The 62685-nt window shown below is 46.5% G+C and overlaps 1 protein-coding gene across 1 annotated transcript; it reads left to right on the top strand.

Moving 5' to 3' along the window:
- The first annotated feature begins 41228 nt into the window (after positions 1–41228).
- MCTS1 (MCTS1 re-initiation and release factor) lies at positions 41229–59372 on the top strand. Its single transcript, XM_056539843.1, has 6 exons — positions 41229–41435; positions 46093–46245; positions 48431–48528; positions 52018–52151; positions 58805–58872; positions 59180–59372. Exons 1-6 carry the CDS (start codon positions 41425–41427, stop codon positions 59259–59261), a joined length of 546 nt encoding a protein of 181 aa, XP_056395818.1. The 5' UTR covers positions 41229–41424; the 3' UTR covers positions 59262–59372.
- The last annotated feature ends 3313 nt before the right edge of the window (positions 59373–62685 follow it).

Here is a 62685-nt window from a genome sequence, read left to right as displayed (position 1 = left end):
AGGCAATATATAGTTGGGTATTATGGAGGGGCCCTTACCCTTTATTTTTCAACCCTCAGGTCAGTGGCCCAATGGCGTTTAACCCCTTGAAATCACCAGTTACTTATTCAAAATGTAGAAAATGTACATAGTTGGCAAGGTTGCCACCTGTTTTAATGCCAATCCACTGTTTGGGCAAGGCTGGATACAGTTGGGTATTATGGAGGGGCCCTTACTCTTTATATTTCCATCCTTAGTTCAGTGGTCCAATGGCATTTAACCCCTTAAAATCATCAGTTACTTATTCAAAATGCAAAAAAATGTATATAGTTGGCAAGGTTGGCACCTGTTTTAATGCCAATCCGCTGTTTGGGCAAGGCTGGATACAGTTGGGTATTATGGAGGGGCCCTTACTCTTTATATTTCCATCCTTAATTCAGTGGCCCAATGGCATTTAACCCCTTAAAATAATCAGTTACTTATTCAAAATGCTAAAAATGTATATAGTTGGCAAGGTTGGCACCTGTTTTAATGCCAATCCGCTGTTTGGGCCAGGCTGGATATGGTTGGGTATTATGGAGGGGCCTTTACGCTATATTTTTCAACCCTTTGGTCAGTGGCCCAACAGCATTTAACCCCTTGAAATCACCAGTTACTTGTTCAAAATGCAGAAAATGTATATAGTAGGCAAGGTTGGCACCTGTTTTAATGCCAATCCACAGTTTGGGCCAGGCTGGATACAGTTGGGTATTATGGAGGGTCCCTTACTCCTTATTTTTCAACCCTCAGGTCAGTGGCCCAACAGTGTTTAACCACTTGAAATCACCAGTTACTTACTCAATGTTACGCCGAGCGCTCCGGGTCCCTGCTCCTCCCCGGAGCGCTCACGGCGTCTCTCTCCCTGCAGCGCCCCGGTCAGTCCCGCTGACCGGGAGCGCTGCACTGACATGGCCGTCGGGGATGCGATTCGCACAGCGGGACGCGCCCGCTCGCGAATCGCATCCCAACTCACTTACCCGTCCCGGTCCCCTGCTGTCATGTGCTGGCGCGCGCGGCTCCGCTCTCTAGGGCGCGCGCGCGCGCGCCGGCTCTCTGAGACTTAAAGGGCCAGTGCACCAATGATTGGTGCCTGGCCCAATTAGCTTAATTGGCTTCCACCTGCTCCCTGGCTATATCACATCACTTCCCCTGCACTCCCTTGCCGGATCTTGTTGCCTTGTGCCAGTGAAAGCGTTTAGTGTTGTCCAAAGCCTGTGTTACCTGAACTCCTGCTATCCATCTTGACTACGAACCTTGCCGCCTGCCCCGACCTTCTGCTACGTCTGACCTTGCCTCTGCCTAGTCCTTCTGTCCCACGCCTTCTCAGCAGTCAGTGAGGTTGAGCCGTTGCTAGTGGATACGACCTGGTTGCTACTGCCGCAGCAAGACCATCCCGCTTTGTGGCGGGCTCTGGTGAACACCAGTAGCCTCTTAGAACCGGTCCACCAGCACGGTCCACGCCAATCCCTCGCTGACACAGAGGATCCACAACCTGTAAGCCGAATCGTGACACTCAAAATGTAGAAAATGTACATAGTTGGCAAGGTTGGCACCTGTTTTAATGCCAATCCGCTGTTTGGGCCAGGCAATATATAGTTGGGTATTATGGAGGGGCCCTTACCTTTTATTTTTCAACCCTCAGGTCAGTGGCCCAACAGTGTTTAATCCCTTGAAATCACCAGTTACTTATTCAAAATGTAGAAAATGTACATAGTTGGCAAGGTTGGCAACTGTTTTAATGCCAATCCACAGTTTGGGCAAGGCTGGATACAGTTGGGTATTATGGAGGGGCCCATACTCTTTATATTTCCATCCTTAATTCAGTGGCCCAATGGCATTTAACCCCTTAAAATCATCAGTTACTTATTCAAAATGCAAAAAATTGTTACGCCGAGCGCTCCCTGGAGCGCTCACAGCGTTCTCCTATTCCCAAGCGCCCCGGTCAGACCTGCCGACCGGGTGCGCTGCGATAATGTTCCCAGCCGGGATGCGATTCGCGATGCGGGACGCGCCGGCTCGCGATGCGCGTCCCGACTCGCTTACCAGACCCGTTCCCCGTCTGTGCTGTCCCGGTGCGCGCGGCCCCGCTCCTTAGGGCGCGCGCGCACCGGGTCTTTACGATTAAAAGGGCCGGTGCGCCACTGATTGGCGCATGAGGTTTTAATCAGTACCTTCACCTGTGCACTTCTTTATTTATACCTCACTTCCCCTGCACTCCCTTGCCGGATCTTGTTGCCATTGTGCTAGTGAAAGCGTTTCCTTGTGTGTTCCTAGCCTGTGTTCCAGACCTCCTGCCGTTGCCCCTGACTACGATCCTTGCTGCCTGCCCTGACCTTCTGCTACGTCCGACCTTGCTCTTGTCTACTCCCTTGTACCGCGCTTATCTCAGCAGTCAGAGAGGTTGAGCCGTTGCCGGTGGATACGACCTGGTTGCTACCGCCGCTGCAAGACCATCCCGCTTTGCGGCGGGCTCTGGTGAATATCAGTAGCAACTTAGAACCGGTCCACCGACACGGTCCACACCAATCCCTCTCTGGCACAGAGGATCCACCTCCAGCCAGCCGAATCGTGACAGTAGATCCGGCCATGGATCCCGCTGAGGTCCTGCTGCCAGTTGTCGCTGACCTCACCACGGTGGTCGCCCAGCAGTCGCAACAGATAGCGCAACAAGGCCACCAGCAGCTACTACCACAGCTTCAGCAACCATCTCCTTCGCCAGCTCCTGCACCTCCTCCGCAGCGAGTGGCCGCACCCAGCCTCCGTTTATCTTTGCCGAACAAATTTGATGGGGACTCTAAATTTTGCCGTGGTTTTCTTTCACAATGTTCCCTACATTTGGAGATGATGTCGGACCAGTTTCCAACTGAAAGGTCAAAGGTGGCTTTCGTAGTCAGCCTTCTGTCTGGGAAAGCCCTGTCATGGGCCACACCGCTCTGGGACCGCAATGATCCTGTCACTGCCTCTGTACACTCTTTCTTCACGGAGATTCGAAGTGTCTTCGAGGAACCTGCCCGAGCCTCTTCTGCCGAGACTGCCCTGCTGAACCTGGTCCAGGGTAATTCTTCTGTTGGCGAGTACGCCATCCAATTCCGTACTCTCGCCTCCGAATTGTCCTGGAATAACGAGGCCCTCTGCGCGACCTTTAAAAAAGGCCTATCCAGCAACATCAAAGATGTGCTGGCCGCACGAGAAATCCCTGCTAACCTGCATGAACTCATTCATCTTGCCACCCGCGTTGACATGCGTTTTTCCGAAAGGCGTCAGGAGCTCCGCCAGGATATGGACTTTGTTCGCACGAGGCGGTTTCTCTCCCCGGCTCCTCTCTCCTCTGGTACACTGCAATCCGTTCCTGTGCCTCCCGCCGTGGAGGCTATGCAAGTTGACCGGTCTCGCTTGACATCTCAAGAGAGGACACGACGCCGCATGAAGAACCTTTGCCTGTACTGTGCCAGTACCGAACATTTCTTGAAGGATTGTCCTATCCGACCTCCACTTCAGGAAAGACGCACGCTGACTCCGCACAAAGGTGAGACAGCTCTTGATGTGAACTCTGCTTCTCCACGTCTTACTGTGCCTGTGCGGATTTCTTCTTCTACCTTCTCCTTCTCAGCTATGGCCTTCTTGGATTCCGGATCTGCAGGAAATTTTATTTTGGCCTCTTTCATCAACAGGTTCAACATCCCGGTAACCAGTCTCGCCAGACCCCTCTACATCGCCTCTGTTAATAATGAAAGATTGAACTGTACTGTGCGTTACCGCACGGAACCCCTCTTAATGTGCATCGGACCCCATCACGAAAAAATTTAATTCCTGGTCCTCTCTAACTGCACTTCGGAAATTCTTCTTGGATTACCGTGGCTTCAACGCCATTCCCCAACCCTCGATTGGACCACCGGGGAAATCAAGAACTGGGGTACTTCTTGCCACAAGGACTGTCTTAAGCCTGCTCCCTGTACTGTCAGTCAAGACCCTGTGGTTCCTCCGATATCTGGTCTCCCCAAGGCCTATCTGGATTATGCTGAGGTTTTTTGCAAAAAACAAGCATAGACTTTGCCTCCTCACAGGCCTTATGACTGTCCTATTGACCTCCTCCCTGGTACTACTCCACCCCGAGGCAGAATCTATCCTCTGTCAGCTCCGGAAACACAAGCCATGTCGGAGTACATCCAAGAGAATTTAAAAAAGGGGGTTATCCGCAAGTCTTCCTCCCCTGCCGGAGCTTGATTTTTTTTCGTTTCCAAAAAAGACGGCTCCTTACGCCCTTGCATTGATTACCGCGGACTTAATAAAATCACTGTAAAAAAACGCTATCCCCTACCTCTTATCTCGGAACTCTTTGATCGCCTACAAGGCGCCCACATCTTTTCCAAGCTGGACTTAAGAGGTGCATATAATCTCATCCGCATCAGGGAGGGGGACGAGTGGAAGACCGCATTTAACACCAGAGATGGACACTTTGAATATCTGGTTATGCCCTTTGGGCTTTGCAACGCCCCTGCCGTCTTCCAAGACTTTGTAAATGAAATTTTTTGTGATCTTCTATATACCTGTGTTGTGGTTTACCTAGACGATATTCTCATTTTTTCTGCTAACCTAGAAGAACACTGCCAGCATGTCCGCATGGTTCTTCAGAGACTTCGGGACAATCAATTATATGCCAAAATGGAAAAATGTCTCTTTGAATGTCAGTCTCTTCCCTTCCTAGGATACTTAGTCTCTGGCCAGGGACTACAAATGGACCCAGATAAACTATTTGCCGTATTGGATTGGCCAAGCCCCTCCGGACTCCGTGCTATCCAAAGTTTTTTGGGGTTTGCCAATTATTACAGACAATTTATTCCGCACTTTTCCACTATTGTGGCTCCTATTGTGGCCCTAACCAAGAAAAACGCCAACCCTAAGTCCTGGCCTCCTCAAGCAGAAGACGCATTCAATCATCTCAAGACTGCCTTTTCTTCTGCTCCCGTACTCTCCAGACCTGATCCATCTAAGCCCTTCTCGCTGGAGGTAGACGCCTCCTCGGTGGGAGCTGGAGCAGTACTCCTACAAAAAAATTCTTCCGGGCATGCTGTTACTTGTGGTTTCTTTTCACGACCTTCTCTCCGGCGGAGAAAAACTACTCCATTGGTGATCGAGAACTACTGGCCATAAAATTGTCGCTTGAGGAATGGAGGCACCTGCTGGAGGGATCCAAATATCCAGTTATTATATACACTGATCACAAGAATCTCTCTTATCTTCAGTCTGCCCAACGGTTGAACCCTCGCCAGGCTAGGTGGTCGTTGTTCTTTGCCCATTTTAACTTTGAAATTCATTTTCGCCCTGCTGACAAGAACATTAGGGCTGATGCCCTCTCTCGTTCATCGGATGCCTCTGAAGTGGAAGCTTCCCCGCAACACATTATTCCTCCGGACTGTCTGATCTCCATCTCTCCAGCTTCCATCAGACAAACTCCTCCAGGGAAGACCTTCGTCTCTCCACGCCAGCGCCTCAGGATTCTCAAGTGGGGACACTCCTCACACCTCGCAGGCCATGCTGGCATCAAAAAATCCATCCAGCTCATCTCTCGATTTTATTGGTGGCCTACCCTGGAAGCTGATGTTGTTGATTTCGTGCGGGCTTGTACAGTCTGTGCCCGGGACAAGACCCCTCGCCAGAGGCCTGCTGGTCTCCTCCATCCTCTGCCTGTTCCTGAACGACCATGGTCTCAGATTGGTATGGACTTTATTACTGACTTACCTTTATCCCATGGCAACACAGTTATTTGGGTGGTCGTTGATCGATTCTCCAAGATGGCACATTTTATCCCTCTTCCAGGTCTTCCTTCTGCGCCTCAGTTGGCGAAACAATTTTTTATACACATTTTTCGTCTTCACGGGCTGCCCACGCATATCGTCTCGGATAGAGGCGTTCAATTTGTGTCTAAATTCTGGAGGGCCCTCTGTAATCAGCTCAAAATCAAATTAAACTTCTCGTCTTCTTATCATCCCCAATCCAATGGGCAAGTAGAAAGAATTAATCAGGTTCTGGGTGACTATTTGCGACATTTTGTTTCCTCCCACCAGGATGACTGGGCAGATCTTCTACCATGGGCCGAATTCTCGTACAATTTCAGAGTCTCTGAATCTTCCGCTAAATCCCCATTCTTCGTGGTGTACGGCCGTCACCCTCTTCCCCCCTTCCCACTCCCATGCCCTCTGGTTTGCCCGCTGTTGATGAGGTGACTCGGGACTTCTCCACCATATGGAAACAGACTCAAAATTCTCTCTTACAGGCTTCATCCCGGATGAAAAAACATGCCGATAGGAAAAGAAGAATTCCCCCCATTTTTTCTCCCGGAGACAAAGTATGGCTCTCCGCCAAGTATGTCCACTTTCGTGTCCCCAGTTATAAACTGGGACCACGTTATCTTGGTCCTTTCAAAATCAAGTGCCAAATCAACCCTGTCTCTTACAAACTCCTTCTTCCTCCTTCTCTCCGTACTCCCAATGCTTTCCATGTCTCTCTCCTTAAACCACTCATCCTTAACCGCTTCTCTCCCAAAGTTGTTTCTCCCACTCCAGTTTCCGGGTCCTCTGACGTTTTTTCGGTGAAAGAAATTCTGGCATCCAAGACGGTCAGAGGTAAAAAAAATTTTTGAGGACAACATCCTGGACAAGAATCTTATCCTCAAATTCTCAGGTTCCAAAAAGAGGGGGAGACCCAAGGGGGGGGGGGGTACTGTTACGCCGAGCGCTCCGGGCCCCGCTCCTCCCCGGAGCGCTCACAGCGTTCTCCTATTCGCAGCGCCCCGGTCAGACCTGCTGATAATGTTCCCAGCCGGGATGCGATTCGCGATGCGGGACGCGCCCGCTCGCGATGCGCATCCCGACTCGCTTACCAGACCCGTTCCCCGTCTGAGCTGTCCCGGCGCGCGGCCCCGCTCCTTAGGGCGCGCGCGCGCCGGGTCTTTACGATTTAAAGGACCGGTGCGCCACTGATTGGCGCATGAGGTTTTAATCTGTACCTTCACCTGTGCACTTCCCTACTTATACCTCACTTCCCCTGCACTCCCTTGCCGGATCTTGTTGCCATTGTGCCTGTGAAAGCGTTTCCTTGTGTGTTCCTAGCCTGTGTTCCAGACCTCCTGCCGTTGCCCCTGACTACGATCCTTGCTGCCTGCCCTGACCTTCTGCTACGTCCGACCTTGCTCTTGTCTACTCCCTTGTACCGCGCTTATCTCAGCAGTCAGAGAGGTTGAGCCGTTGCCGGTGGATACGACCTGGTTGCTACCGCCGCTGCAAGACCATCCCGCTTTGCGGCGGGCTCTGGTGAATACCAGTAGCAACTTAGAACTGGTCCACCGACACGGTCCACGCCAATCCCTCTCTGGCACAGAGGATCCACCTCCAGCCAGCCGAATCGTGACAAAAATGCATATAGTTGGCAAGGTTGGCACCTGTTTTAATGCCAATCCGCTGTTTGGGCAAGGCTGGATACAGTTGGGTATTATGGAGGGGCCCTTACTCTTTATATTTCCATCCTTAATTCAGTGGCCCAATGGCATTTAACCCCTTAAAATCATTAGTTACTTATTCAAAATGCTAAAAATGTATATAGTTGGCAACGTTGGCTCCTGTTTTAATGCCAATCCGCTGTTTGGGCCAGGCTGGATATGGTTGGGTATTATGGAGGGGCCTTTACGCTATATTTTTCAACCCTTTGGTCAGTGGCCCAACAGCATTTAACCCCTTGAAATCACCAGTTACTTATTCAAAATGTAGAAAATGTATATAGTTGGCAAGGTTGGCACCTGTTTTAATGCCAATCCACTGTTTGGGCCAGGCTGGATATGGTTGGGTATTATAGAGGGGCCCTTACTCTTTATTTTTTATCCCTTAGGTAAGTGGCCCAACCGCGTTTAACCCCTTAACCCCTTAAGGACCAAGGGCGTACAGGTACGCCCTTGGTCCTGCTCTCCTGATATAACGTGGGGTTACACAGTAACCCCGCGTCATATCACGGCGGGCCCGGCGTCATAGTGAAGCCGGGACCCGCCTCTAATAGCGCGCGGCGCCGATCGCGGCGCCGCGCGCTATTAACCCTTTAGCCGCGTGGCTAAAAGTGAAAGTGAAAGTTGCTCGAATAAGAAACCAACTTCAGTGAATAAGAAACTGGACGAATAGGCATTACATATGATCGGTGTGTGCATGGGGATAAATAGGGTATGATGTAATACAGTGGTCCCTCAACATACGATGGTAATCCGTTCCAAATGGATCATCGTTTGTTGAAACCATCGTATGTTGAGGGATCCGTGCAATGTAAAGTATAGGAGGATAGTGGTCTACAACCTGTGGACCTTCAGATGTTGCAAAACTACAACACCCAGCATGCCCAGACAGCCTACGGCTGTCTGGGCATGCTGGGAGTTGTAGTTTTGCAACATCTGGAGGTCCGCAGGTTGAAGACCACTGGTATTGGAGGTTATACTCACGTGTCCCCGCCGCTCCGGACCATCACCGCTCGTCACCGCTGCCCTGGATGTCTCCTTCCATCACTGTCGCTACGTCCCCGGAGTGTCCCCGACGCTCCGGCAAGGCCTCTTCTTCCCCAGCATTCTCGCTCTCTGTCGCCGCCATCACGTCGCTACACACGCCGCTCCTATTGGATGACGGGACGGCGTGCGCAGCGACGTGATGACGATGATGGAGAGCGCCGACGATGCAGGGGATCCCGAAGAGGACGCCCCGGAGCCCCAAGGACAGGTAAGTGATCGTCAGCGGACCACACGGGGCACCTAAACGTCTATCCGGCGGCAGCTGAAGCAGTCTCCGCTGCCGGATAGCCGTTTATGCGATGGCCCCGACATACAAAAGCATCGTATGTTGAAATGATCGGATGCCGGGGCCATCGTAGGTCGGGGGGGTCACTGTATCTACATATAATCTGATCTGTGTACCCCACAGCAGAAGGCTGGCAAAGGGAGCTGAGGTTTTGCACCAGCTGGATACACTGTATTTTGTATCTGTATTTGTGCATTTGCTGCTGCGTATTTTCCTACCCGTTGAAGTCAATGAGTAGCAAAAAATCAGCTGCAGAAATTATGTAGAAACATATGCAAAATACGGCACATGTGACCCTACCCTTAGGCTTTGTTCACACTGTACAGTTTACCAATGTATTTTTTTTACACACATACATAAATATATGTTGGTAAATTTTACATTGTGTGAATATAACCGTATGGCTTCAGATGCCACACATTTACACGTGAAGAGTACCTGTCACCAAACTAAACTTTTAATATATTGTTGTTTATGTAATTATTAGACACTTTGCTATTTAGGAAGTGGGTGCGGGGGATGGCGAGACACAGCTCTCACAGGTATCAGTGACATTGTGCCTGCTGGGGAACGCCCACTTTCACCTTCCGGGAGCTCACAAAATGTGAGTAAGAGAAAAGGTATGATATAGAGCTTTTTTTTTAATGCTCGGAAAAAAAAATTTAAGGGCTGAAGGGGTGTTTGGAGAAGTTAGGGAATATAGTCTGAGTTAGTTTACAAAATATGGTTCTATGACAGGTACTCTTTAAGCTCTATATATATATATATATATATATATATATATATATATACATATATATATAGATAGATAGATATTTTGAAATCTGCCATACATACGTATACTCTGATCTGCAGCATATGGCCTGTTATCCCCATATTATCATGTGATCCACTGTAGTTATGTTTTATGTGTATGACATGGCGTGCTGTTTAGGTCATACAATATGGAGAATATTATTTGCAGTATATATTGTTGTCACGATGCCGGCTGGCAGGAGGTGGATCCTCTGTGCCAGAGAGGGATTGGCGTGGACCGTGCTAGTGGACCGGTTCTAAGTCACTACTGGTATTCACCAGAGCCCGCCGCAAAGCGGGATGGTCTTGCTGCGGCGGTAGTGACCAGGTCGTATCCACTAGCAACGGCTCAACCTCTCTGACTGCTGAAGATAGGTGCGGTACAAGGGAGTAGACAGAAGCAAGGTCGGACGTAGCAGAAGGTCGGGGCAGGCAGCAAGGATCGTAGTCAGGGGCAACGGCAGGAGGTCTGGAACACAGGCTAGGAACACACAAGGGAACGCTTTCACTGGCACAATGGCAACAAGATCCGGCGAGGGAGTGCAGGGGAAGTGAGGTATACATAGGGAGTGCACAGGTGAACACACTGATTAGAACCACTGCGCCAATCAGCGGCGCAGTGGCCCTTTAAATCGCAGAGACCCGGCGCGCGCGCGCCCTAGGGAGCGGGGCCGCGCGCGGCGGGACAGGACCGACGGAGAGCGAGTCAGGCACGGGAGCCGGGGCGCGCATCGCGAGCGGGCGCCACCCGCATCGCGAATCGCATCCCGGCTGGAGGCGGAATCGCAGCGCACCCGGTCAGCGGATCCGACCGGGGCGCTGCGGGAGCGAGAGTGTAGCGAGCGCTCCGGGGAGGAGCGGGGACCCGGAGCGCTCGGCGTAACAGTACCCCCCCCCTTGGGTCTCCCCCTCTTCTTGGAGCCTGAGAACCTGAGGACAAGATTTTTATCTAGGATATTGTCCTCAGGTTCCCAGGATCTCTCTTCAGGACCACAGCCCTCCCAGTCAACCAAAAAGAAGGTTTTTCCTCTGACCTTTTTGGAGGCCAGTATCTCCGTTACAGGAAAGATGTCTGAAGAACCGGAGACAGGAGTGGGAGAGATACGGTTGATGATGAGTGGTTTAAGAAGAGAAACGTGAAAGGCATTAGGAATACGAAGAGAAGGAGGGAGAAGAAGTTTATAAGAGACAGGATTAATCTGGCACAAAATTTTGAAAGGACCAAGATAGCGTGGTCCCAATTTGTAGCTGGGAACACGGAAGCGGACATATTTATTGGAGAGCCATACCTTGTCTCCGGGAGAAAAAATGGGGGGAGCTCTTCTTTTCTTATCAGCAAACTTCTTCATGCCTGATGAAGCCTGTAAGAGAGTATTTTGGGTCTCTTTCCATATGGTGGAAAGATCACGAGTTATTTCATCCACAGCGGGTACACCAGAGGGCAAGGGAGTAGGGAGGGGGGGAAGAGGGTGACGGCCGTACACCACGAAAAATGGGGATTTGGAAGAAGATTCAGAAACTCTGAAGTTATACGAGAATTCGGCCCATGGTAGAAGATCTGCCCAGTCATCCTGGCGGGAGGAAACAAAATGCCGTAAATAATCACCCAGGACCTGGTTAATTCTTTCTACTTGCCCATTGGATTGAGGATGATAAGCAGAAGAAAAGTTTAATTTAATCTTGAGTTGTTTACAGAGAGCCCTCCAGAATTTAGACACGAATTGGACGCCTGTATCCGAGACGATCTGCGTGGGCAACCCGTGAAGACGAAAAATGTGTACAAAAAATTGTTTTGCCAACTGAGGCGCAGAAGGAAGACCAGGAAGAGGGATGAAATGTGCCATCTTGGAGAATCGATCAACGACCACCCAAACAACAGTGTTGCCACGGGATGAGGGTAAGTCTGTAATAAAGTCCATACCAATCAAAGACCAAGGCTGTTCGGGAACAGGCAGAGGATGAAGAAGACCAGCGGGCTTCTGGCGAGGAGTCTTATCCCGGGCACAGACAGTGCAGGCTCGCACAAAATCCACAACATACGTCTCCAGAGTCGGCCACCAATAGAAACGAGAGATGAGTTGCACGGATTTCTTGATGCCCGCATGACCTGCGAGATGGGAGGAGTGACCCCATTTGAGGATTCCGAGGCGTTGGCGTGGAGAGACGAAGGTCTTCCCTGGAGGAGTTTGCCTGATGGAGGCTGGAGAAGTGGAGATCAGGCAGTCAGGAGGAATGATGTGTTGCGGAGAGAGCTCTACTTCCGAGGCATCCGAGGAACGAGAGAGAGCATCGGCCCTAATGTTCTTATCGGCAGGCCGAAAGTGAATTTCAAAATTAAATCGGGCAAAGAACAGAGACCACCTGGCCTGGCGAGGATTCAGCCGTTGGGCAGACTGGAGATAGGAGAGGTTCTTGTGATTGGTGTAAATAATAACTGGAAATCTTGATCCCTCCAGCAGATGCCTCCATTCCTCAATTGCTAATTTAATGGCTAGTAGCTCTCGATCCCCGATGGAGTAGTTCCTCTCCGCCGGAGAGAAGGTCTTAGAAAAAAAAACACAAGTAACAGCATGCCCGGAAGAATTTTTTTGTAGAAGGACCGCTCCAGCTCCTACTGAGGAGGCATCAACCTCCAATAGGAAGGGTTTAGATGGGTCAGGTCTGGAGAGCACGGGAGCTGAAGAAAAGGCAGACTTGAGCTGTTTAAAGGCGTCTTCCGCTTGAGGAGGCCATGACTTAGGATTGGCATTCTTTTTGGTTAAAGCCACGATAGGAGCCACAATGGTGGAAAAATGTGGAATAAATTGTCTGTAATAATTGGCGAACCCCAAAAAACGTTGGATAGCACGGAGTCCGGAGGGGCGTGGCCAATCTAAGACGGCAGAGAGTTTGTCTGGATCCATTTGTAGTCCCTGGCCAGAGACCAAGTATCCTAGGAAAGGAAGAGATTGACATTCAAACAGACATTTCTCCATTTTGGCATAAAGTTGATTGTCACGAAGTCTCTGAAGAACCATGCGGACATGCTGGCGGTGTTCTTCTAGGTTGGCAGAAAAAATCAGGATATCGTCCAGATACACAACAACACAGGAATATAAGAGATCACAAAAAATTTCATTAACAAAGTCTTGGAAGACGGCAGGGGCGTTGCACAGGCCAAAGGGCATGACCAGATACTCAAAGTGTCCATCTCTAGTGTTAAATGCCGTTTTCCATTCATCCCCCTCTCTGATGCGGATGAGATTATAAGCACCTCTTAAGTCCAGTTTGGTAAAGATGTGGGCACCTTGGAGGCGATCAAAGTGTTCAGAGATGAGAGGTAGAGGGTAGCGGTTCTTTACCGTGATTTTATTAAGACCGCGGTAGTCAATGCAAGGACGTAGGGAGCCATCTTTTTTGGACACAAAGAAAAATCCGGCTCCGGCAGGAGAGGAGGATTTGCGGATAAAGCCCTTTTTTAAATTTTCCTGGATGTACTCAGACATAGCAAGAGTCTCTGGGGCAGAGAGAGGATAAATTCTGCCCCAGGGTGGAGTAGTGCCCGGGAGGAGGTCAATAGGACAGTCATAAGGCCTGTGAGGAGGTAGAGTCTCAGCTTGTTTTTTGCAAAAAACATCCGCAAAGTCCATATAGGCCTTAGGGAGACCGGTTACAGGGGGAACCACAGGGTCACGGCAAGGAGTACTGGTAACCGGTTTAAGGCAGTCCTTGAAACAAGAGGGACCCCAACTCTTGATCTCCCCTGTGGACCAATCCAGGGTTGGGGAATGGTGTTGAAGCCAGGGTAGTCCAAGGAGAATTTCGGAAGTGCAATTGGAGAGGACCAAAAACTCAATTTTTTCGTGGTGAGGTCCGATGCACATTAGGAGGGGTTCCGTGCGGTAACGCACGGCACAGTCCAATCTTTCATTGTTAACGCAATTGATGTAGAGAGGTCTGGCGAGACTGGTCACTGGGATGTTGAACCTGTTGATGAGAGAGGCCAAAATAAAGTTTCCTGCAGATCCGGAGTCCAAGAAGGCCTTAGTGGAGAAGGAGAAGGTAGAGGCAGATATCCGCACAGGCACAGTAAGACGTGGAGAAGCAGAGTTGACATCAAGGACTGTTTCACCTTTGTGCGGAGTCAGCGTACGTCTTTCCAGGCGGGGAGGACGGATAGGACAATCCTTCAGGAAGTGTTCGGTACCGGCACAGTACAGGCAGAGATTCTCCATGCGGCGTCGTGTCCTCTCTTGAGGTGTCAGGCGAGACCGGTCAACTTGCATAGCCTCCACGGCGGGAGGCACAGGAACGGATTGCAGAGGACCAGAGGAGAGAGGAGCCGGGGAGAAAAAACGCCTCGTGCGAACAAAGTCCATATCCTGGCGGAGCTCCTGACGCCTTTCGGAAAAACGCATGTCAATGCGAGTGGCTAGATGAATGAGTTCATGTAGGTTAGCAGGAATTTCTCGTGCGGCCAGAACATCTTTAATGTTGCTGGATAGGCCTTTTTTAAAGGTCGCGCAGAGGGCCTCATTATTCCAGGAAAGTTCTGAAGCAAGAGTACGGAATTGCACGGCGTACTCGCCAACGGAAGAATTACCCTGGACCAGGTTCAGCAGGGCAGTCTCAGCAGAAGAGGCTCGGGCAGGTTCCTCAAAGACACTTCGAATTTCCGAGAAGGAGTGTACAGAGGCAGTGACGGGGTCATTGCGGTCCCAGAGCGGTGTGGCCCATGACAGAGCTTTTCCAGACAGAAGGCTGACTACGAAAGCCACCTTAGACCTTTCAGTAGGAAACTGGTCCGACATCATCTCCAAGTGCAGGGAACATTGTGAAAGAAAGCCACGGCAAAACTTAGAGTCCCCATCAAATTTATCCGGCAAGGATAGTCGTAGGCCAGAGACGCCACTCGCTGCGGAGGAGGTGCAGGAGCTGGCGGAGGAGATGATTGCTGAAGCTGTGGTAGTAGCTGCTGTAGCATCACGGTCAGTTGAGACAGCTGGTGGCCTTGTTGCGCTATCTGTTGTGACTGCTGGGCGACCACCGTGGTGAGGTCGGCGACAACTGGCAGAGGAACTTCAGCGGGATCCATGGCCGGATCTACTGTCACGATGCCGGCTGGCAGGAGGTGGATCCTCTGTGCCAGAGAGGGATTGGCGTGGACCGTGCTAGTGGACCGGTTCTAAGTCACTACTGGTATTCACCAGAGCCCGCCGCAAAGCGGGATGGTCTTGCTGCGGCGGTAGTGACCAGGTCGTATCCACTAGCAACGGCTCAACCTCTCTGACTGCTGAAGATAGGCGCGGTACAAGGGAGTAGACAGAAGCAAGGTCGGACGTAGCAGAAGGTCGGGGCAGGCAGCAAGGATCGTAGTCAGGGGCAACGGCAGGAGGTCTGGAACACAGGCTAGGAACACACAAGGGAACGCTTTCACTGGCACAATGGCAACAAGATCCGGCGAGGGAGTGCAGGGGAAGTGAGGTATACATAGGGAGTGCACAGGTGAACACACTGATTAGAACCACTGCGCCAATCAGCGGCGCAGTGGCCCTTTAAATCGCAGAGACCCGGCGCGCGCGCACCCTAGGGAGCGGGGCCGCGCGCGCCGGGACAGGACCGACGGAGAGCGAGTCAGGCACGGGAGCCGGGGCGCGCATCGCGAGCGGGCGCCACCCGCATCGCGAATCGCATCCCGGCTGGAGGCGTAATCGCAGCGCACCCGGTCAGCGGATCCAACCGGGGCGCTGCGGGAGCGAGAGTGTAGCGAGCGCTCCGGGGAGGAGCGGGGACCCGGAGCGCTCGGCGTAACAATTGTGAATTAGATTCATTTCATTTGTTTTCCCATATATTCATGTATGTAGTGTGTCCCAGTATATCTTGTGTTTTTCAACTTGTGGCTTTCCAGCTGCTGCAAAACTACAATTTTCACCATGCTGAGGGCATGATGAGAGTTGTAGTTGTGAAACAGCTGGAGTGCTACAGGATAGGGAACAGTGCTCTAAATTCAGTTTACATATAACACATTGATAACAACCACATACATGAAAATGTCTGTGTAATTACTCATTCTGGGGTGTAACTATAGGGGGTGCAGAGGTAGCAGTCACACCAGGTCTCTGGCACATTTGCTCCATAAGTAATACAATAGACATGGACAGAGGCGTAACTTGTAGCTTTTGGGCCCAATGCAAAATCTGCAACAGGACCCCATGTGCCAACTATAATACTGGTCTCTTATGGGGCAGATGTGCTTTGGGGCCCCCTAAGGCACCAGAGCCCCTGTGCGCCTGCTACCTCGGCACCCCCCTATAGCAACACCTCTTGACATGGTACCGTTACAGATGTTGCATTGGGACACATAGTTACACCTCTGCGACCATTATCAGAGAGTGGCACTGTTCTAGAAATGATAGCAAAGGGTACCAGTGCTATATAGAGATGCAGCTTCTTTGTCCAAAGCATTAATGGGATCTCTGTGGTAAACCCCCACAGTCAGACATTGATGGCAAATCTTATTGTTATTGTCTCAGTGTTAAAGGGGTACTCCCGTGGAAAACTATTTTTTTTTTTTTTTAATCAACTGGTGCCAGAAAGTTAAACAGATTTGTAAATCACTTCTATTAAACAATCTTAATCCTTCCAGTACGTTTTAGGGGATGTATACTTAAAAGAAATCCAAAAAAGAAATGCATTTCCTCTGATGTCATGACCACAGTGCTCTCTGCTGACCTCTGCTGTCCATTTTAGGAACTGTCCAGAGCAGCATGTGTTTGCTATGGGGATTTTCTCCTTCTCTGGACAATTCCTAAAATGGACAGCAGAGGTCAGCAGAGAGCACTGTGGTCAAGAGGAAATGCATTTTTTTTTTGGATTTCTCATTAGTATACAGCCCCTAAAGAGTACTGGAAGGATTACGATTTTGTAATAGAAATTATTTACAAATCTGTTTAACTTTCTGGCACCGGTTGATTTAAAAAAAAAAAGTTTTCCATGGGAGTACCCCTTTAAAGGGAACCATTCATCATATTTTACCCTATACAATGCATGGCAAAGCATTATATAGGGTAAAATCTTTATCCTCACCATCCCTGGAGGACACTCCTGCCCCCAGGGATGCAGAGGATATGAACATATAAACTAGTCACTGCCTCGGCTGTAAGTAGTCCCCTGGGTGGGGAGCTCCTCTCACCTTCTCCCATTCTTTGGCCGGCAGCGACGCCCCCTCCACTTGATTGATGGGCTGCGTCACTGATCTGCTCACTGAACAGACAGAGCAGAATGATGACATGGCCCATCAATCAAGCGGAGGGTGCGTCCCTGCTGGCCAAAGAATGGGAGAAGGTGAGAGGAGCTCCCCACCCAGGGGACTACTTACAGGCGCGGCGGTGACTAGTTTATAAGTTCATATCTTCACCATCCCTGGAGGCAGGAGCGTCCCCCAGGGATGGTGGGGATACAGATTTTACCCTATATAATGCTTTGCCACTTAACAGTTGAAGGGCATATCCAGAGTTAGGAAAACAGGACGTATTTATTCAAAAACAGCACCATACCTGTCCTCAGGTTGTGTGTGGTATTGCAGCTCAGTTCCAATGAAGTGAATGGAGCCAAGTTGCAATAGCTCAGTCAACCTAAGAACAGGTGTGGTGCTGCTTTTGGAAGATATTAGCTCTGTTTTTTATAATAGAAGTATTTACTTCTTTAGTAGTGAAATACTATTTGAAAATATAGCAGAATGTATATATTTTTGGAATAGATGCTAACATAACCCCTCACAGCAATGTCAGTGAGAATACAGTACATGAAGCACCCAAATAGGTCTTTAAGTGCCCAGATACAGACCTATTTTTGCATTTTATAAATGGACACAAGGTGGAGTCGCCTAAATAGCGAACTAGTATGAACTAGATGTGCATTGCTGTCAGCTATATAATCTGTTATATAATCTATTATACGTATATAATGAATATGTGACACACAAGAGGCATACACATGAACCAGTCATTATAGCTTCCTGACTGTCTCAGTTCCTAAAACCCTGGATTACAGCAAACATAACACATCTCTAGCTTCCACAAGCTTGTCACCAAGTTTACCTTGAATGTAAACCTGCCTATGGGTACGTTCAGACGTGAAGATTTTCGCAGCGTATTTCGCTGCAGATCCGCCGCTGAAGGACCTCCTATATGCTGCTTTTAGATGTGCCGGCTTGGAGTGGCAATACACCGCTCCGAGCAGACACACTGCGATGTTCGAGTCGGCGCGCACATGCGCAGTATACTCGCACATCGCGGCAGCTCTCGGCCAAGCTCATTGACCAGGAGAAGCGTCCGCGATGTGTGCGAATACACACATCGCAGTGTGTCTGCTCGGAGCGGCGTATTGCCGCTCCGAGCAGGCACATTTAAGGGCACCATACAGAGGTCTTTCAGCGGTGGATCTGCAGCGTACAATACGCTATAAATCCGCACGTGTGAACGTACCCTGAAGAAGCAGTCGTATGGGACTGAGGCAATGTCTCTGACTGGTCACTTAGGGCTAAAGAAAAGCTGGGTGGCAACCCCAGTGAAAGTTGTCATGACAGACTTAATGGCTGTGACACTGCTTTCCTGGAATTAAAGATCATTTAAAGAAAGACTGAACGTGAATTTTATTAAAGGGGTACTCCACTGGAAAAAAAATTTTTTATAAATAAACTGATGCCAGAAAGTAATTAAAATTACTTTTATTAAAAAAATCTTAATCCTTCCAGTACTTATCAGCTGCTGTATACTACAGAGAAAGTTATTTTCTGTCTGTCCACGGTGCTCTCTGCTGACACCTCTGTTCATGTCAGGAACTGTCCAGAGCAGGAGAGGTTTGCTATGTGGAATTGTTCCTGCTCTGGACAGTTCCTGACATGGCCAGAGGTGTAAGCAGAGAGTACCGTGGACAGACAGAAAAGAAATTCAAAAAGAAATGAACTTCCTCTCTATTGTACAGCAGCTGATAAGTACTGGAAGGTAAGATTTTTAAATAGAATTAATTTACAAATCTGTTTAACTTTCTGGCACCAGTTGATTTAAAAAAAAATAAAAAATAATGTTTTCCACCAGAGTACCCGTTTAAAGCAACATCCCAGTGATTATTTTCTTATTCACTAAGGGGAATAAGTACACTCAGGTTAAACCCTTGGGGACGCAGCGAGTTTTGCATTTTCGTTTCTTACTCCTCACCTTTCGTCAGCAATAAGTTTTTTAAATTTTCCACCTACACATGAGGACTTGTTTTATGCAGGATCAATTGTACTTTGTAACAAAAATACTCAATTTTCCACAATATCTACAGCAAAGCCAAAAAATAATAATAATTTGTTAAAATTGAAAAAAAGAACACACGTAATTTTGCAATTTTAAGGGTTTCGTTTCTACGATGTGTACTTTACAGTTAAAACTACACATTATCTTTATTCTGTCAATCTATACGATTACAATAATGTCCAATTTATATAGGTTTTGTTTAATTTCACTACTTTTGAAAAGTTATAACTTTTTGTAAAAAAAATTAGTATGCTCAAAATTGGCTTCTGGCCCCTATAACACGTCTTATTATTTTATATATGGGTATTTATAGTTTTTATTGGTACCATTTTTGTTTAGATGAGACTTTCTGATCACTTTTTATAAATTTTTTCTGGTATATGAAATGACCAAAAATCAGCAATAAACGCCATTCACTGCGCAGTCTCATTAAAGCGTTACTGTCATTAGTAAGAAAACTTAAAAAAATGTTTAAATCAGTCTAGTAATGTGCCCTAAGACCTGTATACATTATAATATGCATGTGCAAATATGTAAAATACCTTTTGATCTATGTATTCCTGTAATGATTCTTTCTGTATGTCTCTCAGAGGCTGGGGTGTTTCACCTGGAGTATGATGAGCTCCTCTCTTTCCCCCTCCCTTGTCATGAGGTCTGCACAAACATTTTTAAACTTTCTGGCTAAATGCATGCTCTATATACCTTTAATGCAGCCATGCATGCTCTATATAATTCTAATACAGCCATGTGAAACTATATGGTGCAAGGACAGAAGAAAAATCAGCATTTTATGCCAAAAAAAATAAAGATTTTTACATTTTCACAGGTTTCTGACCAAAGTGCAGGCTTTTTATAACCCTAAAGCAGCCATGTATATCCTATATGGTACAAATACACAAGAAATAAGTTTAAAAAATGACCAAGGAGAAACACTTTTGCATATAAATTATAGTTTAGCACCTTGTATTGCTTGTCACTGTACATGTGAATGCTTCTCATCTGAAGAGGTTGCAAGCTGTCTGCATCTTGTCTGGATCTCACAGGTGTTCTCCTCACACAGCTTAAAGGGGTACTCCGCCCCTCCCTATCCAAAGGATAGGTAATAAGATGTCAGATCACCGGGGTCCCGCTGCTGGGGACCGCCAGGATCTACCATGCAGCACCCACCTTTAGCGGCTTCCGGAACCGCTGGAGGTCCTCAGGCTGAGTCCATCTCGACCACGAGGACGAAGCATAGTGACGTCACTATGCTCCATCCCTGTGATCGCCAGTAATCAGACCCGGAGCGAACATGTGCGGCGTGGAAGATCACGGGGGTCACCAGCGGCGGGACCCCCACGATCGGGCATCTTATCCCCTATCCTTTGGATAGGGGATAAGATGTCTTAGCGCCGGAGTACCCCTTTAAAGCTGGCTGATATACTGACTGAGGCATAAGAGTGAGCAGAGGATAGAGAAAACCACATCCTCACTCCCCCTCCCTTTAGAATTCTGGTCTTTTTTTTTTGGTTGTCAGGACCAAAGAGCCCTAGATACCAGGGTTCGTTTTCAAAATTAAAGAGACGGAGACCCATAGTGGCCATGTTTTTAAACACTTATTTCACATCTTTAGCAATAACATTTTTTAATGAAGAATATTAGGAAAACGCTTAGTTTTTAAGTAAGTATTAAATGGAAAAAAGTTGTTTCTAAAGACAGTAATGCTTTAAAGTGACTCTGTCACCAGTTGGTACAGGGTAATAGTGTGGATAATGATAATTCCAAAACTGTTTACCTTTTTTTCCTACTTGGAACTATTCTGGAGTTATGCCCAAAACTCCAAATATGCAAATGAAGTGCTTTGGTGCACTAGAGGTGTTCCCAGTTCCTTAGTGCACTCTTCTGCCCACCTGGCTCCACCTTGTGTGATGCCACCTCCTTCATGGTTTCTGTGTTGAGCAGAAGTTAGCTCTCTGAAATGCTATGAGCCTTACATTGAGCGCCTCAGAGTTACATAGTGAAAGTGACTAGTCACTCCGTAGAGCAGTGGGACCAGAACCAGCATATTATCAGGAAAAGAAAGCATTCAGGGGGACTGTTTGACAACACCATGCTAATGCTTCATAGGAAAAAATTCTGTGTTGCTTTAACCCCTTAAAGGGGTACTCCCGTGGAAACCTTTTTTTTTTTTTTTAAATCAACTGGTGCCAGAAAGTTAAATAGATTTGTAAATTATTTCTATTAAAAAATCTTAATCCTTTTGGTACTTTTTAGGGGCTGTATACTACAGAGGAAATGCTTTTCTTTTTGAATTTCTATGATGTCACGACCACAGTGCTCTCTGCTGACTACTGCTGTCCATTTTATGAACTGTCCAGAGCAGGAGAAAATCCCCATAGCAAACATATGCTGCTCTGGACAGTTCCTAAAATGAACAGCAGAGGTCAGCAGAGAGCACTGTAGTCATGACATCATAGAAATCCAAAAAGATAAACATTTCATCTGTAGTATGCAGCCGCTAAAAAGTACCAAAAGGATTAAGATTTTTTAATAGAAGTAATTTACAAATCTGAATTCAGGTAGAAAAAACAGGCATGGTCGCACATCAACAGTCTTGTATAATGATCTAATTGCTTCTCAGCATAATATCAAAAACTAACAGGTAGTTAGTATACATTTTTGATCAAAAAGTACAAGCCCACTCGCCACGTCAAGGCCACCTATTTAGAGTGGGTCCCTAACGTCCCAAGCATAAAATGGCGCAGCACCGGGCGGCGACCACCACCGCCGCGGCACCAGTGCCCACGGGGGGGAATGACCTACTGGCAGAGCGGCCCCAATGCCACTCAAACCAGTCTATGGGTCGCACCCCCCCACAGAGACGGCGCCACGGCAGCAACGGACGCCGCAGAACACCACAACAGTGTGAACAAGGTGTAATAGCACACTTCCCATGCTCTCCCAGTCAGACTGGGAGGCTGCTAGGAAAGAAATGGCCCTTGTGTAGCTAACTACTACTTATATAGGGTTGGGCTGTTTAACTTTCTGGCACCAGTTGATTTAAAAAAAAAATTCATTTTCATTTTTTCCTCCTCGCCTTCTAAAAATCATAACTCTTTTATGTTTTCATCCACAGACTAGTATGAGGGCTTTTTTTTTGCACGACCAGTTGTCCTTTGTAGTGGCATCACTCATTTTACCATAAAATGAACCCAAAAAATACTATTTGTATGGGGAAATTAAAAAGAAAACTGCAAGTTTCGTTTTCACGCCATACATTTTACGGTAAAACTGACATGTGTTCTTTATTCTGTGGTTCAATACGATTAAAACGATACCCATGATAACATACTTTTCTATTGTTGCGCTTAAAAAAATTCCCAAACTTTTTAACCAAATTAGTACGTTAAAAATCCCTCTATTTTGAAGACCTATAACTTTTTCAATTTTTCATATAAGCGGCGATATGAGGGCTAATTTTTTGCGCCATTATCTGTAAATTTTATTGATACCACATTTGTGAATGTAAAACTTTTATACGTTTTTTTATAAATTTTTTATAAAATATGACAAAAAAGCAGCAACTTTTTACATTTTTTTTACGTTCACACCATTCACCGTACGGGATCATTAACATTATATTTTAATAGTTCGGACATTTACACACGCGGTGATACCAAATATGTTTATTAATTATTTTTTTTTACACTTTTTGGCGGTAGAATGGGAAAAAGGGACATTTTTATTGGGGGAGGGGATTTCTCACATTTTTTTTACTTTTTTTTTTTTTACTTCTTTTTTTTACACTTTAATAGTCCCCATAGGGGACTATTTATAGCAATCAGTTGATTGCTAATACTGTTCATTGCTATGCATCTTCTGCTCTGGTAAATACCAATCAGCCCTACCTAAGCAAGGGCGGAGCCGGCTGACCGGAATATGAAATTACAGCACTGTAATTTCATATTTCCCAGGCAGACCTGTAATTGGTCCAGACCTTCTGGCCAATCACAGCTGCCAGCGGGAAATATGAAGTTACAGTGCCATAACTTCATCTTCTTGCTGGGAAGCCAGAAAGCAGAGCACAATGCCGCCCTCTTCCCTGGCTTCCTTGTCACCCGCCTGCATGGCACTACTACAACTCCCAGCATGCCCTTACAGTAAGTACATGCTGGGAGTTATGGTGCGGCACGGGCGGAAGATGTGCAGGCGGGTGATAAGCTTGTCACCCGCCCGCACATTGTCCACCCGCCTGCCCGCACCGCACGACTACAACTTTCAACATGTCCTTACTGCAAGGGCATGCTGGGAGTTGTAGTCATGCGGTGCTGGAGATGTGCGGGCGGGTGACAATAAATGTACTAACCAATTTTCTGTGTTTTTTTTCTCCTCATTTTAGATCCATGTATCCTGTTGACTACTTTGGATTCGGTGGATTACGTCGATGACTTGTGAGGGAGTGTTTTTTAATGTGTTTTTTTTTATTTACTTTACAGGCTTAGTAGTGGAGTCCATTACTAAGCCAGGGTTTAGCGTGAGCCACAAAAACAGCTAGCGCTAACCCCCAGTTATGAGCCCAGTATCTACCGCCACAGGGGTGCCAGGAAGAGCCTGTACCAACAGGCCTGGAGCATCAAAAATGGCGCTCCTGGACCTAGTTGGTAACAGGCTGGCATTATTTAGGCTCGCTCACTCTGGATACCAACCAAGCAGCAACAGCCTGACGTTACCAGGGTGGGCGAGGACCATTTTTACTGGCCCTCCGTAGCCTTAATTGAGCCAACCATTTTATTAATATTAAACCAAAACATGCTGGTTATCGTACTCCACCAAATCCGAAGTAGTCCTCTATGTACACGGATCAGAAATGAGAAGAAAAACAAACAAACAAAAAATGGGTTGGTACATTTAGGGGGGGGAAAGTAATAAACACACATATATACAGTAGTCCCTCAACATACGATGGTAATCCGTTCCAAACGGACCATCGTTTGTTGAAACCATTGCATGTTGAGGGATCCGTGCAATGTAAAGTATAGGACAGTGGTCTTCAACCTGCGGACCTCCAGATGTTGCAAAATTACAACACCCAGCATGTCCTGACAGCCGTTGGCTGTCCGGACATGCTGGGTGTTGTAGTTTTGCAACATCTGGAGGTCTGCAGGTTGTAGACCACTGTTAGAGGAAGTTGTACTCACCTGTCCCCGCCGCTCTGGACCGTCACCGCTCGTCACCGCTGCCCTGGATGTCGCCTTCCATCGCTGTCACCATGTCCCCGACGCTCCGGCAAGGCCTCTGCTTCCCCGGCATCCGCGCTCTCTGTCGCCGCCATCACGTCGATACGCACACCACTCCTATTGGATGACAGGACGATGTGCGCAGCGACGTGATGACGACAATGGAGAGCGCCGACGGATGCAGAGGATCCCGAAGAGGACGCGCCGGAGCCCCGAGGACAGGTAAGTGATCGTCAGCGGACCACATGGGGCACCGTAAACGGCTATCCGGTGGTGGCTGAAGCAGTGTGCGCTGCCGGATAGCCGTTTATGCGATGGGCCCGACATACAAAAGCATCGTATGTTGATGCTGCCTTCAACATGCGATGGCCTCTGAGAGGCCATCGCATGTTGAAATTATTGTATGTCGGGGCCATCGTAGGTCGTGGGGTCACTGTATATATATATATCGCTGTGACTTGAGGTGGGGTCACAAAGTGATGTTCTGAAGTCAGTTATTGGTTTTTGCTTATGTAAGCTAAATTTGTCAACCCCCCTGTGATAGTATGATAAATAAGCACACAAAAAAATTTATACAGAACTCGCTTACCAAATCAAACAATGATAAATGTCCTTCAATGTTCTAAAGGTCGTGAGGTGGTTATGTATCACATGGTTGCTTATTATTTGAATTCATGGCTGCTGTAGGGGAAATATGTGGCTGTTCTCTTCTTTCACTGTAAAAATTAACAGATCACAGAGGTCTCATCTATTGAACTGGCTTTTGGTTGCTTCTCATGTATTACTCTGAGAAACATTGCCAATAACAAGTAGCAGCTCTGACTCTGGTGGGCTCAGTCTTGACATGTATTAGGCTGGGTCCACACTACGTTTTGTCCCATACGGGAGCGCATACGGCAGGAGGGAGCTAAAACCTCGCGCTCCCGTATGTGACCGTATGCGCTCCCGTATGTCATTCACTTCAATGAGCTGACCGGAGTGAAACGTTCGGTCCGGTCGGCTCATTTTTGCGCCGTATGCGCTTTTACAACCGGACCTAAAACCGTGGTCAACCACGGTTTTAGGTCCGGTTGTAAAAGCGCATACGGCGCAAAAATGAGCCGACCGGACCGAACGTTTCACTCCGGTCGGCTCATTGAAGTGAATGGCATACGGGAGCGCATACGGTCACATACGGGAGCGCGAGCTTTTAGCTCCCTCCTGCCGTATGCGCTCCCGTATGGGACAAAACGTAGTGTGGACCCAGCCTTACACTGATCATCATTTAGTTGATGGGAAACATATAGAGTAGTATGGCTTTCTCCTGTAGGTGGCAGTCTAAGTAGAACTCTATGGGCGACATTTATCATAGTTGTTTTGGTATATATGTATCATACTATCACAGGGGGTTGATAAACTTGGCTCACATAAGCAAAAAAAAAAACCAATAAATCACTCTTGAATACCATTTTTTTTTAGCACACATTCAGCCTTTAGCCTTTGCATTCACTTCCAGGCAGTGGAAGAGAGAGGTGGTGTCTGGAAACTATAAAAGACAGTACACTAAGCGATTGTCTGAGCTAGTGATTGTGTGTCTGTATATAAGAGTGTGAAGTATAAAAGTCAGAGGGACTTAAAATTAAGGGACTTTAAATTAACTTAACTATTTGATTGTTTTTATTATAACTGTTAATACTTGCAATCCCCAAATCTAGTATGGCCTTCATGTTGGAAAATGCAGTCCAGTGTACATCTTGCACAATGTAAGCAATCCTTGAACAGCAGTTTAAGGGTGCATATTGTAACGCGAGATGTGTGCGAGTTGCTCTTTTGGAAGCCCAGATCCTGGATCTAGAGGAGCAACTGGCAACACTGAGACGCATTGACAACATGAAGAGGAGTCTCCTGCTCACTGAGCAAGTACTCTCTGGGGTAGAGGTGGGGGAGGATAGTGGGACAGAGGAGCAGGACAGTCAGGCAGTTAGCTGGGTTACAGTTAGAAAACGGGGTAGATGGAACAGTGTCAGGGAGGCTAGTCCTGAACTGGCACACCCCAACAAGTTTACCTGGTTGGCATATGAGGGGGATGCCATTTCAGAGCTAGTGGTACTGCAGCAGGACTCTGACTGCCAGGGGGTGTCTGCTCCATTAAGGAGGGAGGGAAGAGTGCAGGGCAGGCCATACAGGTACTTGTCGTGGGGGGCTCAATTATTAGGGGAACAGACATGACCAGGATCGCCGAACTGTGTGTTGTCTTCCTGGCGCTCGACTTCGGCACATTGCAGATCGGGTTGACAGGTTGCTGGGTGGGCCTGGAGAGGACCCAGCGGTCATGGTACATATTGGCACCAATGACAAAGTAAGAGGTAGGTGGAGTGTCCTTTATTTCAGGGACTTTAGCCGCAAGCTAAAGGCAAGGACCTCAAAGGTAATATTTTCTGAAATATTACCTGTACCACGAGCCGCACCAGAGAGGCAGCGGGAGATTAGGGAGGTAAACAAGTGGCTCAGAAGCTGGTGTAGGAAGGAGCGGTTTGGGTTCATGGAGAACAGGGCCGACTTTGCTGTCGGATATCGGCTCTACCGTAGGGATGGGCTGCACCTCAATGGGGAGGGTGCAAATGTGCTTGGGGAGAAGATGGCTAGAAGGGTGGAGGAGTGTTTAAACTAGAGACTGGGAGAGAAGGAACCTACAACGTAGAGGGGGAAGATAGTGCAGATAGAGTGGGGGGACTTATTAATGTACCTGGGGGTGGAGCAGAGGGAGGGGTTAGAATAGTTAATAGGAACAGACTTCTTAAAAATACTGTTACAGTGGTGATCCGGCCGGGCTCTCCGAACGTGAGTGCTCCCTGTCCCCGCTGCCGGCGGGGCTGAGATTTGCATCGCAGGACGCGCCCGCATGCGAGTCTCAGCCCGTCACTTACCATCTTGTGTCTCTGCTTCCTGGTGTCCCCGCAGCTTTTGGCGTGTGTGCCTTCGTCCCCTAGGGCGTGCGCGCGCCGGAGCTCTGTTTCTTAAAGGGCCAGTACCAATTAATTAAAGTGTCTGCACCTGTCCCTTGTTCATAAGTATCTGCTCCTCCCTGTTCCCTGGGCCAGATCTTTGGTTGTCTAGCCTTAGTGAAGTCCTGTTTCCCAGTTACTGTGTATCTGTTCCTAGCTTCCATCCTATCCTTTTCCTGCCCTGACCTTCTGCCATCCCGCCACATCCTGCCAGCCACGTTCTGCCAGTTGCTGTCAGTGCCATGTCACGCCCAGCTACCTGTGTGGACGAGTCGTGCCAGGGGTAGTGACCTGGATGCCACCTGCCACAGCAAAACCATCCCTCTTTGCGGAGGACTCTGGTAAAAAGCAGTGGCACCTTAGACCCCGCTCCCTGGCACGGCTCAAGTCTCCTTCCACACAGGCCCAGAGGATCCACCACCTGCCGTGATTCCTAACACATACACCTTTGAATTGCATGTTGACTAATGCCAGAAGTCTGTCCAATAAAACTGACAAACTGGAGTGGTTGATGTCTGAGGAAATTGGTTGGACGATAGCTGTGACTGGGCGGTCAACATACAGGGTTATAGTCTATTCAGGAAGGATCGGACAAAAAGGAAAGGGGGAGGAGTTTGTCTTTATGTGAAATCGAGTCTGAAGGCCGCACTGCGGGAGGATATATGGGAGGGAAATGATAATGTGGAGTCATTATGGGTAGAAATATATGGAGATAAAAAAAAATTCTGATAGGGGTTTGCTATAAGCCACCAAACATAATGGAAGAAGCAGAAGATAAATTACTGAGGAAAAAAACAAGGCAGCAAATCAAAATGATGTGATAATAATGGGGACTTTAACTATCCTGATATAAAACTGGGAGACTGTGAATCTCATAAAGGAAACAGGTTTCTGACTATAGCTAAAGACAATTATCTGTCCCAAATAGTGCCCCACTAGACTTAATATTAACCAACAGACCTGACAGAGTAACTAATGTGCAAGTAGAAGGACACCTAGGAAATAGTGATCATAATATAATACATTATAACTTGTTCTTCAATAAGGGAATCTCTCGGGGGGCCACAAAAACATTGAGCTTTAGGAAGGCAAAGTTTGATCAACTCAGAGAAGCCCTTTGGGGTACTCCGGTGGAAAACTTTTTTTTATTTTTTTTTTTATCAACTGGTGCCAGAAAGTTAAACAGATTTGTAAATTACTTCTATTAAAAAATCTTAATCCTTCCAGTACTTATTAGCTGCTGATTACTACAGAGGAAATTCCTTTTTTTTTTTAACACGGTGCTATCTGCTGAATCACGAGCACAGTGTTGTCTACTGACATTTTTGTCCATTTTAGGAACTGTCCAGAGCAGCATATGTTTGCTATGGGGATTTTCTCCTCCTCTGGACAGTTCTTAAAATGGACAGAGATGTCAGCAGAGAGCACTGTGCTCGTGATGTCAGCAGAGAGCTCTGTATTCCAAAAAGAAAATAATTTCCTCTATATTATTCAGCAGCTAATAAGTACTGGAAGGATTAAGATTTTTTTAATAGAAGTAAATTACAAATTTGTTTAACTTTCTGGCACCAGTTGATTTAAAAAAAAAAAAGTTTTCCACCGGAGTACCCCTTTAACCTCTTAAGGACGTAGGGCGTACCCCGGTCCCGGTATTTAAAACGGGGTCACAGGTCGGTCATCAGCCGGGACTCTGGGCTAATAGCGTGCGGCACCGATCATTGTGCCGCGCGCTATTAGCCCTTTAGACGCGGCGATCAAAGTTGATCGCCGCGTCTAAAATGAAAGTGAAAGCTTACCGGCAGCTCAGTCGGGCTGATCGGGACTATCGCGATAAAATCGCAATGTCCCGATCAGCTAGCACGTGAGCGGAGGTCCCCTAACCTTGCTCAGTCGCGTCCGATCGGCGATTGATTGCTCCAAGCCTGAGATACAGGCTTGAGCAATCAACCGCCTATAACACTGATTCATGCAAAGGGTACATTCACACAGGCAGGTTTACAGTAAGTTTCCTGCTTCAAGTTTGGGCTGCGGCAAACTCCTAGCGGGAAACTCACCGTAACACGCCAGTGCGAATGTACCCTAAAAACACTACACTACACTACACTAACACATAATAAAGGGTAAAACACTACATATACACCCCCATACACTGTCCCCCCCCCAATAAAAATTAAAAACGTATTGTATGGCAGTGTTTCCAAAACGGAGCCTCCAGCTGTTGCAAAACAACAACTCCCAGCATTTCCGGACAGCCACTGAGTGTTCAGGCATGCTGGGAATTTAGAAACAGCTGGAGGCACTCTGTTTGGGAATCACTGGCGTAGGATGCCCCTATGTCCACCCCTATGCAATCCCTAATTTAGTCCTCAAATGCGCATGGCGCTCTCTCACTTCGGAGCCCTGTCGTATTTCAAGGAAACAGTTTAGGGCCACATATGGGGTATCTCCGTACTCGGGAGAAATTGCACTACAAATTTTGGGGGGCTTTTTCTCCTTTTACCCCTTATGAAAAGGAAAAGTTGGGGGCTACACCAGCTTGTTAGTGTAAAAAAAATAAAACATTTTACACTAACATGCTGGTGTTGCCCCATACTTTTTATTTTCACAAGTGGTAAAAGGAAAAAAAGACTCCCAAAATTTGTAACACAATTTCTCCTGAGTACGGAAATACCCCATATGTGGGCGTAAAATGCTCGGCGGGCGCATAACAAGGCTCAGGAGTGAGAGCGCACCATGTACATTTGAGGCCTAAATGTAATTTTTCATTTGCACAGCCCACTGTTCCAAAGATCTGTCAAACGCCAGTGGGGTGTAAATACTCACTGCACCCCTTATTAAATTCTGTGAGGGGTGTAGTTTCCAAAATGGGGTCACATGAGGGGGGGTCCACTGTTCTAGCACCACGGGGGGGCTTTGTAAACGCACATTGCCCCTGACTTCCATTCCTAACAATTGTTTTTCCCAAAAGCTCAATGGCGCTCCTTCTCTGAGTGTTGTAGTGCACCCGCAGTGCACTTGACGTCCACACATGGGGTATTTCCATACTCAGAAGAGATGGGGTTACAAATTTTGGGGGGCATTTTGTCCTATTACCCCTTGCAAAAAAAATAAAAAATTTGAGGGAAAACTAGCATTTTAGTAAAAAAAAAAAAATCATTTACACATCCAACTTTAACGGAAAGTCGTCAAACACCTGTGGGGTGTTAAGGCTCACTGGACCCCTTGTTACGTGGCTTGAGGGGTGTAGTTTCCAAAATAGTAGGCCATGTGTTTTTTTTTGCTTTCCTGGCACCATAGGGGCTTCCTAAATGGGACATGACCCCAAAAAAACATTTCAGCAAAATTTGCTTTTCAAAAGCCAAATGTGACTCCTTCTCTTCTGAGCATTGTAGTTCACCCGCAAAGCATTTTACGTCCTAACATGGGGTATTTCCATACTCAGAAGAGATGGGGTTACAAATTTTGGGGGGCATTTTGTCCTATTATCCCTTGCCAAAAATTGTAATTTGAGGGAAAACTAGCATTTTAGTTAAAAAAAAATAATAATAATTTACCGTATATACTCGAGTATAAGCCGAGTTTTTCAGCACGATTTTTCGTGCTGAAAACACCCCCCTCGGCTTATACTCGAGTGAACTCCCCCACCCGCAGTGGTCTTCAACCTGCGGACTTCCAGAGGTTTCAAAACAACAACTCCCAGCAAGCCCGGGCAGCCATCGGCTGTCCGGGCTTGCTGGGAGTTGTAGTTTTGAAACCTCCGGAGGTCCGCAGGTTGAAGACCACTGCGGCCTTCAACATCATCCAGCCCCCTCTCACCCCCTTTAGTTCTGAGTACTCACCTCCGCTCGGCGCTGGTCCGGTCCTGCAGGGCTGTCCGGTAAGGAGGTGGTCCGGTGGGATAGTGGTTCCGGGCTGCTATCTTCACCGGGGAGGCCTCTTCTAAGCGCTTCGGGCCCGGCCTCAGAATAGTCACGTTGCCTTGACAACAACGCAGAGGTGCGTTCATTGCCAACGTACTTCTGCGTCGTTGTCAAGGCAACGCATCTATTCCGGGCCGGAAGCGCGGAGAAGAGGCGCCCCCGGTGAAGATAGCAGCCCGGAACCACTATCCCACCGGACCACCTCCTCACCGGACAGCCCTGCAGGACCGGACCAGCGCCGAGCGGAGGTGAGTACTCAGAACTAAAGGGGGTGAGAGGGGGCTGGATGATGTTGAAGGCCGCAGTGGTCTTCAACCTGCGGACCTCCGGAGGTTTCAAAACTACAACTCCCAGCAAGCCCGGACAGCCGATGGCTGCCCGGGCTTGCTGGGAGTTGTAGTTTTGAAACCTCTGGAGGTCCGCAGGTTGAAGACCACTGAGGGCGAATGATGAGAAGAGGATGATGAAGGGGGGGTGTGGGATGATGAAGGGGGGTGGGGATGATGACAAGGGGATGATGAAGGGTGGGTGTGGGATGATTACAAGGGGATGATGAAGGGGGGATGTGTGGGATGATAAGGGGATGATGAAGGGGGGATGTGCGGGATGATAAGGGGATTGTCACGATTCGGCTTACAGGTTGTGGATCCACTGTGTCAGCGAGGGATTGGCGTGGACCGTGCTGGTGGACCGGTTCTAAGAGGCTACTGGTGTTCACCAGAGCCCGCCGCAAAGCGGGATGGTCTTGCTGCGGCAGTAGCAACCAGGTCGTATCCACTAGCAATGGCTCAACCTCGCTGACTGCTGAGAAGGCGTGGGACAGAAGGACTAGGCAGAGGCAAGGTCAGACGTAGCAGAAGGTCGGGGCAGGCGGCAAGGTTCGTAGTCAAGATGGATAGCAAGAGTTCAGGTAACACAGGCTTGGACAACACTAAACGCTTTCACTGGCACAAGGCAACAAGATCCGGCAAGGGAGTGCAGGGGCAGTGAGCAGATATAGCCAGGGAGCAGGTGGAAGCCAATTAAGCTAATTGGGCCAGGCACCAATCATTGGTGCACTGGCCCTTTAAGTCTCAGAGAGCTGGCGCGCGCACGCCCTAGAGAGCGGAGCCGCGCGCGCCAGCACATGACAGTAGGGGACCGGGACGGGTAAGTGACTTGGGATGCGATTCGCGAGCGGGCGCGTCCCGCTGTGCGAATCGCATCCCCGACGGCCATGTCAGTGCAGCGCTCTCGGTCAGCGGGACCGACCGGGGCGCTGCAGGGAGAGAGACGCCGTGAGCGCTCCGGGGAGGAGCAGGGACCCGGAGCGCTCGGCGTAACAGTACCCCCCCCCTTAGGTCTCCCCCTTTTTTTGTCCGACAACTGCTTTACCTGGGACGAGGACACCGGGAAAGAATGGAGGGTTTCCTCAACGGCAGGCAGTACAGCAGGAGTGGGAATGGGGAGGGAGGGCAGAGGGCGAAGCCTGGCACGGGGCAGTGTGTCACCAGGACGGGGGCCATGAGGAGGCACTGAGGCTTGCCTGACGGGACTGGGAGGGGGGGAGAGGCACTTCCTATGGCAAGCAGAGTCCCAGTTCTTGATCTCCCCGGTGGTCCAGTCAAGGGTGGGAGAATGAAGCCGGAGCCATGGCAGACCGAGGAGGACCTCAGAGGTACAGTTGGGAAGGACGAAGAACTCAATCACTTCGTGATGGGGTCCAATACACATCAAGAGGGGTTCTGTGCGGTAACGCACGGTGCAATCCAATTTGACTCCGTTGACCACGGAAATGTAGAGCGGCTTGACGAGACGGGTCACCGGGATGCGGAATTTATTCACAAAAGAATCCAGAATAAAATTCCCAGAGGCACCAGAGTCCAAGCAGGCCACGGCTGAGAGGGAGGAGTTGGCTGAAGGAGAAATCCGCACGGGCACCGTGAGACGTGGAGAAGCAGACTTTGAACCAAGAGACGCCACACCCACGTGAGCTGGGTGCGTGCGTGCGTTTCCCAGACGTGGAGGACGAATAGGGCAATCCACCAAGAAATGCTCGGTACTGGCACAGTACAGACAAAGATTTTCTTCCCTACGGCGATTCCTCTCTTCCTGGGTCAGGCGAGACCGATCCACTTGCATGGCTTCCTCGGCGGGAGGCCCAGGCGTAGATTGCAACGGATACTGTGGGAGAGGTGCACAGAGATCTAAGTCTTTTTCCTGGCGGAGCTCTTGATGTCTCTCAGAAAAACGCATGTCAATGCGGGTGGCCAAATGGCTAAGTTCTTGCAGGTTGGCAGGAATCTCTCGTGCGGCCAGCACATCCTTGATGCTACTGGATAGGCCTTTTTTAAAGGTCGCGCAGAGAGCCTTGTTATTCCATGATAATTCGGAAGCAAGAGTACGAAATTGGATGGCGTACTCGCCCACTGAAAAATTACCCTGGACCAGGTTCAGCAGAGCAGTCTCGGCAGAAGAAGCTCGGGCTGGCTCCTCGAAGACACTACGGACCTCAGCGAAGAAGGACTGGACTGTGGCTGTGGCAGGATCATTGCGGTCCCAGAGCGGTGTGGCCCAAGACAAGGCCTTTCCTGAAAGAAGGCTCACTACGAACGCCACCTTAGACCGTTCTGTAGGAAACAAGTCCGACAACATCTCCATATGCAGGGAACACTGAGACAGAAATCCACGGCAGAGTCTAGAGTCCCCATCAAATTTGTCCGGCAGGGACAAGCGGAGGCTAGGAGCGGCCACTCGCTGCGGAGGAGGTGCAGGAGCTGGCGGAGGAGATGGTTGCTGCTGTAGCAGAGGCAGAAGTTGCTGTAACATGGCGGTCAACTGCGACAGCTGCTGTCCTTGTTGGGCAATCTGCTGCGATTGCTGAGCGACCACCGTGGGAAGGTCAGCGAGACTTGGCAGCGGCACCTCAGCGGGATCCATGGCCGGATCTACTGTCACGATTCGGCTTACAGGTTGGGGATCCACTGTGTCAGCGAGGGATTGGCGTGGACCGTGCTGGTGGACCGGTTCTAAGAGGCTACTGGTGTTCACCAGAGCCCGCCGCAAAGCGGGATGGTCTTGCTGCGGCAGTAGCAACCAGGTCGTATCCACTAGCAACGGCTCAACCTCGCTGACTGCTGAGAAGGCGTGGGACAGAAGGACTAGGCAGAGGCAAGGTCAGACGTAGCAGAAGGTCGGGGCAGGCGGCAAGGTTCGTAGTCAAGATGGATAGCAAGAGTTCAGGTAACACAGGCTTGGACAACACTAAACGCTTTCACTGGCACAAGGCAACAAGATCCGGCAAGGGAGTGCAGGGGCAGTGAGCAGATATAGCCAGGGAGCAGGTGGAAGCCAATTAAGCTAATTGGGCCAGGCACCAATCATTGGTGCACTGGCCCTTTAAGTCTCAGAGAGCTGGCGCGCGCGCGCCCTAGAGAGCGGAGCCGCGCGCGCCAGCACATGACAGCAGGAGACCGGGACGGGTAAGTGACTTGGGATGCGATTCGCGAGCGGGCGCGTCCCGCTGTGCGAATCGCATCCCCGACGGCCATGTCAGTGCAGCGCTCCCGGTCAGCGGGACCGACCGGGGCGCTGCAGGTAGAGAGACGCCGTGAGCGCTCCGGGGAGGAGCAGGGACCCGGAGCGCTCGGCGTAACAGGGATGATGAAGGGGGGATGTGTGGGATGATAAGGGGATGATGAAGGGGGGATGTGCGGGATGATAAGGGGATGATGAAGGGGGGATGTGTGGGATGATAAGGGGATGATGAAGGGGGGATGTGTGGGATGATGAAGGGGGGATGTGTGGGATGATGACAAGGGGATGATGAAGGGGGGATGTGTGGGATGATAAGGGGATGATGAAGGGGGGATGTGTGGGATGATAAGGGGATGATGAAGGGGGGATGTGTGGGATGATGACAAGGGGATGATGATGAGGATGTTAATGACGGGTCTGGATGATGACAGGGGGGGATGAGGTATTTCCCACCCTAGGCTTATACTCGAGTCAATAACTTTTCCTGGGATTTTGGGTTGAAATTAGGGGTCTCGGCTTATACTCGGGTCGGCTTATACTCGAGTATATACGGTACACATCCAACTTTAACGAAAAGTCATCAAACACCTGTGGGGTGTTAAGGCTCACTGGACCCCCTGTTACGTGGCTTGAGGCGTGTAGTTTCCAAAATAGTATGCCATGTGTTTTTTTTTTGTTTTGTTTTTTTGCTGTTCTAGCACTATAGGGGCTTCCTAAATGTGACATGCCCCCCAAAAACCATTTCAGAAAAACTCACTCTCCAAAATCCCACTGTCGCTCCTTCCCTTCTGAGCCCTCTACTGCGCCCGCCAAACACTTGACATACACATGTGAGGTATTTTCTTACTCGAGAGAAATTGGGTTACACATTTTAGGAAGATTTCTCTCCTTTTACCCCTTGTAAAAATTCAATAACTGGGTCTACAAGAACATGCGAGTGTAAAAAATGAAGATTTTGAATTATCTCCTTAAATTTGCTGCTATTCCTGTGAAACACCTAAAGGGTTAACAAACCTTTTGAATGTCATTTTGAATACTTTGAGGGGTGCAGTTGTTATAATGTAGTTGTATATAATGTAGTAAATATGTATCAGCTTTTATACCTGGGGCCGCTTTTACTATTTCCAGTCCTGCAAACCGTAACACCTCAGGTATGCCTTTGTGGACTTCATTCACATGGGAAAGTAGGCGCGGGACTCCTTTACCTGATCGGAAGGAGTAAAAGTGTTCCCTGATTCGGGTGCACATTTGCCTTATAGTTTTTTGCCTATGCAGCTTTTTTTTCATAGGGAAAACTAAGGCAAATGTGCACCCGAATCAGGGAACACTTTTACTCCTTCCGATCAGGTAAAGGAGTCCCGCGCCTACTTTCCCATGTAAATGAAGTCCACAAAGGCAAACCAAACCAAAGGCAAGGTGTTACGGTTTGCAGGACTGGAAACAGTAAAAGCGTCCCCAGGTATAAAAGCTGATACATATTTACTACAAAAAGAAACTCAATGGATACTTAGGACTCAAGCAACAGGACCGCTGGGTTTGAATGAGAAAACAGACCTAGCAGTATGTTTTTAAAAACCGAATACTTATACAGTTAAATGTGATAGTATACGAAATCCACCTCACATATTATATGTTACTCACTTTAAGAAGTCACGTGGTGAAAATCCTCTGTCGGTGATAGGAGCACTGACCCTCACACCTGAGTTATAATCCCCATGAAGTCCATACGGTATGAGGCCAGACGAAGCACAACACCTGTGCGAAACACGGCCCATAGTCGCCTACCGTACCCCCCCACACACACACACGATCCATCTACCCCGTTACATGTCTGTAATGTGTGAGGATTTCTAAATAAACCCAAAAAAGAAGATATGGTGAGTTGCCGACGTTATTCCTTCTTCTTAAAAAGTTAATTGAAAACTGAAATTTACTTTAGTAAGCTCTTTTGTTGCTTTTTGCTAACAGCCAAAAGTCGCACAAAAATTTGCTTAGGCGCACGTGCCACTTTTTGTGCGACTTTTGTAAGCAAAAAAAACAGCTCTATATCCCTTGATAAATCTCCCCCTATATCTCTTTTGTTTTCCAGGGTCAAGCAATGTTAAAAGCATATGCCTAAACTAGACAGCCAAACCTCTAGGCTCCCCTTTCCTGAGGCTGTTTTTCTGCAAGGGGAAAAATACATTGTGAAGTAGGTGGCTGAAATTCCAAGGGCAACCTCAGATTTTTGGAACATTTGCTCAAAAAAATAAAGGGAACACTTAAACAATACAATGTAACTCAAGTCAATCACACTTCTGTGAAATCACACTGTCCACTTAGGAAGAAACACTGATTGACAATCAATTTCACATGCTGTTGTGCAAATGGAACAGATAACAGGTGGAAATTATAGACAATTAGCAAGACACTCCCAATAAAGGAGCAGCTCTGCAGGTGGTCACAACAGACCACTTCTCAGTTCCTATGCTTCCTGATGTTTTGGTCACTTTTGAATGCTGGCGGTGCTTTCACTCTAGTGGTAGCATAAGAAGGAGTTTACAACCCACACAAGTGGCTCAGGTAGTGCAGCTCATGCAGGATGGCACATCAATGCGAGCTGTGGCAAGAAGGTTTGCTATGTCTGTCAGCATAGTGTCCAGAGCATGGAGGCGCTACCAGGAGACAGACCCGTACATCGGGAGACATGGAGGAGGCCGTAGGAGGGCAACAACCCAATAGCAGGACCGCTACCTCCGCCTTTGTGCAAGGAGGAGCCCTGCAAAATGACCTCCAGCAGGCCACAAATGTGCATGTGTCCACTCAAACAGTCAGAAATAGACTGAGGGCCCGACGTCCACAGGTGGGGGTTATGCTTACAACCCAACACCGTGCAGGACGTTTGGTATTTGCCAGAGAACACCAAGATTGGCAAATTCCCCATGGGCATCCTGTGCTCTTCACAGATGAAAGCAGGTTCACACTGAGTATATGTGACAGATGTGACAGAGTATGGAGACGCCCTGGAGAACGTTCTGCTGTCTGCAACATTCTCCAGCATGACCAGTTTGGCAGTGGGTCAGTAATGGTGTGGGGGTGGCATTTCTTTGGGGGGGCCACACAGCCCTCCATGTGCTTGTCAGAGGTAGCCTGACTGCCATTAGGTACCTAGATGAGATCTTCAGACCCCTTGTAAGACCATATGCTGGTACGGTTGGCCCTCCTAATGCAAGACAATGCTAGAACTCATGTGGCTGGAGTGTGTCAGCAGTTCCTGCAAGAGGAAGGCATTGATGCTATGGACTGGCCTGCCCATTCCCCAGACCTGAATCCGATTGAGCAAATCTGGGACATCATGTCTCGCTCCATCCACTAACACCACGTTGCACCATAGACTGTCCAGGAGTTGGCGGATGCTTTAGTCCAGGTCTGGGAGGACATCCCTCAGGAGAACCATACCCCACCTCTTCAGGAACATGCCCAGGTGTTGTAGGGAGGTCATACGGGCACGTGGAGGCCACACACACTACTGAGCCTCATTTTTAGTTGTTTTAAGGACATTACATCAAAGTTGGATCAGCCTGTAGTGTGGTTTTTCACTTTGATTTTGAGTGTGACGCCATATCCAGACCTCCATGGGTTGATAAATTTGATTTGATACAATTAGTTCATCCATTCAGATCTAGGATGTGTTATCTTAGTGTTCCCTTCATTTTTTTTAGCAGTGTATTTTAGTTGCTGCCATGGACAAAGATAAGCCCCACTCAATGGAGCTCATTGCTATCTAAAGCTTTCCCAACCAGTATGCTTGGAATAAGTGACATTTGCAATGCATACTTACAAAATATACTGAGCTGCAGTTATCCATTACAGCCACTGCCAGGGCTTCTGACTCCGTTCACAGTTTTTATCTGGTAGCATTGGTTTCCGATGAATCGGTTGGGTACTGGCTACTAAGCCCCTAGTAGCCAGCTATCATTGGTCTATTTTTAGGACAGGCCATCAAAAAAAACATATTAATGAAAAAGTATTACACAATATGATGAGTGAAACCACCCTTAGGGTGACATGACTGCAAGGGTACGTTCACATGTACAGGATCATGCGCAGATTTGATGCGCTGGATTTGTATCTGCAGATTAGAAGCTGTGCTCAGTCATTTAGTTTACATCGAAATCTGCAGCAGAAAATCTTGCGCAACAAATCTGCGTACATGTGAACGTACCCCAACACATGAAGAAAGTTGGGCACCTGATGATGTGGAGGGATTAGATGACTCAGAGGAGGTATTAGCCTGCTATGTTTTGTTGAATTTGGTACTAACTAGGAAAACCTGTTTGAGTTAAAAAAAAATCAGTTAAAACCAATCAAATGTGTTAAATGGGAAATAAAAACCATATCTATGACATAGTATCTATAAAGGATACAACAATATTAGGTATAACATATAGGATACAACATTCCGTTTTTGTATTAGCAGTAATAGTCTTCACAAAGGCGTTAAAGGGGTATTCCGGCCTTACACATCTTATCCCCTATCCAAAGGTCTGATTGCAGGGGTCCTGCCGCTGGGTTCCCCGTGTTCTCCGTGCAGCACCCAGCATTCTGCGCCTGTGACATCAAGGCCACGCCCCCTCATGCCGCCACAGCCACGCCCCCCTTCATTCATGTCTATGGGAGGGAGCGTGACATGCTGCACAGAGATTGTGTTGTCCCAGCGGCGGGACCCCTGCGATCAGACATCTTATCCCCTATCCTTTATATAGGGGATAAGATGTCTAAGGTCATAATACAGATAGGCTGAGCGGCAGTGTGACGTTTTCAGCCCCGGCAGCAGGTGCCGGTGTAGTGAAGAATTTTGTGTCCTGAAGCGTTTTCACACTGCCGCTCAGCCTATCGCCGACCGAGTCTGACTTTGCTGCGGCTCGTGATTGGCTGAGCGCAGTATGACTCATCCGACCACCGGCAACCAGAAAGTGGATAGCGACGGAGACCGGAGTCGGTTACCGGAGGCCCCAGGGGAGCGGAGGAAGGTATGCACATCTTTATTTTTTTTACTGCCGGTGTGAGGTGGTTTTTTGCGCCCCCGTAGATCCATGCGTCCGCTCCTCCCCCAGCTCTCCGAACATTTCCGAAGCTAGAACTGGGGGAGGGCAGAGCAAGGGGAGAGAAAAGGTTCACGCCCCCTCCCTCATCTCCCCTACCTGAGCTCGGCTGGACGCAGATCTCCACGACACGCCCCCTCCCTGAGGACATAGATCGACACGGCAGGTCCCTCCCTCATCTCCCCTCCCTGAGGACGTAAATCTCCACAGCAGAGCTGAGGACATAGAGCAGTGCTCCCAATGAGCTCTATGTGTAAAGGGGGACATACTGTACGGGCTAAAGGGGACATACTGTACGGGCTAAAGGGGACATACTGTACGGGCTAAAGGGGACATACTGTACAGGCTGAAGGGGGACAAACTGTACAGGATAAAGGGGGACATACTGCACGGGCTAAAGGGGGACAAACTGTACAGGCTAAAGGGGGACATACTGTACGGGCTAAAGGGGACATACTGCACGGGCTGAAGGGGGACAAACTGTACGGGCTAAAGGGGGACATACTGCATGGGCTAAAGGGGGACATACTGCACGGGCTAAAGGGGGACATACTGTACGGGCTAAAGGGGACATACTGCACGGGCTGAAGGGGGACAAACTTTACGGGCTAAAGGGGGACATACTGCACGGGCTAAAGGGGGACATACTGCATGGGCTAAAGAGCCCGTACAGTATGTCCCCCTTTACACATAGAGCTCATTGGGAGCACTGCTCTATGTCCTCAGGGAGGGGGCGTGCCGTAGAGATCTATGTCCTCAGGGAGGGGGCGGGCCGTAGAGATCTGCGTCCAGCCGAGCTCAGGGAGGGGGCGTGAACTTTCTCCTTCCCCTTGCTCTGCCCTCCCCCAGTTCTAGCTTCGGAAATGTTCGGAGAGCTGGGGGAGGAGCGGACGCATGGATCTACGGGGGCGCAAAAAACCACCTCACACCGGCAGTATGGGCCACAATTTTTATATTCCGGAGTTCTCCTTTAAGTAAAAACCTTGTCTGAACTAGGGAAAAGCAGTAAATCCTAGTTTTCAAAAAGGAGTTAAGTTAAAACTGGTTTTCACTAAGGAAGAGCAGTCAATTCTAGTTTTCACAAAGGTGTTTAGTAAAAACTGGGTTTCCCTAGGGAAAATCAGTTTAAACTAAAAACCAGCTTTAACTGTAACATATGCATGGAATGGAATTAAAGTGAAACACAGAGAATTGCATTGCAGATAATCATATTTATATTACTATTCAGTGCTTCATTTACACATCCAGCAAACCTTTATATACCCGGCCCAACCCATAACTCTCTAGTTAGTAACAGCTGGAACTGCAGTACAAGGACTATATTCAGATGCCTTTATTTGGTCTATTATTCACGGGGAGATCAATGCAAAGTAGCCATAACTTCAAGAGCTTGTCATGTGTGCCCATGTCCCAGCATGGTCGGCTGTATCCCAGAATGTGATTGATATGGTGCGCTGCAGCGCATGGCATGACGTTCCTTATAAAGCCCTCTATGGGTGTCCCAGGGAAGTGCACGTTTTCATATAACAGCCATAGAACCTTTGTCAAACAGGCATAGCGTCTCCATAGCAACAGACTCCAGACCGTGTTGCATTACATCCCGCCCACAGAGGACCTTTTCCGCCCGTACTTTTCAGCTTCCGCCCTGATTACCTCACTTCCGGCAGGCTTTGTAGTTGCGTGGTGTAACCGGCATGGTAGTTGGGCCACTGTTCGTCCTGTCCCGAATGTGAGACTTTCATCCCCAACATTTCCATTTGCCAGCGGTTCCTTGAAGGCGTCAGAATGTTTAAGAAGTAAGTGTGTAGTGCGTTATATGGGGTATAGAGCGGTATACAGCAGGGGGCACACGAGGGTGCAGGGGTGACAGGTGTTCTCCTGACAGACCATCATTGTACGCAGAACATTGGATCACTCCGGCTCACACTGCTGGACAAACTCCAGGGACTCTTACTTCAATTCTCAAGGTGTATAAATGGAGTAAGAAAAAGCAGTACGGGGTGCGCCCCCTAGTGAGGACCGTTATGAAGGTGAAATAGTGTAAAAACAACTACAGTGCTCCCTCAAGTTACAATATTAATCGGTTCCTGGACGACCATTGTATGTTGAAACTATTGTATGTTGAGACCAGAACTCTATGGAAACCTGGTAATTGGTTCTGAAGCCCCAAAATGTCATTAAAAAAAATAGGAAAAAGTGAGGATTAAAGATAAACAAGTAGATAACGAATACAGATAAAACAAATCCTTACATATAAAAGTAAGGAAGAACTGCTGGGAACTGTAAATCACTGTCAGTGTTTCCCAACCAGGGGGCCTCCAGCTGTTGCAAAACTACAACTCTCAGCATGTCCGGACAGCCAAAGGCTGTCCGGGCATGCTGAGAGTTGTAGTTTTGCAACAGCTGGAGGCACCATGTTTGGGAAATGCTGGTCTATGTAGAGGACAGGAGCTTCTTCAGGGTTCTGTACAGAATACACAATGTCCTAAAAATAAATAAATAAAAAAGTAACATGGAGTCGCCCTCACCTGGTGTCCAAAGGAGCAGCTAACCATGGTACAGGTAAAGAGTACAGAACATGTAATACCTCCCTGTACTGTAGGGGGCGCTACCAGACATTAGTCAGTGCATGCACTTCAGTAATATAGGGTTTTTACAAGTAAAATGCCCATTCTGATTGGTCAGTTCTTCCAGCGATTGACATGTTTCGCAGATATGGACTGTCTGTACATTGTATGTTGAGTCTGGTTTCAAGTTACAATGGTCCAGAAAAGACCATTGTATGTTGAGGCCATTGTAAGTTGAGGGATCACTGTATAGGGACCTTACCCCTGGATGTTGTGCTCAGGGCAAAACACCTACAGTGGCGTCTGGAGAGAAAGATGTGGGAAGGCCGCAACAAGTAACTCCCGGGGGTGACATCAGTGAATCCGGGAGGGGAATGATACCAGCATATAGAGAGTGGATCCTCTGAATGAAGGCGCTTCTCCCAGTAGATGTATGGTTCAGATTTTATTATATTGCAATACGTTTCAATCCCGAACTGCCTGATGAAGATCCCAGTTTGGGATTGAAATGCATTGCAATATATTAAAATATTAGCCATAAATCTACTGGGAGAAGCACCTTCATTCAGAGGATCCTTTCTCTATATGCTCATATCATACACTAGGTGTAAGCAGAGGTTACCTGTCTTCTGCATATAGGATCCAATGGATCATCGCTGACTTTAATGGGGTCTGTATTGGAACTGTCCTGATGTAATGAAGAAAACTGTGTCCCTGTAGCAGAATGTGACCCTATGCACAGGGACCCAGTTTATTCTTTACAGCCTGCTACCTCTAACTCCATCCCCGCTACATTTTCTCAGGGGGACAGTTTTTCCCTATGTCCCACTGCTTAGACCAGTGTTTCCCAACCAGCGTGCCTCCAGCTGTTGCAAAACTACAAGTCCCAGCATGCCAAAGACTGTCCGAGCATGCTGGGAGTTGAAGTTTTGCAACAGCTGGAAGCACCCTGGTTGGGAAACACTGGCTTAGGGTGCGTTCACACGGAGTAATTCCTCTTGAATTCTCCGCTCCAAATTAATGCACATTGGGCGATATTTATCAAAGGATTTAGACTGGTTTTTCCTGTCTAAATTTGTCGCACAGAAAGTCGCAGTCTAAATATTTGCGACACTTCTGTGACTTTTGCTGTAGAGGATTTTTAGAACATGATGCATGCAAGTCTATTTTAGACGGAAATGCATTGGAAAATGCATTGGTGCTGAATTTATCAAGTGCGACAAGTCGCATCTGCCCAAAATACGCTGAAATGTCAGACCATGATGGAGCAGGTCTAAATGCAGTTTAAGCTGTAGACCCTGAAGTCTGAGCACAGAATTTATCAAGGGCTGTGAGACCTTTGATAAATTAGGAGCACAACAGACAGGAGACTACCACATACGCTGGTCTATAAGCATACCCAGAATAGACTAGATTAGGAAATATCCCCCTTCTTCTCTGCCTATTGACTTTAATGTTTTTTCCGCTGTCCTGTTCACACTGCGGAAATTCTGACGCTGAATTCCGTTCCGCTTGAAGAATGAGCATGTTCATTCTTCAAGCGGAATCCGCTAGCAGAAATCAATAGAAGTCAATGGTAAAAAAAAAATTCCGCCCGCCATCATTTTCGCGCAGAATTCGTGCAGAAATGGCTGAAAAACCCTTCACTTCTTTTCTTCCCCATTTCTGCGCGCAATTCTGCACGCAATTCAGTGAAAATTTCGCACAAATTTTGTGGGAAAATTAAATTCTTTTTTCCGCCTGTTATTTTTTTGGCGTGAATTACTCTTTATTTACTCCATGTGAACGCAAGACAGACTGTGGGGCGCAGTCTGAGGAGTCAGAGGCTGCCAAGGCTAACAGTCATGGGATGTATCAGGAGAGGCATAGAGGCTCGGGACAAGGACATAGTTTTACCTCTGTATAAATCACTAGTCAGACCACATATGGAGTATTGTACTCAATTTTGGGCACCTGTATATAAGAAGGATATGGCTGAACTGGAGAGGGTGCAGAGGAGGGTGACAAAGGAAATTAATAGTATGGGAGGGTTACAGGACCAAGACAGGTTATCAAGATTAGGGTTATTTAGTTTGGAGAAAAGACGTCTTAGGGACAATTTGTTTACAATGTACAAATATATGAATGGACAGTACAGAGATCTTTCTAGTGATCTTTTTATACCTAGGCCGGTAACCATGACAAGGGGACATCCTTTACATCTAGAGGAAAGAAGGTTTCACCATCATCGTACACAGGGATTCTTTACTGTTAGAGCAGTGAGACAATAGAACTCTCTGCCACATGATGTGATGTCTGACTCAATAAACACATTCATGGGGGGCCTGAATGTTTTTTGTTTTTTTTTGGAAAAATATATTACAGGTAATGGATACTAGATTTCAGGGGATAGAACATTGATCCAGAGATTTATTCTGATCTTTATATTAGGGATCGACCGATTATCGGTTTGGCCGAAATTATTGGCCGATAATCACGATTTTGGGCATTATCGGTATTGGCAATTACCTTGCGGATAATGCCCCGCGTAAGCCCCCCCCCCCCGACCCACCGCAACGCCCCGGCCCCATTGCCTCCCCCATCCCCGGTTTTATAATTACCTGTTCCCGGGGCCCGAGGTCCACGCTACTTCTGGCTCCTGCTGCGTCCTGGGTTATGCTGTGCGCAATGACGAGTGACGTGACGTCACCGTCAGTGCGCACAGTGACAGCTCAGGAGGACGCCACCGGAGCCTGATGTAGAGTGGACCCCGGGAACAGGTAATTATAAAACCGGGGATGGGGGAGGCAATGGGGCCTGGGCGGTGCGGTGGGGGGTGCGACGTGGGGCGGTATGGGGAGCGGTAGGGGGTGGCGGTGATAGGACTCAGGACCCCCGGACAGGCAGGGGGAGAGAAGCGGGTGGCGGCGGCGGCCTGTGGCACCGCAAAAGCCACTGCAGTTCATTGATTTAAAGCGCCCGCTTTAAATCAATGATCTGCAGCAGTGTTGCGTGGGAGTTAAATAGCCGATAACTTATACCGGAATATCGGTATAAGTTATCGGCCCTAACCTCCACCGATTATTGGTATCGGCCCTAAAAAAAAAACGATATCTGAGTTTATATTGGTCTTGGGAAGGAACTTTTCCTTTGACATGGGGTAATTTACATCAGCCTCATGGGGGTTTTGCCTTCCTCTGGATCAACACAGTAGGATTCTAGGTCGAACTTGATGAACTCTTGTGTTTTTTTCAACCTTGCAAACTATGTTACATTCCACTAGCAGTGGCTTCCCCTGGTAAAATCTGTTATTTTATGGGGATACCTAGGGCCAGACCATGGTGACTTACTGACTGCAGTGGTGTCTCCAATCTGTATGGTGCTGCCCCTAATGACACAACTCATTTTAAGTGGTACTCATGGCATGTAACTAGATGTGATACCCCACCTGTCTGGGCATCCATTGGTGTCTGCATGTTATGGCCATCCTCCCAGAACTGTATAGGAAGTGGCTGTGCTTGGCCGAAAACTGAAACTGAAAATGCTTTGCCCCGACCCCTTTTTTTTAAATAGTTTTTTGTGAAATTTTGTAAAAAATTTGGGTCTGTGATGTGACCAAAATCAGCAATTTGTGTGTTTGGAATTTCTTTGCGTTCACGCTGTTTACAGTGCAGGATCAGAAACATAATATAAAATACCGAACATGTTTATTTTATCTTTTTTTTTTCCATATTTTTTATATGGAAAATGGGAAAAGGAGGGTGATTTAAACTTTTAATATGGAAGAGGTTAATGGGTGTTTTTTAAACTTTCATTAAACATTTTTTACTTTATTTTTTGTTTTTCTGTTCCATTTACACTCGTTGACAAAGTACCACTCATCTAACATTTTTTATTTTTCTTGCAGATTTGATGAAAAGGAAAATGTTTCCAATTGCATTCAGTTAAAGACATCTGTAATAAAAGGCATAAAAAATCAGCTGAATGACCAATTCCCTGGGATCGACCAATGGCTCAATCAGATAATGCCAAAAAAGGACCCTGTCAAAATAGTACGATGGTAAGTTCTTCCATGCTTGCCATCTGGATAAAGGGTACTACAACATTTAAAAACCTGTCTAATGGCAGCAGGATCCTAGAGGTCAGACCACCCCGCGATTAGACACTTATAGGATATGTTTTAATGCGTTACTGTCGTTAGAAACAACTTTTTTCCATTTAATACTTCCTTTAAAAATTAAGCTTTTTGTAATATACTTTATTAAAAAGTGATTGCTGAAGATGATAAAAAGGTTCAAAAAACATGGCCACTAGGGTTCTCTGTCTCTTTTTAATTTTGCAAACGAACCCTGAAAATGCAGCCTTTTTACTCCATCAAAAAAAAAAAGACGAAAATATTTGAGGGGAGGGGGGAGGGAGGTGTGGTTATCTCCGTTCTGTGCCTCAGAGCGCAGACAAGATGCAGACAGCTTGCAATCTTCAAGAAGAGAAGCATTTCCATGCAGGGAAAAGCAATACAAAGGGCAAAATTATTTATATGCAAAATGGTTTCTCTTTGGTCATTTTATGAACTTATTTCTTGTGTATTTGCACCATATAGGTTCCACATGGCTGCTTTAGTGTTATAAAAAGCCTGCACTTTGGTCATGTTCAGGAGTCTAGAGTTTGCTATGTAAGCCCATGTGCTTCTCCCATGCAAGCAGTTTTATGTGAGCTTTACGACAAGCATTGGGCCAACAGCTTCTGGAGGTCTGTGGGGCTCCTTCACACACACTTCACAGCAGCAAAATGGTTGGAAGTTTATAATGTATAAAGTTTCTTAACCCCTTAACGTCCATGCGCGTAAATGTACGTCCTGGTCCGGAGGTACCTTGCTCACTAGGACATACATTTACGTCCTGTACGTGATTGTGAGCGTCGGATCGGTGCTCGCGTCATGCAATGCAGGTCCCGACTGCTATCAGCAGCCCGGAACCCGCCCTTAATTGCGGACATCAGCGATCGCGCTGATGTCCGCCATTAACCCCTCAGATGCCATGATCAATACAGATTGCGGCAATGCACATGTTTAAATAGATGACCGGATCACCTGCGGGGATCCGATCATCTGAAATGGTGGACGGGGGTCCCCTCACCTGCCTCCGTCCGTCTCCTGGGGTCTTCTGCATTGCTCTGGTCTGAGATCGAGCAGACCAGAGTAGCAGATCACCGGTAACACTGATCAGTGCTATGTCCTATGCATAGCACTGAACAGTATTAGGCTGGCTTCACATCACGATTTGAGTGTCCGCTGCACAGTTAAGATTTCAGAAGCTCAAATCAGCTGAAATCGTTTCTTGGTACAGACGTGCGGGCCCATTAACTATTATGGGGCTGCGGACCTGATCGTAGTCAGCTAGTAACTGTGATCTGGTCATTTTTGCAGCTCGTCAGATTTTTTGAGCTTCTGAATTGGTATCTGTGCAGCGGACACTCAAATCGTGATGTGACGCCAGCCATAGAAATCAAATGATCAAAAAGTCACGCCCCCTCCTATACTCTTGCATTGAGGGGCTGGGGTGTGACGTCACGAGCTCCCGGCCCTGGCTCCAGCGTTCGGAACAGTATGTACCCCTTTAAGGCCAAAATAGCCTTAGCCCTTAAGGTGTTAATTTTGCATTGGGAAACAAATAATAACTAAAAAATAATAATTCAGTGCATTCCATAGCATTTAAAGGGTTGTCTGGAGAACAAGTAATATTTGCTGCCTAGACTGAGGCTAAATTAAAATTAAGATGATGCTTTACTCTTCCCTTACACCCTTATGTAATATGGCATTTTTTTTATAGTGCTGTCATGGAGCTAAAGGGAGTAGGGTTAGTAGGAATATGGTTTCTACGAATCGGCCATTACAGCATCAGGAGTTATACTCTCCCTATCTTGCACTTTTTTTTTCTATTTCTACCATTGGTAAGACTAATCTTCCTTTTTTTTTTTATTTAGCTGCTTTTGATCAACATAACTGGAAGTTCTTTAGATAATAAAGTAGAATAGTTGCAGCTGCTGTCTTCTCCAGTACAATACAGGTGCTAGGTGCCTGTAATCTGTGAATGGTGGAAATAAAGTGGTTGTCTTGCTGTCCATAAACATAGGAAAAAGCAATGGTGAACTAGTGATAAGCATCTGAATGGGAGCCATTCTTGCTCGCACATAAGAGCATGACCATGAATTTGATTTACATAGTCATTTTATTTTTCTCTCTCCAGCCATGAACACATCGAAATATTAACCGTAAATGGTGAACTGTTGTTCTTCAGACAAAGAGAGGGTCCCTTCTATCCGACACTAAGGCTTCTTCATAAATGTAAGTTTGTAGAATCAGCCTTTACATGCGATTATTTACGTAGTCACAATTCACACCAGGTTTTGAGCTTTGAATTGAAGTTATCCTCTTTAGAGCCTGCATAGAACGTGTTGGGGGGGGGGGGGGGGGGGGCCTCTCAGCAGTTTTACTAAGGAGAAGAAAAAAAGGTTTGAGCCTCTATAGCAATGACCCCAACCTGTGGTTCCAGCATGGCAAGGCATTCTGGCAATGGTAGTTTTGCAACAGCTGGAGAGCCACATGTTGGGTATAACTGCTCTGTAGCATAAATCAGAGCATATAATATAAATAGGTGTGTATGTGACACAGGAAAAATGTATTGAACACACTTACTGATATTTTATTAATACTTCATACTTCTTAGTTGGTCATGACAGCTTTAAGACGCCTCCTATATGAAGAAACTAATAGCATGCTTTGCTCTGGTGGGATTTTTGGCCCATTCGTCCACACAAACAGTCTGCACATCTTTTATGCATGATCTTCAGTGCCAGTACCATTGTCTTAAAAGCAGTCCCACACCATGACGTTCGCTTCTCCAAACTTCACTGTTGCTATATTGTTTTTAGGGTGATGTGCAGGGCCATTTCTCCTCCAAACATGGTGTATATTATGGTATCTAAATAGTAAAATTTTGCTCTCATCTGACCACACTATATTCTCCCAGTATTACACTGGCTTTTACAAATGTTGTGCAGCAAGCTTTATATGAGCTTTAACATGCTTTTTTTTTTTTTTTTTAGCAATAAAGTTTTGCGTAGTGGGCCTACAGGCCATAGTGGCAGAGTGCCTTACGTACTGTTTTCTTTGTGACAATAGGGACTCTTTAACCCCTTAACGACGAGCGCTGTAAATGTACGTCCTGGTGCGTTGGTACTTAACGCACCAGGACGTAAATTTACGTCCTAAGCATAACCGCGAGCATCGGCGCGATGCCCGGATCACGCGCGGCAGGTCCCGGCTGCTGATCGCAGCCAGGGACCCGCCCGTAATGGCGGACACCCGCGATCCTGCGGATGTCCGCCATTAACCCCTCAAATGCCGTGATCAATACAGATCACGGCATCTGCAGCATCGCGGTCACTAAAATGGATGGTCAGATCGGCCGCAGCACTCCCGCGGTGATTCGATCATCCTGCACGGCAGCCGGAGGTCCCCTCACCTGGCTCCGCTGCCTTCCCGGCGTCTTCTGCTCTGATCTGCCTTCCCGCAGACCAGAGCAGAAGATGACCGATAACCCTGATCAGTGCTGTGTCCTATACATAGCACTGAACAGGATTAGCAATCGAGTGATTGTTTTAAATAGTCCCCTATGGGAACTATTAAAGTGTAAAAATAAAAGTATAATAATAAAGTGTAAAAAAAAAAATAATAAATTTGAAAAAACCCCTCCCCCAATTAAAAACGTAAATTGTCCCATTTTCCCTATTTCACCCCCAAAAAGTGTTAAAAAAATATTTTATATAGATATTTGGTATCGCCGCGTGCGTAAATATCTGAACTATTAAAATAAAATGTTAATGATACCATACGGTGAACGTAAAAATAAAAAAAAGTCCAAAATAGATGCTTTTTTATAACATTCTATTCACCAAAAAATTTATAAAAAAATGGATTAAAAGTTCTATATAAGCAAATATGGTATCAATAAAAAGTACAGATCACGGCGCAAAAAATGAGCCCTCATACCGCCGCTTATACGGAAAAATGAAAAAGTTATAGGTCTTCAAAATAGGGGGGTTTTAAACATACTAATTTGGTTAAAAAGTTAGCGATTTTTTTTTTTTAAGCGCAACAGTAATAGAAAAGTATGTTATCATGGGTATTATTTTAATGATATTGACCCAAAGAATAAAGAACACATGTCATTTTTACCGTAAATTGTACGGCGTGAAAACAAAACCTTACAAAATTAGCAAAATTGCAGTTTTAATTTTACCACACAAATAGTATTTTTTTGGTTGCGCCATACATTTAATGGTAAAGTGAGTGACGGCATTACAACGGACAACTAGTCGCGCAAAAAACATGCCCTCATACTAGTCTGTGGATGAAAATATAAAAGAGTTATGATTTTTTGAAGGCGAGGAGGAAAAAACAAAAACGTAAAAATGTTATTGTCTGCGTCCTTAAGGCCCAAATGTTCTGCGTCCTTAAGGGGTTAGAGGAAAAAACTTTTTTTATATATCAACTGGCTCCAGAAAGTTAACCAGATTTGTAAATTACTTCTATTAAAAAAATCTTAATCCTTTCAGTACTTATGAGCTTCTGAAGTTAAGGTTGTTCTTTTCTGTCTAAGTGCTCTCTGATGACACCTGTCTCGGGAAACGCCCAGTGTAGTAGAGGTTTGCTATGGGGATTTGCTTCTAAACTGGGCGGTTCCCGAGTCATCAGAGAGCACTTAGACAGAAAAGAACAACCTTAACTTCAGCAGCTCATAAGTACTGAAAGGATTAAGATTTTTTAATAGAAGTAATTTACAAATCTGTTTAACTTTCTGGAGCCAGTTGATATATAAAAAAAATTTTTTTCCTGGATAACCCCTTTAAAGGTCTCCACAAGTGATCCTTGACTCTTGAACAACTTTTTTGATTATTCTTTTTATTCTTGTGAGGAACACCTGGTCAAGGCAAATTTTTGGTGAACTGATTGTCCTTCCACTTCTGTATTATGGCTCCAACAGCGCTTACTGGAACAATCAGAAGCTTAGAAGTGTGCCTGTAACACACGCCATTATTATGTTTTTCAGCAGTTAGGTTACAAAGGTCTTGAGACAACTCTTTGCTTTTACCTGTCATGTGATGTGTCTTGTGTGACACCTTGGCAATAAGACCTTTTCGGAGGCCATTATTTGGGACTGAACTAACTCATATTAATTTGCACTAACAAGGGATTGGATTGCTTTTTAATTTCTGATAAATTTCAGCTGTTGTCTTAGCTTTCCATGCCTTTTTGCACTTCCTATTCTTGTGTTCAGTACTTTTTCCCTGTCATTTCACATTATTATACATAACTTAATTTTTGAGCTGACTTGTTATGGTTTCCTTGTATGGATGACTTGGGTTGTTAACAACATCTGTTGACAATTTCATGTCAGTAGCACCTTTGGAAATGTATTCAGTGAGAAAAATGGTGTCATGTTCAATACTTATTTCACTGGCTATGTGTGTATAGATATAGTACAGGTAATATGCTATAAATTATTCTATAAGGGTTATTATACATGAGAAATTGAGGTTCACAGGTCATAAAGGTATTGAACATGGGAAATGGTGGTTGTCAAGTATCATTTAGGTACTGCACAAAGGTAATGGAGTAGTCAGGAGTCATATTCAGATGTAGCCAACGCCAAAGATGTTGTGCTGGCAAAAATGTTAAGTTAAGGTACACTTTAAAGCTAATTGTGCATTGACAACTTAAATAAACACTTCTGTGCTTGTTGTTTTAATGTTTGTTTTATCATTTTTGTAGATCCTTTCATCCTTCCACATCAGCAAGTTGATAAAGGGGCAATAAAATTTGTTCTGAGCGGAGCAAATATCATGTGCCCTGGTTTAACATCACCTGGAGCAAAGCTTTACCCAGCAGCTGCTGACAAAGTTGTTGTATCCTTTAACTAAAATTGAAGTCAGGCTTGGCTGTTAAATAGTGTTGGCATAGACGTCCTAGAAATATTGATATTAACAACATGTTTTTCCAGGTCTTGTATGTTTTAATGCAAAGCTTCTAACTGCCCCACACACACTTCTACCATTCATCATAGTGGTGTCCACTGACTGTTAAGGACACGCTACGGGAGATTCATCAAAACTTGGGCAGAAGGAAAGTTGACAAATTGCCCATAGCAACCAATCGGATCGCTTCTTTAATTTTTGAAAAGGCCTCTGAAAAATAAAAGCAGCGCTATATATTGGTTACAGGGGAGCATATATAAATAATGGGGGGAGTGAATAAAACTTAACTTTTAATAGATCGATAAAATAGTGTTAGCATATAAGTGAATGTTTCATGGAGAGAGACTAATGATGTCCCTCCATGGTCAAGACGCAAAACAATGACTACTGTTAAATGAGTAATGTCAAAGTGTGTCAGGTTATATATGATATCATCCCACACAATCCAACGCATTTCGGCCACCATATGTGGCCGCCTCAGGGACTCAATGGTATCAGGCTATATCAATCTGTATCATATAGAAACATCTGTTCCTGTAAATGTAGAAAACACAGTAAATATACAAATAGGGACCTGAGATTCAGTGTCCATCCCTACTAATATCTGTGACCTAAAAGAATAGGTTCCCCAGGTCTTGGGGCACACAGTAAAACAATATATATAAGCCTCTTTCCGGGTCTGGTCATCCCTGCAAAAGAAATCAGACAAAAATGCCATCAGGCTATGTTCAGGGTCCATTCCAATCCTGAGAGGCAAAAGCACATATCTTACTCACGGTTAGGCGTCTTAGTTCTCTCCTGTGCAACCTGCTTGGGGGGGGGGGGGGGGGTGTATGTGGATAAAGTCCTCAGACCTTTCGTTACTTCTCTCCCCTCCATAATCCGTGACACCATGGGTTAGTCTAAATTGGACGGGATTGAGGTGGATGACAATATGTTACTAGTAGGGGTTCATGTAGAAGCACTATAAAGTGACCCCCCCGACATACGATAATTTCAACATGCGATGGCCTCTCAGAGGCCATCGCATGTTGAAGGCAGCATCAACGTACGATGCTTTTGTATGTCGGGGCCATCGCATAAACGGCTATCCGGCAGCGCTGACTGCTTCAGCTGCCGCCGGATAGCCATTTACGGTGCCCCATGTGCTCCGGTGATGGTCTCCTACCTGTCCTCGGGGCTCCGGAGCGTCCTTTTCGGGATCCCCTCCATCACCGGCGCTCTCCATCATTGTCATCACGTCGCCGCGCACGCAGTCCCATCATCCAATAGGAGCGGTGTGCATAGTGACGTGATGATGGCGACGTACCCTGGTAGCAGAGACATTCCAGAGCGGCGGGGACACCACGGAGACGCGGCGACAGCGATGGACAGCGACATCCAGGGCAGCGGTGACGGGTCCGGAGCGGCGGGGACAGGGGAGTAAAACTTCCAATCCTTTACGTTGCACGGATCCCTCAACATATGACGGTTTCAACAAACGATGGTTCATTTGGAACGGATTACCATCGTATGTTGAGGGACCACTGTACTCATCTATTCCGCACCAAAAGGGTCTCCAAGCTGTGGGTTACTACTTGTCCACACATCCCACGTACATGAGGACCAGAATAGATTTATCTTGAAATTAATAGAATTTATCCTGAACATAATTACTTGCTCTTCGACGGACGCTACTACCACCAGCTGAAAGGGACTACCATGGGCAGTCCCTGTGTGCCTACTTAGGCAAACATCTTTTTAGGCCGGTGGGAGGTGACAATAGCGTTCGTCGAAGAGAGAATGGTTCAGTGAGATTGTTACTCTGTGGGTACGTTATATAGATGATTTGTTCATCTTGTGGACAGGTTCTCTTGAACAATTCAAGGGATTTATGGAGCTTATTAACATTAATAACATTGGTCTCGCTTTCACGTTTACTACAGACTACCGGTCAATGGCCTTCCTGGAACGTGACCATTACAAAAAACAGACATGGAGGCCTCAATACATCTTTTTTCCGCAAAGCCACTTCAATGAACAGCCTCCGGAGGTGGGAGAGTTGCCACCTGGGCTCCCTGAAAAGGGGAATCCGAAGGGGCAATATCTCCGCCTCAGGAGGAACTGTTCAGAGGAGGCAGAGTTTACGGCACAGGCGAGGGATCTTAGAGGGAGATTCCTGATCATATACTTGCATCTGCCCACACTGTAGCTAAAACCAACCCGAGAGAACAACTTCTGATCCCCAAACAGAGGACAGAGGCGTCGAATGTATGCAGAATTATTTGCACATTCTAAAACATGTCAGGACCAGTTAGGGAGGTTCTGCAGCGACATTGGGATATTCTGTTAATGGACAAGGATCTCCGAGCGTTTGTAGGAGAATACCCACAGATAACTTATCATAAGGGCACAGTTGCTGGCTCGTTTGCTTGTGGACACTGCCGCGCATGCACGTTTATGAAAGACACAGTCAGAGTCGCTGCCAAGATCCAATCGCATTCACAAAATAATTAATTTCATCAATTGTAGAACCAGGGCAGTTGTCTACGTAGTCGAATGTTCACGTGGCCTAAAATACGTAGGCAAAACAATACGTGAACTTCATAAAAGAGTTTAGGAACACGTCATCGTCGTTAGAAACAAGAGAGATACTGCTATTTCCAGACATTAATCAGTTTCATGGCGGCGACGCTAAACAACTGTGCTTCTATGGAATTGAAAGTATATACGTCCATCTGTCCGAGGTGGGGATTTAGACAGGGTACTGTTACAGTTTGAGGAACGCTGGACATACACGCTCAATACGGTCACACAAAATGACTTCGATGAAATACACTGCTTCACTAGTTTTGAGACAAAGTGACAGGGGAATCCACCTGGGGTGTTGGACAGGCAGTGAGTGGGGGTTGTAGTCAACCCATGAGATAGGACACCCCAATATATACCTTTGAGGGACTGGTAGGGCTTGGCAGGCTAGGTTTCACCCCGCCTAGGTATAGGGGCTAGTATAGTCCTTGACTAGGTTGAGTACTAGGCTCCCTAGGCACCTGTTATATCCCTGTCCCCTTTTATTATTTTGTAGGAGGTGACCCCTGTCAGTGTCTTACACCATTACCTCTAATTTCCTTAATCTCTAACCGACTCCATCCTGGGATCTCTAGTCTGTGTAACTCTGCTTCATATCACTAAACTTGCCCATAACCATCATGGGGTGTAGACACGTATATCTAAAAAATATCTTTAATAACTCTCATAGTGAAGGGACGAGAACATTTATTTAATAAAATACTTTGTAGCCCCCCCCCCAAAAAATAAATAAAAATAAATACATGATTCTTAGTGGAGGGCATCTTTTGTCTGATGTGACAGCGCCCCCCTTTTTTTTTTTTTGCTACCATGCATGTACTAGCTATCACTTTATGATGAAGACCGGTCATCTCTACTACTGTGATTCTACATAGCCATTAAGCCTATTGAATATAGCAAGATTACAGCTTATAATTACAGTATGTTACATGTCCGGCCCTGGATGCAGAGGGGTTAATCTCTCTGCTGGGCATCTGCTATGAGATCCAGAGCTGCTGACACGCCTCTCGGCCTGTGGCATTGGCTGAAAGATGCGTCATTAGCCCAGCACTGCAGATATGAGATCACACGCCGTGGCGGCTCTCCATGTGCGCTGAGTAGCCAGCGGGACAGCACGGCTCCCCGCTACTGCGGGTCGCACAGGAGAGAACTAAGACTCCTAACCGTGAGTAAGATATGTGCTTTTGCCTCTCAGGATTGGCATGTACACCTAACATAGCCTGATGGCATTTGTCTGATTTCTTTTGCAGGGCTGACCAGACCTGGAAAGAGGCATATATATATATATTGTTTTACTGTGTGCCTCAAGACCTGGGGAACCTATTCTTTTAGGTCACAGATATTAGTAGGGAAGGACACTGAATCTCCGGTCCCTATTTGTATACAGTAACCCCCCCCCCCCCCCCGACATGCAATGGCCCCGACATATGATCAAATCGACAGACGATGCTTTTATATGTCGGGGCCATTGCATTAACTGCTATCCGACAGCGCAAAATGCTTAAGCTGCTGTCAGCAGTTTAAGCATCCCGGACAGGTTCACTTACCTATCCCCGCTGCTCCGGGTCCACTTCGCAATCCTCCGGCGTTTTCTGCATCTTCTCCGGGGTCCGGGCCTCGCTTTCCGGTGTCGTTATTACGTCGCTGCACACGCCGTCCCGGCGCCGCAACGTAATAACGTCACCAAAATCGAGGCCCGGACACCAGAGAAGTTTTGAAAGAAGACGCCGGAGCAGCGGGACAGCATCGGAAGCCCCTGGGACAGCATCGGGAGCGGTGAGGACGCTGTCCGGAGCGGCGGGGACAGGTGAGTATAACTTCCTATACTTCACATTGCACCAATCCCTCAACATATGATGGATTCGACAAACGATGGGTCGTTTGGAACGCATTACCATCGTATGTTGAGGGACCACTGTATTTAGTGTGTTGTCTTCTACATTTACAGGAACAGATGTTTCAATATGATACATATTGATATAGCCTGATACCATTGAGTCCCTGAGGCGGCCACATATGGTGGCCGAAACGCATCGGATTGTGTGGGATGATATCATATATAACCTGACACACTCTGACATTTAACAGTAGTCATTGTTTTGCGTCTTGACCATGGAGGGACATCATTAGTCTCTCTCCATGATACATTCACTTATAAGCTAACACTTTTTTAGCGATCTATTAAAAGTTAAGTTTTATTCACTCCCCCCATTATTTATATATTATTAGTGACTGGAAGCCTTGTGTATATACATGTGGTGGGTAGATACCCGATAATTTTCTACAATTACTTACAGGGGATTTTAACGCTATAAAATGAAAACAAAAAACACTTTTTTATTTTTATTTATTTATTTAGCACAGGTCCTTTTTAACCTCTAATGGATGCAAGGCATAAATGTACGCCCTTGCTGCCTAGTACTTTGCAGACCAGGGCATACTTTTTTGCTCTGCAGCATGTACAATTGGTCCCGGCTGCTATCTGCTGCTAATGGCGGACATCAGCGATCACGATTATGTCCGGCATTACCCTTTAGATGCCTTGATCAATACTGACCGCTACAGCTAAAGTATTAGCCAGGCCTTGACTCTTCTGACCACCTGGTGCGCAATTGTGGGGGTCTGATGTATCAAGATGCAGCCAGTGGTCCCCTTACCTGCCACCATTCTTGGATCTACTTGCATGGTCTGCCTTCGAGCAGGCTGTACAAGTTGATCGCCGATATTACTGATCAGTGCTATGCCAATGCATAGCATAGAACAGTAATAGCTATTGAGTGAATGCTATTAATAGTCCCCTATGGGGACTTAAAAGGGGTATTCCAGGAATTTTTTTTATTTGACTTTGCTACAGGGGCTGTAAAGTTAGTGTAGTTCATAATATAGTGTCTGTACCTGTGTGTGACGGTTTTCTCACAATTCTTCTGTGATTTTCACCCCAATATTTATTTTTACCAGCATACAAAATGACTGTTGTCTCAGATTTTTCCCAGCTTGCAATGCGGCCGAGACCTGACTCACTAGTCAGCTGATGACAGGAGCCTGTCTGCTTCAATGGGTGGAGGGATCAATCTGCAACTAATGCAACAGCTCTGATTGAAAACCACACTGATTTGAATGGATGCAGCTCATTTGTTTCAGTTGGTAGGGTGGCTGATGTGTGGGAGAGAGGAAGATGGAATTGTGGGATTTGCAGTCAAAAAAAAAAAGTCAAACAGGAAATACTAGTTCACAAACAGCTAGCCACGGCGTTATGGTAATCTCATGACATAGCCATTTAGCCCCAAGACAAGCCCCAGTACTGTCTGCCAGGTGAGTACTAAAATCACCTTATGCTGGATAACCCCTTTAATTAAAAATGTAAATCACCCCCTTTTCCCATTTTACAAAAATAGATATATGGCATTGCTGCGTACAGAAATGTCTAAACTATAAAAATGTAATGTTTATGATCCTGTATGGTTAGCGTAAACATAAAAAAAAAATAAAAATATATTGCAGATCTTTGATCACATCACCCAAAAAAGGAAATATAGTGATCAAAAAGTCACATACGCAAAAGTAGTACCGATAAAAACTACTGATCACGGCATGAAAAGTTGCCGTCTTACAGCCACATATACTGAAAAAGCCTTTATATGTGTCTGTAGAAAAAAAAAAAAGGTTATTAAAAGCTCACAGGCCAAAATGGGTTGCGTCCTTCAGGGGTTAAGGGTACGTTCACTGTATTCACACGTACAGTATCCTGCACATATTTGCTACAGATGTGATGGTGTCCAATCATTTAGTTTATGATGAAATATGCGCCGGATACTGTATGTGTGAAGCCCCTTAAGTAACAAATCAGCACCCAACTTTGGACATCATCTATAGGCTACATCTGCAGCACATTGGCATACGTTGAGTAGCTATAATAGTATTACAATGGTTATTACTTTTTCTTGTTTTCTTGGTGACTGTAATAACCTCAGAATCTTCTCAAGCTTTAGTTTTGGTGTCTTAACCTTTGGAATCAGGCAATAATGGCAGAGGGAAAACAGCACGCCCTGTGTGTTGGTGTCATGAAGATGTCTGCAGACGATATGTAAGTTTTACTAAATAATAAGTGCTAATTTAGGCATCATACTTATATCAAATTGCATAACTCAATAGCACAAGCAAACATTAGTGAAATATCTCTCACCCCATTTACCAGACCCATTTCCCCTTAATCCCCTCACCTAAACTATTTCTGCACCTTGAATGCAAATTTTCATTTGGAAGATGTGACAGCCCTGTGTAAACAGGTGTGTGCATCTTACCGAGCAACAGGATATACTGAATAATGGTATCTATCTAGGAACAGGACTAAAGTACATGACACAAAGTAAACAAACCTTTTGTTTTTACAGTGAGAAGGTGAATAAAGGAATTGGCATTGAAAACATCCACTATCTGAATGATGGATTGTGGCACATGAAAACGTACAAGTGAAGCGCTGTCTTGTTAGGCACTCACATGTGACCTGGACTTTAAAGTAACTGTATTTGTATGGTAAATGTGATATTTGCAGTCAATGCTGCTTAATAAAGAATAATATACTTACTGCTGTTTTTTCTTTTCCTATTTATAGAAACTTAGAATGTGTCAGCAGATAAGAACCATTCGGTCCATCAAGTACGCCCATAGAATACTATAAATAGTCCCTGGCCCTATCTTATATGAAGGATAGCCTTATGCCTATCTCATACATGCTCAAACTCCTTTACTGTATTTGCAGCGAGCACTTCTGCAGGAAGGCTATTCCATGCATCCACTACTCTCTCAATAAAGTAATACTTCCTGAAATTACTGCATAAACCTTTTCCCCCTCTAATTTAAAACTATGCCCTCTTTCTATAATGTCCCCTCTGTCTCTTCTTTCTTCTAAGCTATACATGTTAAGGTCCTTTAACCTTTCCTGGTAAGTTTTATCCTGCAATCCATGTACTAGTTTAGTAGCTCTTCTCTGAACTCTCTCTAGAGTATCTATATCCTTCTGGAGATACGGCCTCCAGTACTGCGCACAATACTCTAAGTGAGGTCTCACCAGTGTTCTGTACAGCGGCATGAGCACGTCTTTCTTTCTACTGCTTATACCTCTCCCTATACATCCAAGCATTCTGCTAGCGTTTCCTGCTGCTCTATTACATTGTCGTCCTACCTTTTAAAGGAGAACTCCAGAATATAAAAATTGTCCTCCATACTGCCGGCAGAAAAAAATAAAGATGTACATACCTTCCTTCGCTCCCCCGGGGTAACTGTCTCCAGTCTCTGCCGCAATACGCTTCCTGGTTGCCGGTGAGTCATACTGCACTCAGCCAATCACCGGCCGCAGTGAAGTCCCGACTTGGCCGGCAATAGGCTGAGCGGCAGTGTGAGAATGCTTCAAGACACAACATTTTTCACTACACTGGCACCTGCTGCCGGGGCCAAAAACGTCACACTGTCGCTCAGCCTATCGCTGGCCGAGCCGGGACTTCACTGTGTCCGGTGATTGGCTGAGTGCAGTATGACTCGCTGACCATCAGCAACCAGGAAGAGGATCGCGGCAGAGACCGAAGGAAGGTATGTACATCTTTATTTTTTTTTACTGCCGGCAGTATGGGCGACAATTTTTATATTATGGAGTTCTCCTTTAAGTCTTCTGAAATAATTACTCCTAAATCCCTTTCCTCAGATACTGAGGTCAGGACTGTGTCAAATATTCCATATTCTGCCCAAAGGTTTTTTGTATACCCAAGATGCATTATCTTAAAATAATCCACATTAGATGTTGGAGCTCTAGGAAGAAGTCGTGGTTGTTCCAAATTTCTTCAATTTAAGAATGGAGGGCACTGTGGAACTTTCAGTGCAGCAGAATTATTATTTTTTTTCCTCCTGTACCTTTCTTCCGATCTCTTGAGTTTTACAGGCAGTTCTTTCCACCACATGGCATAGTTTTTGCTCTGATATGCATTGTCAGCTGCGAGACCATATATAAATATATACAGGGGTATGACTCTTTCACCAGATATAGGCTGCCCTGTCGGCAGAATCATTCTGGTGACAGGGATCCTGATTTAGATGCTATGTTAACCATTTTTTTTTTTATTGTTAAGATGTTTTAGTTATGGTAACAAAACAATGTTGTCCTGGGATTTTCATGAACTGCTGCTTTGGTCTAGAAACCTGCCAGTAAGTCATTATTCTGTCAATACTGTGCAGAGAGAATGGTTTTATTGGTGGGTGGTCGGGAGTGACAGCTCATGAAAGTTGCAGACTATGGAGTGCCTACTCTGTAGTCCCAGCTCATAGGTATTTTTATATTGAAATATTGAGTAAGGTTGTGTTCACACTACCACAATTTAGCAAATCTGCTTAAATTCAGTTCTGCAAAGCTTGCTATGGAATTTGAGCAGAAGTTCGGCAGAATTTGTGTGTGCTCAAAACGGAATTCTGCCAAAATTCAAAGCCCCATTAAGTTAAATGGAATTCCGTGTGTGAAAAGGACAGTGAAATCCATTGAACATAATGGCCCTAATTTACTTAGAAAATCGGGTTGTAAGTCTGTCTTGCTTTCTTACCCGACTGCTTTTTTCCCCTGGTATTTATTATTATGTCGCATCCTGTTTGTCGCACGTGGGTTTTGTAGGTTTTGGTTTCCAACTCCTCTGAGTTGTCGGGAAAAAATCTACAACAATTCAACAAATTCGGGTTGGAAACCTTTATAAATACGTGGGAAAGCTCAGAAATGTCAGGTTACGCCCCTTTTTCGTGTTTGGGAGAATTCAAATCGGGTCCGTCGGTAAAAAATGTCGCATCGTGTTGCAGACTGGCGCACGATGTCTGCGACATGTCGCAGACAAAGATGCGCCAAAAAACCCGACAGGTTTAGAATAGTAAATGAGGGCCAATGTGCATTAAATTTCCGCTGAATTATTCTGCAGAATTCTGCTCAGAAATTCTGCAATGTAAACATAAAATGTTAGGTTATCAAAACTCAACCAACTATAAAGAAAATAGCATCTAAATCAGGATCACCAAGGTTAATGCTGTTCTCAGATAGAGCAACATAAATCTGGTTGATGTACAATGCAAAATGAATGTGTTCAGACCCTTTCACCTATTATGTTGAAGACTTGTGCTAAAATAAAAAAAATAACATATCCTCCAATCATGAGACATTTTTGCAAATTTATTAAAAAGGAAAAACTTAGAGGTACTCCGGTGGCCAATTAATTTTTTTCAGTTTCTACTTACCCTTGCAGGTGAGTTTTCTTGTTATCTCTGGTCTCATGCTTGCTCTTTGTTTGTCTGTCTTTTCCTTTCTTTGCAAGTGTGTCCATGTGAAGCCAAAATGTGATTCCTCTTGACAAGTCAATGCTATTGTACATATAGAATACACTCCCTTATGGCTCCCTGATCATTTGTACAGGGGGGGGGGGGGGGATGTAAAATGGCTGCTAGCGGTTTCCCACCTGTGATAGCTCTGGCTCATCCTTCAGCTCCTGTTCCTTCTCATTGGATACATATTACACACACACTGGGGGAGATTTATCAAAACCTGTCCAGAGGAAAAGTTGCTGAGTTGCCCATAGCAACCAATCAGATCACTTCTTTAATTTTGCAAAGGCCTTTTCATAAATGAAAGAAGCGATCTGATTGGTTGCTATGAGCAACACAGCAACTTTTCCTTTGGACAGGTTTTGATAAATCTCCCCCACTGAGTTGTTTGCCTGAATTACCATGAAATAACACACAATCCTTTTGTGTTCTTTGCTTCAGGTACAGCTGCCACATGTCATAACATAAGCAACAAATCTGAACGTATTATATTCAGTTATGAAAAAGTACACTCTTGGGGCTTTGTGCAGCCTCGCCCCTAGCCGCAGAAGAA

This window comes from Hyla sarda, chromosome 9, assembly GCF_029499605.1.
Source record: "Hyla sarda isolate aHylSar1 chromosome 9, aHylSar1.hap1, whole genome shotgun sequence".
Classification (NCBI taxonomy): Eukaryota; Metazoa; Chordata; class Amphibia; order Anura; family Hylidae; genus Hyla; species Hyla sarda.
The sequence above is the reverse complement of the archived record's forward strand: the minus strand, read 5'-3'. Positions and strand labels throughout refer to the sequence as shown.

What these genes read in the sequence shown, in the direction of transcription:
- MCTS1 (XM_056539843.1), top strand. An exon ending in ACTAAGGCTTCTTCATAAAT is followed by an intron (nt 48,529 to 52,017) that starts GTAAGTTTGTAG and finishes TCATTTTTGTAG; the next exon opens with ATCCTTTCATCCTTCCACAT. An exon ending in AAGATGTCTGCAGACGATAT is followed by an intron (nt 58,873 to 59,179) that starts GTAAGTTTTACT and finishes TTGTTTTTACAG; the next exon opens with TGAGAAGGTGAATAAAGGAA.